At 41.6% G+C, this 72089-nt stretch overlaps 2 long non-coding RNA genes across 2 annotated transcripts; both read left to right on the top strand.

Annotated features, from left to right (window-relative positions):
• The first annotated feature begins 41091 nt into the window (after window positions 1–41091).
• On the top strand, window positions 41092–50283 carry LOC137143503 (uncharacterized). Its single transcript, XR_010917189.1, has 3 exons — window positions 41092–41206; window positions 42597–42624; window positions 50096–50283. It is a non-coding gene; the product is annotated as an uncharacterized lncRNA (long non-coding RNA).
• A 6416-nt stretch (window positions 50284–56699) lies between these two features.
• LOC137143457 (uncharacterized) lies at window positions 56700–58127 on the top strand. The gene is made up of 2 exons (XR_010917171.1): window positions 56700–56823; window positions 57889–58127. It is a non-coding gene; the product is annotated as an uncharacterized lncRNA (long non-coding RNA).
• Window positions 58128–72089: the final 13962 nt, after the last annotated feature.

The following is a 72089-nucleotide window of genomic DNA, read 5'->3' as shown; positions in this document are numbered from 1 at the left end:
TAAAACATTCAGAGTACAACATGTCCCAAGCGATTGGTGTCTTAATACTTCAGTAATGGTTTCTCAGTCACCATCTTCATTTTCTATTGTCGAGAATCATCTTTCACCTTCATCTCCAAAACCTGATTTGGCATTTCTGAACTGCAAAAATGCTAATGCTTGGATAGCATTAATGGCTGAATTCCTGAAAAGAGCACAAGAGTACTAAAAGTTTCTAGTTAAACCTTGGATAGGTATCTTTTAATAATGAGAAGACCTTCATGACATTTCTATCCATTTGTCATTAAAGATTATCCTCACCTCTATTCTTGCGAATAGATTGTGGAAGCAAAAATGTTTTAATAATAATTTAATTTTTTACTGTATGCTGTGCTTTTCAAATCAAGAACATTTTATTGTAGGATCATATAAGATAGTAAAAAATGAAGTTTCTTTTTAAAAAACCTCCAACTGTGCTTTTACAGGAGAACAAAAAATGGTACACCTTTAATATCCAAAAGAGAGCATCCAAATTTATTCATTCATGACTGTTAAGTCTCTTGAAATATTTTTGTGGGGAAAGGATGAGGGAGAAACGGGGAAATTAACAAAAATGTTAGGGCTCATTAAAGGTGCCAGATTGACTCCTCTGAAAACAGAAGTCCTCTAGTCATCTGCAAGCCAGAGAAAGTGTAGAAAGCAGCAGAGCACGTTTCTCTGAACTCTCCCCTACCGTCCTGCCTCAACCCCAATCTGGAGGAACCAGCTGTAGAAGTGTCAGCTAAAATCGTCATCAAGGGGCTGATTCGTTTGTCAATAGAACCCAAGCTCTGAGACGTTACTGGCAGAATGTCTCCCAGGAATTAAGAGACAGTGGTGTTAGCCACCTGCAACTTCTGGTTGCTGTAGAAGTGATCAGAGCAGCCAGGAGATGAACTAATTCAGTATCTCCTCCAGACGGCCTTCACCAGCAGGGTTCCTGTGGACCCCTAGCCACATTTTGAAGCAGCAGCAAACACCACTGTGTGGTCTCCCCTTGGAATGAATATCCACCTTTGAAAGCTGCATCTGTGAACAGGCAGGAAGCAAATTATGCTCTTCTGCACCCCTAGGGCTGAATCTGGGTGAAAGGGTTCAGTGCTAGAGTTTAAATAAAGGTTTTCCATTTCCAAATATATGGATAGTGCAAATATATGGATAGCTCTGTGGCTATTTGATATATGGGAAATCAGGAGACTAAGACATTTTTGTTAACAATATCTCCATATTGGCAACAGAGGGAGCCTTATCTATCCAGCAGTGGACAAAAATGAGGCTGAAATGTGTGGGAATTATTTGGAAATAGCTACATGTGAAATAATGTGTGTCCATGGCTATTTAAAAGTGATTTACAGCTTTCTAATAGCACAACAGCATGGTGGCAGTGCTTAAAATAGCACAGTGACTCGTTTTCTTTCATTCACACTCACTCTGAGTATAGTGCACTCTTATTACCACTAAATCATATGGGAAAACCTTGCAGCAGTCAGGTTCTTAGAGTCCTGTTGCACCCATAAAGAAATATGCTGGTCAAATCTGAAGAATGAGCAACTAGTCAACAAGGGCTAACTGAGAAAAGTGTTTCCTATGAGCCTTTAGCAATTAGGGTCCCAATGCAAAGCCTACTGAAAGTCAATGGAAGGGTTCCCATTCATTTTACTGGGCTTTGGATCAAGGCATAGAACCTTACACATTACTGATACTTTATGAGCATAACTCCTTCCCTAATCTGCATTGCTCCCTCCCCACCGTGCATCAAAAAGAAAATAAACCCAACTAAGAATGCAAAACGTGCAATGTCATACATGGGGATTGGGATACCTGATTCACTCTTCACCAGACTCACATTGACTTCAGTGGGCTTTGGATCAGGCCCTAAATGGAGATGAGAAGGCTCAGTTATTATTTATTCTTCATATACCAGCAGCACCTATAGACTTCAGCTGAGATCAGGACCCCATTTTGGTAGGCACCATACAAACACATAATGAGAGGGAGTCCCTGCCCTAAAGAGCTCACAATCTAAAAAAGACAGACAAAGGGTCAGAGAACCGGAAGTCGTGTCATCCCCATTTTACGTTTGGGGAACTGAGGCAAAAAGAGTCAAGGCACTTGCTTTGGTTGAGGCACATTAGGGTGGCACTTGCACCACTGCTGCCCATGTTGTACCTGTTCTGTGAATAAACAGAGGACTCCGTTTCCCCGGGCTGACAATCCAAAACCTATCACTAAATTCACATCGGAGGGAAAGGGGAGAGTTCCCACAGAAAATGAGGCCTTCTGTACACTGAAGATTTGTCCTATTTTCAGCCAGCATTGCAACTGCACCAGCACTAACACCTAGAGTAGACAGGCATAGATGCTATTGTACCTGTTTCAAGCCGAGATAAAGTGCACTGATGAAAATTGTGGCTTAGAGCAGTTTTTCCTCTGTGCAGCGGGGGTTAGCACAGGTGCAGTTACACAGCCAGTTGAACTCCTCAAAGCAGATGAGGGCTGGGGGGATTGAAGAAGAACTCTTTCCCTTTTTGCATTTCAGTCCAAGTGGTTCTTTCATGTCTAGCAAATCCTCGCATTCTTATCCGTTGCTTCGTATTAACCAATGATCAAAAGCCATCCCCCCCCCCCTCCCAAAAAACAACCCCTTTCTAAATGAGGCCATGACAAATCTATTAGTCTAAGATATAAAAATTAAGTCAACTATTAGGGGGTTGGGAGGAAGTGTTAATCAGCTTTGTTGGCAAATCATCTCAGATATTTATTTTGAAAATTAAAACAAATCATTCAAACTAAAGATTGCAGCGCCATCACAGTCACATTAAAATGTATGCATTATGCATCACTCTCCCTGCTTCACCTCCTAGTACAATCAACCTAAAAAGCAAACATGGTTTGTAAAGCCACTTCTTTATGGTGTGCCCCTGACAGCTGATTAATAACTGCAGTTCCAGGCGCTGAAAGCTTAGTAACCCAAGCTAGAAAATTAAATCTTATTCTCACGTAGATGGGCAAAGAAAAAAAGAAAGGAAAAAAAGCTGCAAGAAACAGAGATATTAATAACATCTGCTGGAATCATTTCCTTAACATCATAACAATATTCATTAAATGTTCTGATTTTTCCATGGTCAGCCCTCCTAAGTGTAGTTCTTAAGCATGAAGGTGTTATATGAGGCAGACTTGATACTCCAGCTGTTAGTGGCTAGCCATGTGGAGGTGTCATATTTTTTGTTTCAAACCAGCAATAAAAACACAAGTTTTTTCTAAAATAAACATGAAGGGGGTTATTTTCAAAGGCACAAAGGGTAAGGTGCTTAACTCGCAATTATCTGCACCTTTGAAAATCTCCCCAAAATATTTTAATGAAAGGAAAGGGTGTTTTTAGCAATGATGCTTTTCTATAAAGAAAAGGAACTGAAAAGAAGCCACCAGAATTACTTAAAATCTAGGGCCCAGAATTTCAAACATATTGTAGGACTCCACTTAACAAAGCAGTGTGGATTACTGTTTAGTATGCAGGGCTAGAAGTCAGAAGATACGGGTTGTATTTCTAGTAACTGCCTCCCAGTTTCCTGCACCCTTTTAATACTGGATTCTTCTCTGTCCCTTCACACAATCTAGCAGCAGCTGATGGAGAGTAGAGCTAGCTGAATGGTTTGTTGCACACAACTTGTTCTTTGGGTTTAGTCCTTCTTTGCAAATTATTTGCAAACACATCAGGATTGTTATTCATATATTTGTAACTCATAGGAGGATTTTTTTATGAACATATTTGGGCTCTTGTGACCTGCCCATAGGATGTTTGTCTGCAAGTATTCAATATTTGGTCTCTATGGCTGGTCACATGATAAGGCTTTGGTTCCCTAAATGGATGGCTTGAAACTTGTACAAACAGAAATAGTGCCTGAAGAAAACATTAGGTGTTGGATCTCTCTGGGAGCGGGAAGGGAGAATCTTAGGGAAAAGCTGATGATGACCACGTCTAGGACATTCTGAATCTTTTTCCATCCTCTCTTTCATAAGGAAGAACAATATTACAGACTTATTCTGTGGACCCTACATTTTAAAAACAACTGTGTTTCTTCCTAATTAAGAGAGGGAGAAAATGTAAGCTAGATTTATTGGCTGTCTAGCAGAATTTACATTTACCTTCACTCCCACCAAGCTATTGTGTGCCTATACTGGGTGGCAGGGCACATATACTCCTTTGCACCATGAATATGTTTGTTGGTGCCTATGAAGAATGTAGACAATATCTCTATAAATGTTATATAGATATAAACAGAGAGAGATGTATGTGGCTTAGATGGTTATTGTGGTGTGTTTGGCTCTATGGAATCTTAAGGATTAATTCCAGCTGGAGCTTTCCCCAGGAACCTGGCGGTTACTCCAGTTCAGCTGTCTGGTGCTCAAAAGGGACAACAATACAGCGAATCCCCTGTTGGAAGATTATATATGACCCCCTCTGAGGAAATGCATAAACCAGCTTGCCCAAGTTGAGGATCCCTGCTAGAAATTTTGGAACAGCTCCGGGTGGGTACTCTTGGACAAAAGAACTTTGAAATGGATAAAAGACAGCCTGTGACCTGAGGCACACACACTCTGACCAGGGATCAGACTATCAGAAAGACAGAAGTTGTTGGGGTGCAGTCTGCAATGCTGGGGGGTGGCTAGTTCAAGAGGCACCTCATGAAACAGGCAAGGAAAAGTTAAGTTTAGATAAGACAATCTGCAGCGAGGCTGTTATTTTAAGCCTTTGCTTTCTGTTTATGTCATTTTGGACAAATAAATAAATTCGTTTTGGAGAAATGGCCCTGAGTCACTGTGCAATTTCAAACTGGTCACAAACTCCCTGAAAGAAGTCTGTAGCAAGGGCCCACTGAAGGTCATATGGTTGGTAAGTAGATGTGCTGAAGCCTGGTCAGTCCATTCTAAATGTGGGGTGAATTACAGGATTCCACTCAGAGAAGTACAGGCATAAGCCTGTCACTTGAAAAGGCTGCCCATAGAGAAAGAGAGCAAAGGCACAGCTCCCCCCTGAACCATAACTGCGCATGAATACCTCTCTGAGAAGGAATGGAAGCTCCTCTCCAAGGGCCTGATTTGAGCTTACTTTTGTCAGTATAAATCAATAGTAATTTCAATGGGGTTGAACTAGTGCAAGTAAATTGAATCAGAGTCTGGGCCCAGACATTTGTGCAAACAAAAAACAATCCCACTGATGGAAAAGCCAGGCCTGATCAAATAGAGAGACCAGTTTAGCAAATACGTTTGTGCATACACTTTTCCACTATTCATTCAGTCTTGTGCAGAGATGTCTCTGCCGCACCTGCCACCTAGAACAGCTTTCCTATATCTCTGTTTCATTGATTCATCTCTCTTCAAATCTCATCTGACAACATCTTGTCCCCCTTGCTGAGACCGCTTAAGTTCTCTCCCTTTCTGCTATTATTTAACTCTGTATCTGTATTATCTAACTCTGTGAAGCTTTTTGAGACACTGTTTGGATGAAAGACACTTTGCAAAATAAAGTGGTATTATGCTGCATTGTATTACATCTCTGTCTGGGCTCTTATCTAAAGTTCATTCTCACAGAGCCATGATACATTTGCTCACCAAAGACAAACAACAATAGAACTTTGATGTGTGTTTTATTTCCAGTTCAACCTTGTGCATGTGCTCAATAAGCCATCTTATCACTTCATTCATTGGCCTACTTAGTGCTATAGCTTCGTGATGGGGTGTACCAGACCCTCATGGCCTCCTACTGGAGGCCCTGCTATTCTACTGCACCCCGCCCTGGAAAACAGTTCTCTGCGAGGAAAAGAGCAACCATTTTGCAAACCAGTGAGATCTGGTCCTTCAGCAGCCAGAAAGGCTGGGGACCAGCAATAGCCAATCAAGACCCAGCAGGCTGAAATAAAGGGAGCTGCTTTCTGGGAGCAGGTCAGTTCCTGGCGGGATGCTCCTTAGGCTACAGTCAGAAGAACTAGGCTGGGGTAGGGCCCATTGCTGGTCAGAGTCAGTGGCAGGAGCTCACAAGGAATACTGCTGGTTTAATTCCAAAGGGCATATCTATACCACAGTTAGACTCTCGTGGCTGGCCCGCGCCAGCTGACTTAGGCTCATGGGGCTCAGGCTAAGGGGCTGTTTAATTGCAGTGTAGACATTCAGGCTTGGACTGCAGCCTGAGCTCTGGGACCCTTCCATCTCACGGGGTCCCAGAGCCTGGGCCTGAACTGCAGTTAAATAGCCCCTTAGCCTGAACGTCTGCATTGCAGTTAAACAACCTCTTAGCCTGACCCTGAGTCAGCCAGCATGGGCCAGCTACGGGTTTTTAGTTGCAGTGTAGACGTACCACTAGAGAGAATTTAACCCATAAGGGTGAGAGATTATTTTGCTTATAATTAGCCCTAAAGGTCAAGGAACTGCCTCTATTTTGCATTCTTTATACCCTAAAAGGGATTTTGGACTCTGAGACCTTGCCAGCCGCCAAGCCACAGAAGATCCACAGAGGCAGGCTGACGGCCTGCGGGCGGGTTACACTGTGCTGCCATTCTCCTTAGCTACAGAGTTTCTGTAGTCTTGTGGTTTAGGCACAGGATTGGGATTGAAGAAATCTGGCTTTGGTTCCCAGCTCTACCATGGATTTCTTGTGTGACCTTGGGAAAGTCACTCAGGATCTGATGCAGCTGAGCACATGCATGAGTACTACTGATTTCAAGTTAAATGTGCACTCAAGTGTTCAGTTCAATCTCTTGCTGCTTGTAATGAGAATCCCTCTGTGCCTCAGTTCAGGAAAGATGTGGACAAATTGGAGAAAGTCCAGAGAAGAGCAACAAAAATGATTAAAGGTCTAGAAAACATGACCTATGAGGCAAGACTGAAAGAACTGGGTTTGTTTAGCCTGGAGAAGAGAAGACTGAGAGGTGACATGATAACAGCTATCAAGTACATAAAAGGTTGTTACAAGGAGGAGAGAGAAAAATTGTTCTTCCTAACCTCTGAGGACAGGACAAGAAGCAATGGGCTTAAACTGCAGCAAGGGAGGTTTAGGTTGGACATTAGGAAAAAACTTCCTAACTGTCAGGATGGTTAATTACTGGAATAAATTGGCTAAGGAGGTTGTGAAATCTCCATCATTGAAGATTTTTAAGAACGGGTTAGACAAACACCTGTCAGGAAGAGTCTAGATATTACCTAGTCCTGTCATGAGTGCAGGGGACTGGACTAGATGACCTCCCGAGGTCCCTTCCAGCCCTATGATTCTATTAATAGATTCTGGCCAACTCCCCCACAGTGTAAAAAAGGGAGGGTTCTCCCATAAAATGTTTGTTGCAAAGACCTGGTGATGGTTTCTTTAAACATATTGCACAATTTAGGTAACGCTTAATACTACCATAAATTTGGTCTGTTTTAAGTTATTGTCCCTTGAGGCTTCGTAAATGTTTTCTAATGTCTCTTCCAACTGTTTTAGCTACTCATTTTTTATGCATTCCCAATTCTGAATCGACCACATTAGCTTAGCCCATATCTTTTGAAGACATTACTTCCACTTTCCATCATATGTTCTTGTCTGAGATAACTATCTGCAGTTAATAAATTGTGAAAAAGAAACTTGGTACAGCAGAATGGAAGTGGATGGACACAGTTTGATAAAACAAAGATTTTTGGATCTATAGCTAAATCAGATAGTTTCCTTTTTTTGTTAGGCATGCACTTCATTTTGCACCTTCCAGAATCGTATGGAATTCCCTAAAATATAAAAGGCTAATTGCTATATTGGATCAAGCTCTTGCCCAAGCTTCAGGCATTAGCTAAGAACTGGTAATCTAGTAGCTGGAGACCACCTGTATGTTCATTTTGCTCAAAATAGGTATTAGTCTTATAAGAATGTATTTAGTGCTTAGACGCTATGAAATGCCTGTAAGTCGCTGCAAGTATTTATCTCATTTGTAATGTCTATATTTCAGGATATATGAAAATATGTAAGTTTTGCTTTATAACTTTGAAAATGTTTGCCCTGTATTTGTGAACTCAGGCCTGGGAATCATCCAGAAGGACTATCAGAATCAGATGGACCATCAAGAATCGTCACTATACAAAGGATTGGTTAATGGCCCTATTGCACCTGGGAAATGCTACGTACAAAGAAGATTGTCCTGTGGGCTTGGAAGCTGAATGAAGGAAATAAAACAAAGCCACAGGAAAATTTTCCATCTTTTTGACTGTTTTCACTCTGAAGGGCCACAGACACAAAACTGAAACCAGAGATTTTCTGGGTCTGCCCTGAAAGACACTTTGAATTGACAGATCACTGCAATTCTGTCCCTCTTAGAATTTAGATAGTAACTCATTTGTATGTATGTTTGCTTGCTTTAACCTGTAAATAACTCTCTTATTCCTTTTTCCTAGTTAATAACCTTTTAGATAGTTATTACAGGATTGGATACAGGCACTGACTCTGGTGTAAGATCTAGGGTGCCAATTGATCTGGGATAAGTGACTGGTCTCTTGGGACTGGAGGCAGCCTGAATGTGGTGTGGCTTTTGGTGACCATTTATCACTAAGTCCAGTTTGACTGGGTGGCAAGATAGACTGGAGAATCTCAGGGGAGTATCTGTGACTCATGGTAAGTGATCCAAGAGTCCACATTTGTTACTGGCTTGGTGAAATCTAATGATAGAACACACCACCAGTATGCCCTGTTTTGGACAGTCTGCCCTGAGATAGCCACTCACAGTCATGAGTCAATCCAGACAGTGTGATAATATGCACTTCATTTTGCACCTTCCAAAATCCATACATTTCACTCAGAAATGTCTTTTGAATTCCCTTGAATATAAAAAGCCAATTGCCATATTGGCCAGTGATCCGAGACTTTTCAAAGAAAGTCATATGTTTTCTTACATTAACTATTGGGAATGGGCTACAAAATAGAACTAGATCAGATTGTTTTGCCCTAAGGTAATATGGAAAAGCCCTTCCACTGAGTATAATGGGCTTTGGATCAGGTCAGATGGGACAGATTCTGATGCCCTTACTCAGACTGAACAGCATCTTGCTCCAAGAGTGCTCCCATTTACTTAAATGGAGTACTTACAAAGTAAAGTGGGTGAGTGAGCAAGGGTATCCAATTTGGGCCCTAAATAAGGACTGCAGCTCCTGCATCTGAGACATAGTTTTTGGAGGGTGAAAACACCAAGATAACTTTTCGCAATGCAATTAAAATATGGATGCAAAAAAGAAAAGAAAATTATATTAAAGTCAGTAAAATCTATGAACAAGTTAGTTTGAAAAACGACCTGGAAATTGACGCTACTAATCCACCTCCACCAGGTGGAGTAACGCAGCATCGACAGGAGGGCATAGGGTCTCATTGGCGCAGCGAACTGAAGACATGGTAAGTAGACGTTAGGAAGTAGACGGGAGATACTCAAGCTGTTCTACGTAACTTGCATATCTCCCGTCAATTTCTGCCAAATTTGGCCGCAAGTATAGAAAATCTCAGATCACCCCCTGTGGAGTTTACAATCTGCAAATAATGACATCGTATGACTCAATTAGGAGCACTATGACTATGAAAGGACCAGGCAGGATCCTGTCCCCCCAGAAGGATCACTGGTCTACTCTGATAAGGCAATTTGAATATTTCCACACACGGAAAGGTTTATGTCAGCCTGAAAATTTGTCTCTCTTCATCATATGTCAAGTGTACGCCTCAGATGATTTGTCAAGTTATGAAGTTCCAGGAGGAAGTGTCCTGTCTCACAAGACCTGCTGTGTGTGGAATGCTCCTTAATTCAGTGTGCGCTTCCCCACAAGGAGATGTGCAGGACTGAGCTATGAGGTAAACAAGCAATAAACAAACAAGTCATCGCTGCTGACAAACTTTCCAGAGAGGTCAGTTTCCAGCACACCATCAAATAACAGCTAATCCTTGTGATGCCATTAGTCTGTGTGGTGCCAGCAATACCAAGACATATCAAAGACTAGCTCTCCCTTCTTAATTCAGTAAACAACAATAGAACCAGGTGTCAGTGACGAAAGGGTGTCCTGGGAAAAGCTGGAGAACAGCCATCCACAATTGCCATCAGAAAGGACATAAAAACTGGTCACCAAAACCAAATAACATATTCCAAAAGAACCTGGGGCGTTTAAAGTCAGGGATCTGATTTAAAGATCGTCCACTGAAACTAGCCTATTGAAGATCTCACTTAAGAGTAATATCAAGTATAAAGGACAGAATATTTTCTTATTCCCCTGACTCACATTTACCAGGCACATGGACAGGAGTATTAAGTCTTAAAGGGAAATGAAGTTGGAGTTAAATTACTCAGCTTCTATTACAGCTAAAGGCTGGAGTACACAAGGGGTGAGGCAAGGCCTCTTTTGGACTAGCAAATGCTCTAAGGAGCTGGATTACAGAATTTACACATGCCAGTTGCAATTTTTCAAAGCCATTGGAACCATAGGGTCTCAGAGGCTCTACCAATGAGGAAAAAATAGAATGATACAGTTTAACTAGCACACAGCAAAAGTACTGAATATGATTGGGCTCTCGGTGGGGTTAGGATTGTAGACTGAGGAAGGTCAGGGTTCATTAGTACGTGTTACCTAACCATGGCCTGTCTGTGATGTTTTCCCTGCATGACACACAGATTAACATTTTTACTTGGATTTAGCTGGTCAAAATTGACCATTGGCTTACCCTAGAGTCAACTTCAACCAGCTAAATGGAGGTAAAAGGTATTGCTATGCATCTACACAAGGGAAAAGATTGTGGTTAGGTGATTCTGGGTTATCTTGAGTTGAAGGCAGTGGGGGAAGCACTTCAGAGTGTTGTTTCTAGGGATCCTCTTTCTTTTGTTTCTCTCATGTCTTCTGACATTTAGGCCTTGTCTAGACTAGGATTTAAGGGTACGATGTTAGTTACCAAGCGCGATCTAATTAACTTCTTCCAGTATTTATTCGATACAAAGCAACTGTACTTCTTCATGTACTAAACTGGCCGAGTTAAAGACCTGATCTGCGCACAGGTTTGTACAGATTTAACTGTTTCATTTAGGGGTGTAATTTGTTACTGATACAATTAAGGTGGTACACCCACCCCCTCCAATGTACCCAGTTATACTGCTATAAAGGTGCTCAAACCTGTAGAGTTCAAAGGGAACAACCTGTAACTGGATAAGGCACCTTTATACCGGTGTAACTGTATCCACACCAGGGGGCCATACCACTTCAATGCTACCATTTTCAAATCGATATAGTGAAAGTGGTACAAAAGTTGAGTGTTGAGAAGCCAAAGGCCTAGAGTTTACGTCAACCAGGTTTTAGAATTATTTTAGAACTACAATTGTTTTGTCTGTATGAGGATTGTAACATGTTGTGTTAACTTGTGTAGCTAACATCTGTTTTCCTAGTGAAGGCACGTTTGTCTACCCCAGATTTTTTTTAATTTTCAATTAAAAGATTGTTTTCTACCTTTAATGCATTTTCCAGATGAAATATGACTCTCAAGCATCTTACTTCCAACATCTTTCAGAAATTCAAAGTGTTCCCAGTTACACTATGAAGAACAGGGGAGCTATTTGTATGAGTTTTATTAATATTCTGTGTATCTCTGTTTATACAATTGTTTTGGTGTGGTCTGGTGACAAGGTGTTACTTGCACATTCTCAGGAAAGGAATGCAATGGCTTCACATAGCCAGGCATCTACCAAATCTTATAAGACCAGACTGTTCTCCGATTGTCTACCTCTAGCCCTCCACCCCCACCCCAAAGTGCTCATCTGACAAGTTTGGCAAGGGGAGGAAACCCCAGCGTGTGGACATAAAGAACAAAGGGACATGCCCTCCTTAAATGCAGGGAAGCTATTGTGAGTCACTGCATTTATCTTCTGATCACAGCTCCCAAATTTAAGTCTCTTGCAGGTGCAAAACCCAGTTGTACTTGCTTAGGAAACACAGTTGGTAAGCAGGGATGCTGTAGCGCAGGAACCTAGTCTCTGAGTCGGGAGAATCACAGGATTCCACCTTATGAGGAGTGGAGGCCTGTCATTTGAAAGGGTGCACTTGAGAGAGATCGAAGAGGTCAGAGGTACAGAAGGCCCTGTAACTGTGAAAGATATATTCATCTAAAACTTTTGCCAAAAGAAACAGTTACTCTGTTCCTTTGAAACATTGCTTCTGGTTTTTCTAAAGGACCTTCTCCTTCTAATGGGAACTAAAGGCACTTAGCCCCTTGCATCATAAAGTCCATGTTTTGCATGCAATTTGAAAATGTCATTGAAACAGAATATACCCCCCAGTGTTCACACCCTACACACTCTTGCAATGTTTGTATAAAGCATGCTTTCTAAGTTATTTAAAAACTCACAACATGCTGCTCAATAATATCATGGCAAAATGCAAATAGCAACAGTATATGTAAAGTTATGAACATCAATTGAAATAATGACTGAAGTATGTTTCCCAGGTAAGCCTGCTGAGTGGCTAAACCAGTTCCTAAGAGATAAAGGGCAAGCTGACACCTCAGCCAGATGTAAACAGGCCAATGGACCATTACCTGCTAAGTGGCCATACTTTGTCAAGGAAAGGGGCAGGGACAGGGACAAAAAAAAAACAACCTACATTTTAGCAAAGAAACAGCATGGATTTCCTTTCTTCACTAGACTTCCTGTAGCTTTGCTCCCACCTTGAAATGCTTCTTAAAGAGGGGACAGGACTATAAACAGAAGGGAAAGACACCCCAAGACACCCCTCCTCTGTCTTCCTGTCTGTCTCTGGCATCCCACCTAAGAAGACAAAGGAAAACAGTTGTTGGACTCTATGAGGGGGGTCTTGATTTGAGAGTTTGGTCAGTAATCTGCTGGAGCATGTGGTAAGAAACTGCTTGAATCTTAGGCACTAGTAAGTGTTTTATCTTTATTTTTCTTGTAACCATTTCTAACTTTTATGCCTCGTTCCTTGTACTCACTTAAAATCTCTCTCTCTTGTTTTGCTGTTTGATCTAATCCAGTGTGTTTAAATTGGAGTGCCTAGGTACCCTATTTAAGATAATAAACTGGCATACTATTCCCTTAAAAGAATAACAGGCTTCATACATTTGTACTGTCCAGGAGAGGGCTTGGCCCAACAGGACATACATTTCTGGAGGAAGTATAACCAAGGCTGGTAAGAGCCAGGGTGTAGCTGGCAGGCTGCAGTTACACAGACACAGTTCAGAGTGTGGCTTGCATGCAGGAAGGCTATTTGTGAGCAGCCCAGGTGGGAGCTACTACAGCAAGGCATTGTAAGGCATGCAAGGTTGTAGGGGAGGGGTGACAACTCCCCAATAGTCTGGATTGCAACCCCAGTATGTCACAGTTATGCACATCTAATCTATGTGTAACTCCTTGAATGTACACAAGTCTGCTCATTTCCTCTTTCTCCAGATGCATCTGGTATATAAATTTGTGAAAATTCAGCCAGACATGGCATAATATAAGTGTCAGAAGCACCCTGTCTTTTGTTTCTTCCTCCATGTCCCAACCACAGTGAGCCTCAGATGCACAGCCATACATCACTGGCCAGTTACACAGAACCTACAACTGCAAATACAAATTAGGCTATGGCAAAGCAAGACTCACATGTACATATGAACTAACACGTATGTATTCACAGACTGATAGGCTGATGAAAAGAGATAGTGCCATAAAGATAACTTGAGAAGAAAAAGAAAGATGAAAAATTTCAGCTTACATGCATGCCAGGAACAAGGAAGTCTGTGAGAACATTATAGGCAGTGCAAATAGTGACACCAACAGTTAAGGTTGTCTGACACTTTTGACTATAAGACGCTGTATTCAGATGCTTACAACTTTTCCAAATTTTAGCCACTTGGGCTGAAATTTCCCGTGCTGAGACTTGGGCTGAATTTTGGGGAAGAATGTTTCAGCTCAAATAGTTCACTCATTTCTCAGAATGAGATTAAGGGAAAACAGGTTGTTTTGCTCATTTGCTCACATGCTGAGAATCATTTAGGTGAGATGTTCTAGCTCCTTCCATGCTTTGAAGCAAAGACTGCTGAGACTCAGGGACAACAGGTTCAATTCCAGTTCTGGAGGGTGAGTATGCCTAGTGGTTACAGACCTTTCTGAACTTTCCCCCTAGTCTCTGTCTCCGACTGCTACTATCACTCTATCCCCTGCCTGACTCCAATCTCTGTCTCACCCCCTCCCTATTCCTGCTGCCCTCCCACTCCCTCTGCTCCTCTTCCTGTCTCCAGCTCCTCACCTTCTGTCCCTTTAGCTGCTAGCCCATCACCCCACCATTCCAGACTCCTTACCCCCTTCCTCCCTGAGTTCCTGCCTCTGTCTCCTCATCCTGCATCTCTTTCCCCCACCCCTCTCTGTAACTCCCCACACTGCATTTTAGTCAGGTTGCTTCTTCTCTCCCATGTTGCCTGGGCTCCATCAGGAAGAGCATGGAGATCACAGGGGAGACAGACTCCCTGCTCTCAGTTGCACAGCCCCTGGACAGCTAAGAGGAGGAATTGCAAGAATGGCCCTGGCCAGAGCATACTCAATCACTGTGGGAATGTAGATGTAGTCTGGTTGACCCATAGGAGCTGTGAGGGGATGGAGCATGCTTAGTGCAGACAGAATCTTCCAAGAATTTAGCTGCCAAACTCTCACAAGCCTTGACTGAGCATGCATGAACTGAGATTTTCAGAGGCTCATAATTTGGCCAAATGTAGGCAAATTTTCACAAGAATGGCAACAAGCACATCCCTGCCACCAGAGTGACCTCCCTACCCCACCAAATTTTACTCTGTCTCTCAAATAGCCACAAAAGCCATTGGCAAAGTGTGTGCCCCCATCTCCCTCTATATTAACAGGTTTACATAGATGACAACAGCCAGCTACTGCTAGCAGTTGTGCCTTTAGCTCAAGTGATAGGGGAGTGTATTGCAGATCTGAAGATCCCAGCTCTGCTGATGACCCGTGTTGGGATCATTGTGGTTCCACATGATAGCAGTTTTTTTAAGTTTTTAAAAAATACATAGGAAATTACATTTTGCAACCCATATAATGGGCTTTTAACATATGTTTTCTGTTGTTGTTGTTGTTGGTTTTTTTAAAGACAAGCTCACTAAAGTTAGGAAATGCCAGAATTAAGGCTGCCCATGCAGACAGACAGAAAGTCAGTGGTAGCTTTATAATTACAGGATTAGACTGTATGCAAGATGAAAAGTTAAACAATGGGCCAGAAGACTGAAACCGGGGGTGTGACAAACACTCTAAAAAGGTAAATAACTGCCAGCTGACTTGGAGGGTTTTGTTGTTAATGGACAAAATGAAAATGTGGACGACTGCCAGGCTGTGAGAACAAGTGGAGAGTTTTGCCTGTACAACTCTGTAGTGTAGCCCAGGACACAAGCTTTTCTGGCTTCGCAGGATGTCACACACAGGTAACCAGCCTAACCCAGAATGATAGGGACACCACGTCTCATTGCTGCATTCTTTTTCTTTTCCATTACAAGTCAAAGTCCCTTTGCTGTTTTGGGGATGTCAGATTACATTAATCAAGCTCCAACTGCGGAGCCTCCGTCAGGGAGCTGAAAAATTATAAAGCTGTTGGAGCGCTAGGACATCAAACCCAGTGGTTTTATCAGCTGCTTTATGTAAAGACAGCGATCTGCTACAGTCAGCTGAAAACACTGGTGGGAAACCAATATTGCTAACGGAACAAATATCGCTGGCAGAACTTTCGTTACAAACAAGCTTATCACAGCAATAAAGCCCTTCTAGGAGCCGCTTTTATTTATTTTATTTTATTTTTTGTCAAATAAGGACAAGGGGTAGTAGTCAAGTGATGATGCCACTAACTTCTCAGTACTGGCAATTATTGTACAATAACATGTCCAGCCCTCTCACTTCACTAAATTACCTGTGCTTTGACAGGAGCTTGCACACTACTTTGTATTATGTGCAGTGGCAACTGTCTATTAGCTAAGCTACTAGCCACTCTCCAAATAAGTTCTCCTGCTGCATATTTTGTAGCACCTTCCTACGACTAAATCTGTCTTAATAAAGAAAGCAGCGTCCTTCCTTTGTCATCTTCCGGCAATGGGGTATGGCATCTCTTGGCCACAGCATTCCTCAATGAAAAGCATATTCAGGGTGCTCCAAAATAACAGCCGAAGATTAAACCTGAGGCAGGGCTGAGAATTGCTATCTCACACTATTTACAAATACAATGGAGAACTGACCCACAAGCAACCCTCTGAGGTTTTTTTTAATCCACCTGTAACACTTAGACAATAATCTGATAAGTACTTAATAAATGCTGATAGGCAGACAGACATTGACATTATCCATGAAGGATTAAAGATACGTCTCAACATCTTGAAGAAGCATAAAACAGTGAATAAAATGTGCAAAAACACTGTTTGTTTCCAAGAAATGTCTCCATTGTTTCTGATATCATATATCTAACATCTTCTTTTATATATATTTTTGTTCATACAGTAAATAGAAGGGCTGGTTGCCCGTGATAAGCCGGTAGCACAGAGAGCTCCTTCAAGTGTTTTATAAATATAAGTCTTTCTGATAGTCTTCTTTCTCTGTTCAATAAGATCACATTTCCTATTTAAATGGCTGATTGGAGGGTTGGTTTAAAAGTAAGCAATATCTTTCAATGACTGGCTCTCCCGGGTCACTGCAATAAGTATAGCGTTCTATTGTACTGTGTGAGGAGCCTAGTTCTTTGAGTTTAAGAGCCATTCATCTACTGCTGTACATGTGCTTTTTCATATTTGAAAAGCTGCTTTTTGCCTTCATGTTCAGAGCCAAAGTTTATTTTCTTAATATATTTCGCCCATGTCTTTTATATGTTCTTCATTTCATTTTGTTAACAAGTTGTCTCCATTTTCAAAAGGGCTTTCAAGAAAAAAGGCTTTGGGGCTCTTCTTGTCCTATCGCACAAGAAATCCAAAAGCAGAATTCTGTTGCCAGCTGCTGATAATCACCACAATTTAGGGAACATGGGGGGGAGGGGACTATGGCACATTGTGCAATTTGCAAAGAGCATGGGCCTGATTCTCACTTAAAACAAGGAGTTGTTCCGCTGAAGTCAGTGGAGTTCCACTGCAGTAATCTGGGTGAAGTGAGTTCAAGCTCTGTGTGTTTTAATTGCTTATCATAGGGTGCAAAAATCATGGGCATCATCCCAAAGCCTTGTGAAGTGACACAGTCGTATTATAGATGTGAAGTATGAGAGTTGACAGGAGGATAGTAACATACCACGCTGGAAATGAGCTTCTGGACTAGTCTAGTCTGATCTAGGAGGGATCCACTTCTGCCATTTTTGAAGTTATTTGTATGTCAAAATCAAGTATCTGAAATTGCAGAATCTGAGCCATGTGCACTTGCCTTCTTCTTTGTTTTCATAGAGCCTGAAGGGGTTTGTCAAGGCATTTTCTAGACAGGCTGGTGGCATGTCAAAGGCAGAATGAAATCTTTGTGACTGATCAGGGCTTCACAAGAAGGAGTTTATTGTGTCCTTAAAGAACACCCAACTTTTCTGCCAAGCTGAGTGGGCTTCTGTCCTCATTACAGATTACTATCACACCGCAGCAGCACCACACTTTTTGATATGCTAGTCACATCCAGTCCTCCCATCCATCCAGGGACTGCAATCAGGTACCTGATAATAATGCAAGTCACATCAGCTGGACTGCTGCCGCAGTGCACTGATTCATGCTGGTGCCTTGATGCAAATAACAAGGACACCAGGGCCAGAAGATGTAGGATCCTGTCTATTATACAGATGCTGTTTTCGAGCTGGAACTTTCCAGTCTCTCGTTCCTCTTGCAGGTATGCAGTGTATCTACATTCCCTCTCCTAGCCTCTGGCAGAACAATGGCACTGTGTAATACATAAATAATAGCCGGGGTGGTATGAGGAAGGCCTGGAGCGGGAGGGGCGAGGGTAAACGGGGGGGACAGGAACAAATACAATTTAATCACTAAGCAGCTAGTGCCTTTTCAGTGTTGTGGCAGTGTTTCTTACTATAAATGATCTATTCTCCCTTCATCTTTGCCACTGGGTGTCTAATTGCCAAGAGATACAGAAGGAAAAAAAAAAAAGTTGGCCCAAATACTGTTATACTGATTACTGACAAAATAAATACCTTTCTGTGTAGTTTGGTGGACACTGATGTTTCTCTCTGTGTAGATACCTGTACTTACGATGTCATTTTTTCTATAGAGTTTGCCTATAAGCACTGTGTTATTTGTAAATTACACAAATGGTTAAAAAACATCATGATGATGATGATAATTACCTGAGTTGATATAGAGTTTTTTATCCTGATGTAGCTCAACAACAAAACCGTACTGCTATATCATCCCACACAACATTGCCAAAGTGCTGCACACACCTTCTGTAGAAAACAACAGAATAAATAACAAATCAAAGCAGCAGCAAACTAGATTTTTTTCAGGCCACACTTAAATACAGACACTGAGTGGGAGAGTCTAACGGATAAATCAGGTCATTCAAAAATGGTGCTTTACATGAAAAGATTTAGAAAAAAAATAATCATTTTGTTCAGATTTTTCCACGGATACTTTTGGGCTATTTTTCAACAAAATGAAACAAAATATTGTTTTTGCTTTCAACAGAAACACAACTAAACATGTGTGGGTTTCATTTAGTCACATTGCCCCCTCCCCAGGAAAAGGGAGGAGGAAAAGAAAAAGGAAAAAGAATGGCAGTGGGGGTAAGATGAACATTTTTGGTTGTCAAAAGCTAAAAAAATTTCAGTTATTGGTATTTTGTCAAAAATGAAGTTTCAACAATAACTTTTTTTTTTGTAATACAAATAATAATTAACAAGAGAATCCAATTTCTATAAAAATTTTCCTTTAAACTGAAAAGGCATTTTTTGGTCAAAATATGTTTCAACCATCTGTAGTGCTCAGATGCTGTAATTAAAGTGCTAGCACAATGGGGGCCTAATCCACTTTGGTATGTCTAGACATAATTAATACAAACAATGACACATCATCATCATCATCATAATAGTCTAAACATATAGCTACTTCAGAGTTAAAGGTAGTTGAATTCAATAGAGCTACACCAATTTACACAGGCCGAGGACCTAGTACAAAGTGCTGAAATGCAGAATGGTTCTAGCCTCCTCCATTGTTATTAGATTTATTTCAGGGCAAAATAAATAGCTGGCCAGTTCAAAACTGTAAAGGGTGATGCAAAATATAAATGGAAAGATGATCAGACAATTATGATGGAGTAAGTCCCTTCAGACCTTAAAAGTAAATGAAATAAGTACTTTCTTGAAAGCCAAGGTAATGTCTTAGGAAACAAGTTTAATACAATCTTGGAGGACTTTTAAGAAAACAGCATGTGACATTCCAGTTGTGCTGCACTCTGATCCAAGTTAAATCATAGTCGTGTCCCCCACAGATGAAGACTTTTAGTAAGGCGAACTCCACACAATGAGAGTATTCATAATTAGTTCAAAGAGCATTCCTGCAAAGCAAGGCTCCAACTTGGCTTTATTGTGCACATGGCAATAAGGCAATTTAGCTATTAAGTAAACACAGAGAAATCGAGAGAGAGAGCACTATGCCCAACCTTTTATTAGGAGAAGAAGGTCAAGTTGGGTAAAAGCAGGATCTCTCCTGCTTTCCGCTGGGGTTGGTTACTTATTGAGTGTCCCCTGTGTAATAGCAGAAGTGCAGGTTGTACCTTCCAATGACAACACAGATCCTGTAGAAATTCTACGGAGATACTGAAACATATCAGCCCACAAACATAAACAAATCTGGAGCAGATCGCAAAGCACTACACAAGCTATGGCATAAAAATTTCCCCTCCTGGAAAAGGATTTGCAAGTTGTATGTATGATGTTGTTGCCTCCTTTTCGCCCCAAGCAACTAATCAAATGTCGAGGCCCTGGGGATGTTTTAGATGGGTGTAGAAATTGATGATGGAATCTGTTATTTTCTTTGTTGCAAACTTGTTTTTTTCAAAGGAATATACAAGGTCCTGCTTCTCCAAACACAGAAGGAACAGAAACAAAAGAATTGATTCTTAGCGTATAGTCCCAAACCTATTTAGCCAACAGACCCAAAAGGGCTCTCTCTAGATTTTTCCAGGATCATATACTGTGCTCACAGGCTGCAATTTGGCTTTCTTTCTTTTTGCCTCTGAATCTGTCTCTTCTCTGTTCTCCCTTTCCACACATGCACATTACCCAAAATGATACTCAGCAAAAGCCCCTCCGCCCAGCCAATCGACAACTCCTGGGCAGGAGGGGACTGGGGATTAATTTATCCTTACAGTTATGCTAATTGAAGGGTGTGTTCACCCCCATTGAGCTCACTGAGGGCGTCCTAGTATGGAAGATATCTTTGAAATCCCTTTCCATGCAGTACCCTACAGTAGTGAATGTTACTCTTCAGATGGAAAAAGTCCCTTTTCATATAGCGTATTTTTTTAATTGATCTTTATATTGGAGACCAAAGATATCAATGTCAGCTCAGTCAGTCAGCCCTCCCATTACACAGGAAGATGCTCTTCTGGTCTCCATTCCTGAGACAAGGTTTGGCAACACAACAGATTATATAAAACCAAAAGTAGAGATGTTGGGCACAAGCAAATACAAGGCATAAGGCCTGATTCTCCATTCTGTGAGGCCAATTTTACATGTATTGAAATCCATGAAGTTAGGCCAGCATAAGATTAGTGTAACAGAAGAGAGAATCAGGCCCTAATCCACAGACCCACCAGACAGGTGACTGCATCCACATGGAAGCTGGCACCCACTGCTAAAAACAAGCCAGTTTCCCAGTGTGTTTGGCACCTTTTCATGTTTGCAAAAGGATTGGGAAAGACCATTTTGCATGCCTTATGCATTCAAACAAGATACTGGCCGAGAAGCAGGAGGAGGATCCAAGCTCTAGTTTCTGTGGGTTTCTGCAGAAAGAGACCATTTATTTTAAAGTGATCTGGGTTATAAATCTCCCACGTACCCCAGCCAGAGTGTCAAGGGCAGCAGAAAGGGACTTGAGAGAGACTGGAATGACTAAGCCTCCTACATTTCATTTGCAGTGGTGGATGAAGTTGTTTGAAAATAGCTTTGATTTACATCTTCCGAGTTATACCACATTATTAAGTAAACCGCTTCCTAAGTGCCAGTAATGAAGTCTCTGTTGGCAGAAGTCAATTCACAGCCCACAGGCAGCATCACAGTTTTACTGGATGCTTTGAGGGTTTACAGGCAACAAATGCAATGGGGAAAAAATGTTACATCAAAAGAAAAAATATAATCAGCTAAACTGCATTTGCTCTTTAAAATATGCTAGTAATAAAGCCTTCTTTCTCTCTACATATAACTCCTCCTTACCCTGTGGACATGCTCTGTATACATTGGAGAAAAGCTATGGAGAAAACAAGACAGGAATTCTTTCACTACTTAGAATGTCTCTGATGTTTGAGGGACAGGGTAACTCACCTAGCTCAGAACACACAGGCGTATGAGCTAGTGATTACTGCATGGGACTTGCTGTTAGAAAGTTCTGAGTTCTTGTCCTACGTCTGCCATTAATTTGTGGTGTGACCCTGGGCAAGTCACTCATGACCTGATTTTCAGTGGCACTATAGAACTTCAACTCCCTTTGAAATTAATAGGAGCTGATGCTCAGCACCTATAAAAATCAAGTCTAAATGTCTAAAATTTCCATGAACCGAAAATCCAAAACAAATTTCAGCTTGGGTCAATCAAAATGCTTCATTTTCATCATTTTGAAATGCTTCTTCTGAATTTTGACCAATTTTTTTAGGAAAGGTTTTTTTTTTTTACTCTAATTAGCTTAAATTTCTAAACAAAAAGTCATGTTGAATCAGAAAAACAGAATGTTTCGTTTTGCAAATGTTGAAATGGGGCTTTAACAATTTTAATTCTTTTTTTTTTCCCAAAAACATTTTTTAGTTGGGAAATTTGTTGAACGGACTCTTTCCCATGAAAAGGGTTGACTTCAAAAACTTGGCATTTAATTGAAAATTTTCCGACCAGCTTTGCTTAGAAGCTTAAATCCCATCAAAAAAAAGGGAAAATGAAAGGGATCTAAGCTCCTAAATTACTTTTTAAAATGGGACATGGGTTTGTAACTCACTTGGGAGGAACTTTTGCAAATATTACTCTCTGTGCCTCAGTTTGCCCATCAGTGAATGGACTGATACTTATCTAACTCACAGCAATCCTGTGAGATTTAAACAATAAAGTAGTATGTGCTGGATAGATGTCTTTGATTCTGATATCTTAGATGCTCAGATGAAAAGTGCTACGAGAGTGCAAAATGTTATTTTTATTACTCTCACATACTATATAATCCGCCCTTTATAATCAGATCATTAAGGGAGACTGCCAAGCTAGGCAAAATAATTAAGATTTTATATATACCCAACTGTATCAGAAATCAACCTGACTCAGATGTGCTGAAAAATATTGCTTTACTTTAAACCACACAATGCCCTTAGTCATCCTTGCTCGTTAGTTCCCTCCCCTGGAACTGGTTCTAACCTCTGATCTGCTCCAAACTATAGATTCCTCCCTTCTCTTGACCTACAGCAAGCTATAAATGGGGTATCACAGTCTTTAAGCCAAGACGACCACTGATACAGCTGCATCAGATCTTCATGTCACGGTTCCCGTCCTAGTATTCTCTCACCCCCCACAGTCTCCTCTACACAATCATGCCAATTATTCCTGAGTCTTTGTGCATCTTCTCCCAGGACTCCTGGAACCTGTGTTTCCAAAAAATGATAATCTGGAGCTTTCTTGAAGCAGGAAAACCACTGGTCCAAATTTTTCTATCTGAACCAACAATGATTGCAATAGTAGCTGCTGCCTCAGCGCTCTATCTGGGTCCCCAGTCATTAACACAGCCTCCTTACTGCAAATCTGGCTCTTGCAGCCAGCGAAAACATATGGAGGAGGTCCCGTTCTAAGGGACCCCAGAGATTTCCAATGTGTCTGAGAGGAACAAATCTAAACAAGAAAATCTACTCTTTGAATTTCAGTGCCATTTTGTACACTAGATTCAAAGATTTTACTGTGCCAACCAACTGGAACATCTGATAGAGCAAGAGGTTGGTGGCTTGACCCTCTTGTAGCCAAAAATATTGTTGGTCCATATGGAAGGTGAAATGACAGGCATTCAAATATGCATAGCATTTACCAAAGAGCAGAAGGCAGGCCAGGGGCATACACTTAATCATTAAGTAACATTGTTCAGAGGATGTCAGGGCCTGGAAGGCAGACATGATGGCTTATTCTATACCCTCCTGACTATGCGGCAACAATCATTTTTGTTGCCATTGTCAAACCATCATATATCCCCAGATGTTCATGCAAGCTGATCTCTTTGAGCCAAAATTAGAACTGAGTTCAGGTGTCTGACTGTGGCCTAAGTGTAGGAATGGCAGGTGTTGGCCTTACACAGCAAAAGATTTGGCTGAAATAGCCACACCTGGCAAACTAAATAAAATATTCATACAGTAGTGTGACATGGCTGTGGTGGATGTGGTGTTCGTGACAGTGATGGAGTGATAATACTGAGATTAGCGGGGCATAGTGAGGGCAGTGGAGATGGTCTTCAGATCCAAGTTTTCTCAGAAGCAGAGCAAGGTTGGATCTGGTATTTTAGTATGGGCCCATCTCTAGCATGCAGAACTAGGCAAGCTTTCCACTGCAAGTCTGCCAGTGCACCTGATGTTGAAGTTGTGACACACTGTACTCCATGTTCACCCTTATAGTGTAACTGTGTATTGTTTAATGCAAAGTATGTCATGTAAGGTGTTTTTGGAATGCTTATGACATACTGAACATTATTGTTATGATAGCATGCTTCTTGCAATGTCACATGCGTAGTTATGAAACTCTGCTATGTAATATTCCCAAATGTGTGTCACCTGGCTTGAATAGATCCAGGCAAACACAAAGCAAAGTGAGAGTTCACACCTTGATGGGCATGCATACAGGAACAATGGACTGGCCTGAGCACCTGATAAGGCAACGCTCATTTGGCTCAAGTGGAGGAAACCATGCCCATTGTCAACATGACCGATCACCTGACCCCAGGGGATGACGAGGAAACATGTTAAAGGCAGAGGCATTTTTGTCTCTGGAGCTCTCTCTTGCAATCCACCTACAATGCAACATCAAGACAAACTGCCCACATGGGGGAGCTTGGTGGGGGGCTTACCAACCAGCCTGTGGTAAGATTAACCATCAAAGACCGTAAGGCTACTGAGGTGTTAAGTTTAGTTTAGAATGTAATTTGCTTTATTTTCTTCATGATCAAATCTGACTCATGATTTTGGCTTATAATCACTTAAAAACTTCAAATTTAGTTGTTTGTTTTATCTAAAGCAGTGCATGTGATTTGAGTGTGTACAGAGACTTCATTTAGAGTGACAGAGCTCGTGTATATCAATTTCATTGATAAATTGACTAACCTATGAGTTTGCAGAGTTCAATAGCAAGCATTGAACTCTGTAAAATGGCAGTTCCTAGGTTTGCATCTGGGACTGGGGATATCAATTGGGGGTCATTCTATTGCAGAATCCCATGAGTGGCTGGTCAAAAGCTCTCACTTACTAAAATAGGAGCTGCTTACCAGTAGGAGGCTGTGAATTAACTGACCTATCAGTGGGTGGTTCACACAGCAGGGCAAGTGCAAGACGGGCTCCAGGAGTGAGGGATTGGGATGACACAGTGATATACCAATCCAGGTTGCAGAGGGGAACATCACAGAAGTCCTGAGTCTTTCTTAGACAGCTGTATAAGGAATGAGAAGTGCTTCTCTTGTAGCAGTGGCTCACTTATGCCAGGTTATTGTTATGTTTAAGCTTATTCCTCAAAATAAGACTGCTGCTACTAGGGAAATCCACCACAAGAGTAGACATGCCTGGTTCAATATTTCACAGCTTCTTTATGAGGTCTTAAACCATAGTTTTCACAGCACTGCATTGTTTCAGGTTAGGGTGACCAGATAGCAAGTGTGAAAATTGGGTCAAGGGTGTTTGTGTGTGGTGGGCGGGAGGTAATAGGGTCCTATATAGGACAAAGCCACTAATATTGAATATAGAGTAATGTCTGGTCACTCTATTTCAGGTAGATGGATAGGCTACAAAAAAGACAGATCACACGCTAAAGCTTTATGAAGATCATTATATTTAATCACCAACTAATTAGATCTACTGCAGTGAAATTATAGATGGAAGATTCAAAGCCTCAAAGTCTGAAAGAGCTCCCCTATTTATCTGGTGTATTTTTGGTATTTTGTTTCCAGTTTTCTCATTCAGAAAAAGCTCCTTTGTTCCTACATGATCTGTCAACTAAAGTGACCCAAATTATTCCCCTCCAGAAGCCTTTTTACCAAACACAACACAGAGATTGCTCTGATATCCAGTTGTCACTTCAGGTCATCGATCCTTCTTAATGGACCGAAGTGACAGAAAACAATACCAAAACAGGGTATATCTACACAGCAGAGAAAATCCCACAGCTGGCCTATGCCAGCTAACTCAGGCTGCAGCAGGGCTATTTCACTGCTGTGTAGTCTTCTGGACTCAGGCTACAGCCCAAGCTCTTGGACCCTCCCATCTCCCAAAGTCATAGGGCACAGGCTCCAGCCCAAGCCTGGAAGCCTACATTGCAATTAAACAGCCATTTAGCCTGAGTCCCGTGAGCCCAGCACAGGCCAGTTGTGAGTGTCTAATTGCTATGTAGACATACACACATTGACTGATCTATGGCTAATGAGTCACTAGACTGTTTTTAAATGTGCTATACCCTTCAATTCAAGGCCCTGTGCACAGAGAATGCTACCAAGGTTTGATGCACCAGCTCAGGCATTGTCTTATAATGGAAGAAATGCCTATGCCACAGGGAGTCAATAGGTGGACCACGGGCCAAATCTGAACTGCCAGATGCTTTTGAACCCAAAATCTTTTTATGTACTTATTGTTATCATCATTACTGTTATTACTTTTTTTAATTACTGTTTTCTCTGGAGTCTGGACCTTGACCAAGAAATTTGGCTCTTGACAAAGAATAATTGACTACCCCTCGTCTATTCCTTACGCACTGTCACATACAGTGTAATAAATGTAATTTATTTCCTTTTTAATAGAAGAAGAAAAAATCCTAATTCTGAATTAATATTAAGGCCAAATTATGAAATGTATGTACCAAATTTCTGCCTGCAGAACAAGCATGGTCGTACCTACTTGCAAACCATGCAATTGCATGTGCCCGAATGCATGTGCCTCCATTTGCTCTTGCAACTACTGTAGTTTGGGGCACAAGTGCCTGTTTGTGCACACATACAGGATTTGCAGGCACAAGTATGCACTCCCATCTCACGGCTGCATATTAAGATGCCACTTCTTGAAAGTGTGGCCTTAAAATTCTGACTTAATCCTCAAAAGTCAGGACATTCCCCTGGGATGAAGTACTGCAGGGATCTGAGATTGTGTGAGGTCTAAAACATGTGGATCTTTAGAACCAAACATGGGGGGGATTAAAAATAAACTGCAAAATTTCAAATCACCTGCTTTTGATGACTCTGTAATGTTTTTTCTACATACCTTTGTGTATTTAGCGTTCTGTACAATTGTTGTGACTGAACTAATATGACATGCTACTGTGTTTTTGCCCCAGTACTTTTGCAAAACTTGAAATTTTAGAGGGTCTGTTTGAGGTGTTGCTGCTGGTATATTATCAGAAAACAAATGTAGTGAAAAGCTAAGATACCAATGCATTTGTTACCTGCTCCATGAAGCATGACATTGGAGGCTGGCTGATACTGTTTGAGCCTCCAACCGATGTCTGGTTGACACTTGTGGCATTAAATATCACACAACTGTCAAATTCATATGGACAAGGGCAGGATTAAGATCCATGCAGTAGCTGAAGGACCAAGCAATCTTAGTGGATCAATGTGCTGCCATCATGCATTTGGTACTGCACCAAAAATTGCTATAGTGCCATGACATAAATACATAAACTTCCAATAGACATTGCACTGCCCAGGTTATCTTGTTTTTTACATTGTCTTGACTGCATCCAGCAGCTTTGCCACTGTGGTAGGCTGAAACTTGTTCTCTGGCTGCATTTAGTTAATTAGTGTGTTATCAGTGTCAGACAAACAAGGGCTCATGTTTTTGGCTAGGTGCACAGAACAAGCCTAGTGCCACAATCTTTATGCTCACTCTGTGACCCAATGGATAGAACCTAGGAGTGGGACTCAGAAAACCTAGGTTCTATTCCTGTCTCACCTGCCAGGTGACAGTGAGCGTCACTTCATTTCCCTGTGCCCCAGTTTCCCAATCTATAAAATGGGGATAATGATACCGACACCTCTTTGGTCAAGCACTTGGGACTCAACCAATGAAAATGGCTATATGAGAACTGTCAGATGGAGAATTACAGAGGTAGAAGTATGTAGAACCTCTGTATGAGGAGGATAGAAGTACGTAGAGCATCTATATGGAGAGAATAGGGCACTGATTGAAGAAAGTACTTAAACGTGTTCCAAACTTGGAGGCTGTGGGCATGCCCACTGAATCAGTTCCATCGTTTGGGGTGACATGGCATTCTCTGCAGAGGTATGCCTGGATTACCCATGGTCCAGCGCAATGGAGAACGAGGTCCAGTGTGTTTTGAGCCCTTCTTTTCGTGCACTCCCACACACAATCCACTCAAACAACTAAAAAAGACATATTCTTCAGTTGTGGAACTCACTGATGTGCAGATCCGGCACACAAGTGTTCTCAACTTATATTTTGCTAACTTTCCAGCTGACACCCCTTTTACATCAGCATTTTAAGGAAAGAGGGAGAGCTACTCACTGACACCAATATTCTTGCACAACAGACTCGAAGTGCAGTGATGACTTGAATGGTTTGCCCCTGCTCTGTGAAAGTCAATGGGAGTTTTAACTTGGATGGGACAGGATCGGGCCCTGACAGCATGTGAGACAGAGCCACACCACTCCATCAGGAGCTTCAGGAAACTTCAGGGAAACATACAGTGCCTCTCAGAGCTCCAGCCTCACAGCAGAGCATGCCCACTGCCACATCAACGAATGAAGGTGCTGTGTATGCTCCTTTTTGCAGCAGGCCAGCCTGCTCCTTCTTGCCCCTTTTGGCATAGCAGTGCTAACCGAGCACAGAGCTTGCAGGCATTCCAGTTGTAGCCTGCCCCTGCTCTGGGACATTTAGGGAGAAAATAAATGCTGCTTAAAGCCTGTCTCTCCTTTGCATTTTGATTCAGCTACAATCTGTCCCTTAGCCCGCAAGACAAAATTGACTCTCACACTGAGTCACCCAGCTGGCGGTGGAAGGGAGTTAGCCCTTCTATTTCATTTTCAGCTGAAGAAAGTCCTGCAAAGCCCAGCACAGTAAAACCCCTAATAGGAGCCTTCCCGTTGATTTCCATGGGCATTAGATCACTCAATGGCTGAGATAAAACCTCCATTTTTGTACATGCAGTGTTACCCTATTTGCTGACGTTTGATATTTTGGAGACCAACCTGTTTTCCAGCCTTGAAACCTATGGCAATATGCAAAAGAGACAAGATTCCAGTGAGTAAGAGAATACATCCATCCATACACGAGTCTGATGCAGTTTCATGAAACGTGGGTGCCATTTGCCTAGCAAGAACACTAAACATAAATAAATCTATAAATTACCATTTGACTTTGCATTAAGGATACCTGGCTTCTCTACTGTTAGTGCAGTTTGTGTTGCTGGGATATAAGTCCATTGGTGTTTAATAGAGGCATGTGGCTGTTGTAGATGTTAAAAAAAAACATTTTAAATATATATGCTTTTTCCTTCCTAAGAGCTTCCTGGGTCATCTAGTCCTTCCCACTGAACTAATACAGGATTGTATCTCACACTAGAGACTTGTAATCTTGCTACCTGTAATTGAAATAAATCAGTGACAGTACAAACTTTTACCCCAAAACTACCATCAATTGTGTTCTGTTTTAATAACTTTAAAAAAATTTGACTTTTCTATCAGAACAGCCCAGGGTGAAAGTAACAGACAAGATCCTCTTTTTAAAAACAAAAACTGTCTTTTCTTCATTTTATATTAATGGGATGTAAAGATGGTTTGGAATCATTTTAGATTTTAAATGTATCAAATGAAAAAAAAATCCACTGCCTACCCAGTGTTTGGCCAACATTCCAATTTTATTCTGTCCTAGCTTGGTATTTATAAGGCACCCCTCACCCCTCCATCACTTGATTGCAACACAATAATACCTAGTGCTTCTTTGTATAGTGTTTTGAAATCTAATGATGAAAAACACTATACAAAGGAGGTAAGTATCATTATCCACTAATGAATTTTATCCTTCCACCATACCTGAAAGGCAGAGAGTTATCATCCCTATTTTTACAGAGGGGCAACTGAGGCACATGGTCAATTAAGTGATTTGCCTAAGGTCTCACCAGGTGGCTATAGCTGAGCTAGAAACTGAAGCCAGAGCCCCTGAATCCCAGACCAGTGCCCAGTCCCCTAGATTATCATTCTTCCTCCCATTTGCTCTTGTATTCAAGTCAGACACAGACAGAAAATGCTCTCAAAACCAAAAAGGTTAACATTAAAGATTATTTGTTTGTCTGTGTTCTCTCTCTCCCCCCTTTCCCCCTTCTCTTTCTCCCATCCTTCAGTGTTAGGATGGAAGTTATACATTAGGAAGTACCATCAAAGAAGCTCTTTCAGAAATGAAGAATCCAGGCTAGGCAGAGGCTGAAGGATAATGCCTGCAAAAGAAGTTTAAAGTCATTCCATTACTACACCAGACGCCAGCAAAGTTCACTAAGCCCAGCTCAGAGAGTCTATCTTTGATGAAATATTCTAACAGCAGAGTTCTGCACAAAACTGCAAAGACTTGGGGGGAGGTATTAGAGTCTCCAATAACAAGCAACAATTATCTAGCAGAGATGTGATAAAAGCATGTAAGAGCCTCTCAGTATCCCAGAGAAACAGCATGAGCCTAGTTCCCCAATGTGTGAAGAATTTTGCCAGGGACAATTCTCATCACAAAGCGTGGTCTGCAGGCTGCCAAGCACCCAGCTGCTGGATAACTGTCTGTGCATTATGGTGAATTTCTGATTATTTTCATTTTAGAAGGGTGATGGAAAAAGTCAGAGGAAATTAACTTGAAATTCACCAGAATGAAGGTAAAACCCTGCAGTGGTTGACAGACTCCCAGTATAGTTTAAAAATTGTCCCTTGAGAACATTTTGCTCACACATTTGCTTCAGTGGGGAAAAACAGCTGTAGGTGGTAAACAAACACCATACTCACCTCCCTCAGGACAATCAGGAGCATCGGTCTTCTCTTTCTGATGCACAGGTGCAGGCTAAGCAACACTCCATTATTATTATTGGGAGGTCTGGTTACAAAAAAAATTTTGGACAGAATAATTTCAAACAGAACCAGCTTTTCAGCCACTGTGAACACCTTTGGGTCATTCAATATGTGCTGATTTTTCATCAAAGAGAAAATTTTCATTTAAATCAAAAAGAAAAAAACATGTTTGCTTTTCAATTTGTTGTTTTCCCCTTTCCACTGGAGAAAGGAAAGTTTGTTTCAAATTTAAATAATACATTTCATTTAGATTTAAAAAATCATAAAATTCCATAAAAATATTCCTAGATTCACAGCTGTTAAGACCACAAGGGAAGTTAGATCATCTAGTCAGACCTCCTGTATATCATAGACCACAGAATTTCATATCCTATTTGTGATCCACTACAACCTCCAGATCCTTCTCAGCAGTACTACCACCTAGCCGGTTATTTCCCATTTTGTAGTTGTGAGTTTGATTTTTCCTTCATAAGTGAAGTATTTTGCACTTGTTTTTATTGAATTTCATCTTGTTGGGTTCAGACCAATTCTTCAATTTGTCACAGTCATTTTGAATTCTAATCCAGTCTTTCAAAGTGCTTGCAAACCCTGACTGCTTGATGTCATCTGCAAATTTTATAAACATGCTCTCTACTTCATTATCCAAGTCATTAATGAAAATTTTGAAGAGTACCAGACCCAGGAATGCAGGTACCCACCCAGTTTGACGCCCAACCATTGATAACTTGATCAGCTAGTTGTGCACCCACCTCAAGGTAATTTCAACTAGACTGCATTTCCTTCGTTTGCTTATGGGAATGTCACATGGGGCTATGTCAGAAACCTTACTAAAATCAAGATATCTCACATGCTTACATGCTTTCCTGAATAAGAGGTACTACCTTAAACTGGGGGCCCTAAGAGCAAAGGTTCAAACTTCTTTTCAAGGCCTACAACCCTAACAAGGATAGACCATTGCAAGATATGGTAGAGATGTCCCTTTCCCTCCAAAGAAGCCAATTAACACTTTCTTCCCCTTGATGGGGACGAGGCCACTTACCCTTCCCATCACTCTGCTCAACCAAAAAGACCCCGACTAATGAAGAAATTAAATTCAACCTCTTCTACTTCTCTCAAGTTTTCACGGGCAGTTCAATGTGCTGCTTCAATTGTTCCACTCTTTGACTACTGTACAGTCTCCCCCGTGTCCAGTAATACTATGGCAGAACATGGCAATGTCAGTTGTTATCAGTAACTTTCTTTTTGTGAGCACAAAATGAAGATTATTTACAAAGAGAAAAAGGCCAAATAAGCAACTCAATGGGCCAGGAGCCTACGGAACAGATGGCTGAATGCAACCTCTGGATAACCCCATTTAATGTCCTTACTAGTTTACTGAACAAATTCAGAGAGGGACACCATGAAAAATGGATAGATTGAGCCAAATGAAAAAGCAAGAATAGGGAAACCGCTGGAGGGTATCTGGGCACAGATGTTGCTAATCCTTTCTGCAAAATAATTGGGGGAAATTATGTACTTTACACTGGATTAGGCCATTAACAGTACAAAGTAACATTCTGAGACTTAAAAGAGTCAATAAGTTATTCTAAAGGGGGCAGCAGGCCTACTGACCCCAGTTGATAATCTGTTGATTTAACCCTCCCAAACTCCATAACCAAAATGTAAAGCTAATTTGAAAGCTGAAGCCAGTAGAGAAAGAACTATCCTCCCCAGCTACACCTGTCTGCACGGGCCACCTTCCTTGCCATCTGGAGCAATAGTAGCTCAGGTGCAGTCATTTGAGGTTAAAGCCACCACAGGTATGAAGGTTAAAAAGTCCACACAATGTTAATTGGCTAGACGGTGAACACAAGAGGCAGCACAGAGGGTACATGAGGGGGAATGGTGGAGGAAGAAGTCATGCAGATACTGAGCTATGTAACCCAAAAAGAAGAAACTAAGTTCAATGTATCTGTGTGATAGTTTTCATTCCCTGAGACACCAGGGACAAATCCAACTGGAGTTAACAACTTGTATCTGCCAGGAGACACCTGCATGAATGAGGCAGGCCAAAATGAAGTTACAAAGATCTACCCTACCTTCCAAAGAGGAAAATGAGAGGGTCTGAAGGTGGAGAAGCAGTGTTATATTTAGAAAGTGCATAAAGCACAAGATGGTCATTGATAGTGATGAGAGACAAAGGCAAGGTGTGACATCGGCAATTAGAGAAAAGCACTGCGTAAAGAGAATATTTAATAATTGTTCTGTGGCTCGACAAGTTCTTTATGAACATTAGTGTATTGAGCCATACAGCTGGGCACAAAAGTCACCGATGCCACATTGTCAGCCAGTCAGGCATCAAGCAATACCAAGATGAGTAACTATCTGGGTAAGCCTCATTTAAAGAGATTATGTGGGAGGAAGTATTATTGAATTGTAGCCTTAGTAGGGCAGAAAGCTGCCCGCAGTCTAACACAGCTTTGAAAAGCAACAGCATTCCTGAACCATCAAATCAAAGACAGTTTCAACTCACCCATCCATTACTCACCACTAGCGAGTGAACAAGTGCTTTTTGTAAGGTTATCCATGAAGTAAGCATCATCCCCACTTTTACAGATGGGAAATTGAGGCAGAGAGGAGTTACGTGATTTGCCCTAGGTCACAAAGAACTCTGTGTCAGGAGCCAGGAGTAGAATGCAGGTCACATCCTTAACTCATGACCATCCTTCTCCCTGAAACTTGCAGGTTCTTCTTGGATGAGTAGTCTTACGTATATGGACAACAGGTGAAAGCCAGTCAATCCTTAGCAGATGGGAGAAGGATTTTTCAGGTGTCTAAGTATTTCCCTAATCAACAGGAATTTTATGGGGTTTCCTCCCACTGTGTGAGACACTCTATATGTTGGCAGTTGGCTCTACTGCAGTACAAAACTCAGTGGTTATGCTTCAGAGGGCTTCATGCAAACATTTTCTTTGGATTCATACTGCCTGGATTTTCATTCCAGAATGATCACTGGCTCAGACTTGCTCCAAAAATCTGATGAGTACTGGCAACCCTTTTGCTAAATCCGGTTGGAGTTTTGAATTCATAATGATACATGAAAGCAGGGAAGATTTGTGCTGCGGCAGGGTTAGCCTTCCACATTCCACAAAACTCTACTCTGGAGCAAAAGAGCTACTCTTCGATTTAGACACAGAGGGTAGGAATCACACTGCTACATTGGAGACCTGCACACTCAGTGATCACATTGAAGTTCTGCAGCTTTGAAAATCACACCCATTGAGGCTGTGGAGGACAGCATGTTTACCCGAACACAACCTTTCCCTTGCCTCTTGCAGTTTAATCTTAGGCCCCTAACTTTATTTTTCATTTTTAACATAACTGTGCACAGCTGTAGGTTTGTAAGAACAAACATTTGCTCTGGTCTTTAGTTCAGTTTTGACCCTGCTGCAGACACAGCTTGGTTTTGCTTACATGAGGTAGCCTACCCTGCATTAGCGTGCGCAGCACATTTGATTAGGGTGTGTACCCAGGGAATCTTTGTCAGGGGTATCGACATCAGTTTAACCAGCGGGCCACATTTGAATTTCCCGCTGGTGAAGAACGGGATTTTGGTGGCAGAGCGCGGTGACTTCCTTTCTGCCGCAGCATACCGCGTCTCCTTTCATTTCTGCGGCAGCATGCTTTCTCTTCCTGTCTGCCAACAAATTCCGCGTGCCCGCAGTCTTTTGGCGGCAGCACCACTAGACCAAAAGGTTATACACCCCAGCATTAGGGTGTGCCTGGCCCCATGCGCATGCCTATGCTGCCAACTGACTATCTCTAGTTTTAGCATTGGACTGGCCAGGTGAGATTCCCCATGCATTTTTTAAATTAATTTGCCAATGGCTTCCAACTGCAGCGTAAGAACAGTGCCCAAATAAACAAGAGGAAATCAGGAGCTCAAATATTACATGAACGTGCATGGCACAACTCAGTCTAGATCAGGAGCAAATAGCCCAGTGGAGAAGGTGGCTTTATGTCACCTTTCTTCCTGTGAGAGTCTGCTGCTGCTGGGGATAAGCTCAGCCCCCCATCTTCAACAACAGCAGTCTTCAAGGAACCTCCAACAACCTAGAACAGCTGGAGTGCAGTGGACTCCTGCCACCTCCTCCTTGCTCAGGCTGATCAGCTGTTCGGCAGCAGCCAAGGGGCTGACAGCTGCTCCAGCCCTGCCCCAGAAGTCTCAGGGGTCCCAAAAAGTCACAAAATCCGGGACATCTGGGACCAAATCATATCCTTACTCATTAGCCTTCCTGCCCGAAGCACCTGCTAGCATGTTGAAGAGCATCTGGTTAGTTGGGATGGGGGTGGTGGGAGGTTAGATGTTTTTAATTTAATTCTCCTAGACTCTAAGGTCTGAAGGGACCATTGTGATCATCTAGTCTGACCCTCCTGCACAATGCAGGCCACAGAACTTCACCCCCCTCCCCCCACTCCTGTAATAGACCCTTAACCTCTGGCTGAGTTAATGAAGTCCTCCAATCATGGTTTAAAGACTTCAAGTTACAGAAAAATACACTAGGTTAAACCTGCAAGTGACCTGTGCCCCATGCTGCAGTGGAAAGCGAAAAAGTCCCAAGGTCTCTGCCAATCAGACCTGGGGAGAAATTCCTTCCTTGACCCCATGTATGGCGATCAGTTAGACCCTGAGCATGTGGTCCTGATAGATCTGGTACATGTCCTCCTCTCTACATCACACAAAGATTATACTCACCACTAAAGTGAAACAAGAGCATCAGAGCATACCATCTAATCCAGTGGTTCTCAACCTACCTACCATTGTGGGCAGCATATGCAACTCTCTATGTGTTATGTGGCTCATATCCACACAATATATATATACTGCTCGTATGGCCCTGAGGATGTCACATGGGCCGCAGGTGTCTGCTGATTGGGCCGCAGGTGGAGAACCACTGATATAATCATCCAGTACAGCTGGATTAGAGTGCAGTACCACTGTCAAACCAGTAATACTTAGTGCTATTTGCTCTCTGCGTGTTCCATAAACATGAACTAACTGCTTCTCACAACACCCCTGTGAGTAAATCTTATTGTCCCCATTTTACAACTGGAGAAACAGAGGAAGAGAGGCTAAATGCCTTGACCATAACCACATGAGAGACATCATTGCAATTAAGGCCTTCCCGGGTCTGTCCTGTGCTCAGAGCACTGGATCACACCCCATCACTTGTATTGTTCCTATGTACTGTACTATTAGTCTCTCTCTTTCTCTCTCTCTTTTTTTTTTCAAATCTGGTTTTCAATCACTGTTTTACAATGGGACAAATATTGCAAATGTTAGCTTCTGGACAATGTGATTTCATGTATGCCGTGTTGCTGTAACCATGTTGGTCCCAGGATATTACAGAGATAAGGTGGGCGAGGCAATAGTTTTTATTGGACTAACGTCTATCAGTGAGAGAGACAAGCTTTTAAGCTTACACAGAGCTCTTCTTCAGCTTGTCTCTCTCACCAACAGATGCTGGTCTAATAATAGACATTACCTCACCTATCTTTTCTCTCTAACGTGATTTCATGATATTTAGAGCTATTACAGAAGCACCTACAGGTGGTATACATACACATAAGAGGCCATTCCCGCTCTGAAGAATTTATCATTTAAATAGACAAGAGGCCAAAGGTAGGAGAAAGGAAATATTATGATGCCATTTTTACAGTTGGGAATTGTGGCACAGAGAGATCCAGGGATTTGCCCAAGATCCCAAAGGTAGCCCATGGCAGATCCAGGAACTGAATTTAGATCACCCTTAGATCACCCCATTCCCAGTCCAGTGCCTTGACACAAGACGACGACTGAAAACTAATTGTTACTTCAGCCTTAGTTTACAGGCCAGTGCTTGCAGCAGTACTCTCTGGCAACTACTGGTATTTTATAATTAATCTATTTCCACAGATCTCACAACAATTCTAGGCTTCAATTCTGCAATCAGATCCACACCTGGCAGACCCTACACCCACAAGGAGGCCTACTGAAGTCAATGGCACTCTGTACAGATGCAAGGATCCACTCACATGGGTCCAATTGCATGGAGTAATAATATCTGAGTTTGTGCAGTACAGTGACATTACAAGGTTGAGTTAATTTTGTTCAGTGCTTTGAACATGTAGCTCTCAGTTCTGTATCCTGTCAGCAGGGAGATGATTGGGACTGAGTAAATAGGAATGATGCAGATTAAAAATTGGTCTGATGGAATGAAGAAGTTAAATACAGGAGTATGCAATTGGGTTAAAACCTGTATCTGGCTGCATTCCATTTTGTCACAAATGGAAAAGATTGTTTAAAACAGGGCAGGAGCATGTGCAACAAGAAACCACAATATCTCATGAATGGTATAAATCAACAGGCTGTTGCATATTGACCTTTTGAAGAGCATTATTTTTCCGTAGCTGGAAGCGATGCCTGGTAGAATTAGAAGTGGTTACTCTAACAGAGGAGCTATCAACAGAAATGAAATATTATGCCTCCTGTTTGCAAGAAGATTGTGTCTCCTTGGTAATATGCTGTATCAATTCTGCCTCACAAAATGGCATCTCTTCCATGTACAAGCATAAAGAGAAAGGACACGCCAAGACAGTGCAATATTAAATCCTTCCTCCACATATGCTGTCCTGTCTCATCAAGCACTTCCTGAAAGTAGTTCTTTTAAGTTCCTAGACATTATCTTACCAATATTCACACTATATCACCCTCTTCTGGGGAACTATCATAACATCCCTTTTGTCTCACTTGAGAGAACAATATTAAACAACCTGTCCACATATTTTACATTCCATTATACTCTCAAAGTTTATATAATCAGATATATAACTTAACAACAACCTTTTTTTAGACGGGGCAACTTAACTTGCTTGGCAATTATGACAGTGTTGCCAACTTTCATGATTTTGTCATGAGTCTGATGATAATTATTGTTTTCGAAAAAGTAAGTTTCTAGTCCTTGTGGCATGGAGAAAGCTTCAAAATGTGACCCCGGTGGACCCTAAAGGCTCAAGGCAAATAAAAGGAACAGACAAATAAAAGGAACACCAAATCTATTATTTTTACATAATCTCATGATTTTAAAGCCAATCTCATGATTTTTGAACATCTGGGGTTGGCAGTACTGGCCATATTTGCACAGTCCTGTGTTATGTGAAGGAGTAAATAATACTTCCAAATTAACTTTCTCCACATCATTCACGATTTATAAACCTCTAGCATGTCCCTGTTTAGTCATTTCTTTTCCCATGCTGAAAAGTCCCAGTCTTTTTTAATCTCACCTCATATGGAAACTGTTCCATACCATTCATCATTTTTTCTCTGTACCTTTTCCAATTTTAATATATCTTTTTGAGATGGAGCAACCAGAACTGCACACAGTATTCCAGGTTGGGCTTGCCATAAATTTATATAGTGACATTATGATATTTACTGTCCTATGATCTATCGCTTTCCTAACAGATCCTAACATTCTGTTAGATCTTTTGACTGCCATTGCACATTGGGCGTGTCCTGAAAATAGAGTTCTCTATTCCTAGACATACTCTACACATTATCATACTATTACACCCCCTCATCAAGAAGTTCTCTATTGTAACAGCAGCTATCCATGCAAAGAGCAGACTCCTTGAAATTTAAATTTTAGTGCACAGAAAACACGGGACAGTAACATAAGAATTGCCCTATTGGATCAGACTGCTGACCAAAGAGTCAAGTATCTGTCATTAACAGTAGCTACTTCTAAGTGTTTCAGAGGAAAGTGCAAGAAAACATGAAGTGAGTTGTTTTGAGATCAACAGCCCCCACAACACACCTTTCAACACACCTATGGGCCCTACACATGCCTATCACAACATGAGGCATACCTCATCCAGTGCACTAAATGCCCCAACAACCACAATGTGGGCAAAACCAGGCAATCAGTACGCTCTCAAATGAACTCACACAGGAAAATGATAAAAGTTAAAAACACAGTATCAACTGTGGGTGAACACTTATCACAAAGCAATCACTCTATATCTGACCTCTCAGTCCTTATCCTCCAAGGAAACTGCACAACTCCTTCAAATGATAAGTCTGGGAGCTTAAATTCGTAACTCTGCTAAATACTAAAAATCATGGTCCTTGGCAATGTTTACATTACAAAATTATGTTGACCCAACTTAAACCAGCATACAGCCACCGCAGTTATTAAATGGCTTGTGTGCATGCACACTTGGCTCCCAGTGACAATGTGCACCACCGACATGCTTGTATTGACTCTACTGTCAGCATGGGGCACTGTGGGACAACTCCTGAAAGGTAGTAACAGTCAACGTAAGCAACACAGCATCTACACTTACACTGCATTGACTTACTTACATTGACCTTGACTCTATGCTGCTCGGGGAGGTGGTGTTACTAAATCGGCATAGAGAGGCACTTACATCAGCAAGAGTGCAATTTAAGCAGAGACACTTCCACAGCGAGGTCGACACAAGGCAGCTTACATCGACCTAACCATGTAGTGTAGACCAGGCCTCAATAAAGACACTGCATTTATGGCTTATTACAACAATCTGTAACCCACTAGCCCCCTTTATCCTGTGAATACGGAGGTGTTAATGGGTCACTTTACCTTGAATGCTCCCTTATGTGGTAACTACTTATGCTAAACTATCTGTTCCATATTGTATTTAGCTGTGACACTTTTAATATCTTTTCCAGACCTGAAGAAGAGCTCTGTGTACCTCGAAAGCTTGTCTCTCTCACCAACAGAAGTTGGTCCAATAAAAGATATTACCCTCACCCACCTTGTCTCTCTGTCCCCAGAGAACATTTCCAGCAGTAAGAGGTTGGCTTATTCTCTGCAGATTGAGGGTTTACATCCCTTCTTGTCTATTTAGTTTGTAACTCTTTTGGGGCAGACTCATGTCTGGGTATGAACAGTAACTACTACAATGTGGGCGGGGAGGACTATCTCAGTTGGGGCCTTGAAATACTACTGTAATTTCAATAAATAATAGTAATACTAGAGCGTGGACAGCAGTAGTGTAAGCATCCTTCCACTGTCTGATCAATGTGCCTAAACCCTGTTCTAAGGCTGACAAAGTGGTTCAGGCTTCAGTCCTATGGCATTTTTGTCCTCTCTTCCCAGACTGCCCAGCAGGGAAGGATCAGTGAAGGATATAGCGATAGGTTGCTGTTGTGGTGTGATCCAGACAGAGCTTTCACTTCCAGGGATGGAATGTTTTCCAGTAGAAATTCATTTCAGATGAAAAAACTATTTCAGTATTTAATGTTGTCATTTTAATTAACTCAAACAGCTACTTTCTGACAATATTTTGCTATTGTTTTCCACTGGGAGTTCCATTCCTCGTAAAGACGAGCCTCAGAAAGCATTTGAAGTTGTATTGCTTCAGTTCTGAAAACACTTGGGAAAAGGTATTCATGTTAATCTAAAAGAAGGGGAACATTCACACCATGCCCACTTCATTTATAATAGCAGCTTCCTCATTTCATTGGCATCATCCCATATTTACATTACATGCTGCTCTTGAAACTGCAGAGAACTTTACAGGCTTGCTAAAGGCTTGTTTCTAATAAAGCTGGTCTATAGGGATTTCCAGCTGTAACTGCACTATGTGCATTTTACTATATCATTGCCTCAAACCACAAGAACTTTCTATGTAGTTTTGGATTTGTTTGCACATATAAATATTTTGCCTTGATTTGGGCCAGCAAAGGGTTTTTAAACATTGACTGTTGTTGCTAAGACACAGGTCCTTTGAATGTGATAAAAAAAAGAAAGAGAGATGCTTGAACATCTGGTTATCTTCCATAGCTGTCTCCAATGACTATGAAAAGGAGATAAATAATTTCAGAGATGGATCCTGGCAACGTTGCAATAGATTTAGCAATTTCCTTTCTATCTAATTTTCCAGTCCCCACCCCCACGTTTAACTCCCTGTATGCTCAAAGTATACCGAATGCTTATTGCAGCCCTACAGACCCCTATAAAAATACTATAATATTCTACATCTTGTAAACGTTAATAGCGTTTTGGACCCATTACCATAGAATACTATAAGGGGTTTCTTGTTTGTTTTGTTTTGTTTAAAGCATAAAATGGCCCTAAAATCATAGTTTCTATGCATCCATCTCCACCCAGGAACTTCACAGAACAGTGGGGAATGAAAATACAGGGAAAAGCTGCTGAGATGCAAATAAACATGTCTGAACTTCTTCAAAAGCTTCCTGTACTCAAGAAGGCATACAAAAAACAGGCAAAGGCCATGACCATGAAATAGAAAGGGAGTAGAGGCAAGGGATGAGAAAGGGCACATTCTAGGCAACATGATGCACATCTCTGCAGATTAACAACCAGTTACAAATATCAGGTTAGTTAATTCTACTTGAAAGAGCACAGAGACAATGCTACATGTACACCTAGAGTAATACCACTAGCTTTAGAGTTATTCCAGATTTACACCCAATGTAAATGAGAACAGAACCGGGTCCTTTTTGTTTTTCCTTGCTTTTGACACCCTTCTATAGCTCTGCAGAGAAGAACTTGCTTTGTTTAAATACTGTTTTGTTTTACCACCAAGGCCCAGTCTATGCTGCCAGAGCAACCATGGTTTTGTGACAGTCCCGTCTGACCAGTTTAAAGTAAACATGGTTGACTTGTATCCACACAACAGCTTTTTCCACAGCATAATCATGTGAGTCCACATTTACCACATGACAGATTCATTTGCCTACTACGGGGTGTCTTGCTTCTCTGGCTACATCTATGCTAGGAGTCGGAGGTGTAACTCCCAGCTCATGTAGACATACTTTGCTAGTTCTCATGAACTAGTGCACTAAAAACAATAGAGTAGCCATGGTCACACAGGTGCTGTGGCACACACTAGCAGCCCCAAGTACTTACCCACAGGGCTCAGGTGGGCTTCTGCTCAAGGCAGCCAGCACATTCCATGGTTGCCTGGGTACCATGGCCACACAACTATTTTTAACGTGGTAACTCAGATAAGAGCTAGCACAAGTATGTCTGCACAAGCGAGGAATCACACCCCTAGTTCATAGAGTATATGTACCCTTTGCCCATAGATGGACTAGGAGTCTGATCCAGTCTGGCGGTTCCTAACTGTGCTTGTATTATGTCTTTTGGCAAAATCTGAGCACTTATAGAGGCCATGCACACTAGGGAATGCACTCCAGGAGAGCTGAGAAGAAGCAGACCATTCTTGCTTACAAAGGCAAGGTCTGAGGGGGGAAAAGGAGGGCAGGTACACTGCCTGCAAAGTGATGAAGTGGTTACAGGATAAATCATGTGATATGCTAAGCCTCTGGCAAAACTTGAACTGCTGTTAACTATTAGCTGCCACACAGTTACTGAATACTAGCTATACTGATCATTTAGAGCCAACATACCACTATTTATATTATAAAGTCTTTGAGGCAGCAGCCATCTTTTTTGTTCTGTGTCTGTACAGCATTTATCACAATGGGGTCCTGGTCCATGACTGGGACTCATAAGCACTACCACAATAAACAGTAACAATAAACAAACTAGCTGAATACCTCAATTATAAGTTACAGGGCCGATAGCCTTGTACTGTTTTACTTTATGCTCCATTTGCATCGTGTGAAGTTGCAATTTTGCAACTGGCCACGCCCATTTCCTGTGGCCACACCTCTGTGTATAGGCTGCCAGAGAGCCCTTCAGGCTCCAAGGTAGTATAGCAGTTAGTATTGTTACACCATTTTGCTCAGCGTGCACCTCCTGCTCTCCCTTGCACAATGTGTACTGGACCTTCTTGTCTCTTTAAGTTCTCTCTCTTTTGCAAGTTCCTGATAGTTACAGCAAGTGCATATTTTTAAGAGTCAATTTAGTCCTGCATGTTGTAAATTGTACTGTCAGTCATTATTTTGTTTGACTGTTCTACTGATCTCAGCCCAATAGGTCTAAGATTAAGAAAGTAGTTATTCTCAATCAAGAAGCTATTTAAGAAAATGCTTTTAAATCCAATGAATTGTGCAAATTAACTAATTAAGACCATTTGATCTTCTTTTCCATGGGATGACTTGTGGCTTTTTTTGCCTGAGCAGCATCCTGTGACTGGCAGCTTTATGTCAAGTAAGTATGATGTATATGATGGGTGGTTGTATTCTTTTAACAGTATTTATGACATTTGGTGAAACACCTTGGTGATGCTCTATATATACTCAGTGTTGATACACACACTACCATTTCACTTTCCCATCTTCCTCACATGCACAAGCACCTTTCACCACCTGAAATGGCCTTTTTTTTTTTTTAAATCATATATGGAATGCAAAGCTTAAGTACCGAAACAACCTATTTGTAACCCAGACTCAATATTCCTCCACTGGGAGGTCCTTACATGTGCTTCTCCCCTCAGCACAGGGAAGACATGAAAAACAAACAATAGTCCTCCATTGGATCAAATATAAATACATGTTTATCCTGTCTAGACGCAAGGCTGTCTTCAGTAGAGCTGAGACCCTAGCAGAAAAAAATTGTCTACAGACATTCACAATATAGTGAATTTTGATATTTGTTCCATAAACATTCAAGCTTCAAGCTTTATTACCGTGATTATTGCAAAAAGTAAATTTTTAGGTCAAATACTTGCTGAAAGTGAATTTTGATTTGCATGCATGATTATAAAATTCTCAATTCACAATTGTGTTATTTAGTTACGTAAGTCCTCCAGTAGGGGACAGAAGTAATACCATATGACTTATGTAACTAACCAACAGTATGTAAATTTGTGTATTCTAATTAACTGCACAGTTTGCAGGTTATTTAATTAATCAATATAGCATACAGTGGAAGAGTTTCAGTTCCCTGATTGGATGGTTCATCTAACTGATGCAGCCTGAATTTTGAATTGTATATTTGATTATATTTGTTATTCGTGTTGTATTAGTTACACAAGCCAGCCAACCAGAAAACAGAAACTGTGCCACATGACTTACTGGTGTGTCACACACACAAATATTTGCAAGAAATATGTAGATGAAGAATTATTTTTTGTGGAAATTATTGAATAATTTTGCAATAAATAAATTCATTGCGATTTTTCAGTCTGTGCACAGAAAATTTTTTTTGTTATTTTCACTTAGTTATGGTCTTCAGGGGCCTAATCCAACTCCCAAAGCAGCAATGACTTAAATGGAAACTGGATTGGAACCTAGGCTGTGTATATCAGTCTCCAATTATTACATTATAATAATTCTTCTATGTCTTCTTCTGTGCCTTCCTTCCAAGGATATAGAAGCATTTTACAAACATTAGTCAATCAATCCTCACAATAACTACAGATTTTATAGATAAGGAAACTGAGGCACAAAGAAGTTAAGGGACTTGCTTGATGTCACACAAGCAGTCTGTGGTAGAACATGTGTCTCTTGACCTGGCCTGTGCCTTAATCAAAAGTCCACCCCTTTTGTCGCATAGGTCTGGCAGAGGTAGAATTTAAACATGTATCTTTGTAGTGGTTGATGCCTAATCCAGTCCATTCATAGTGTAAATGGAAGTCACCACATCATTGTCAGGATGTAGCATAAGACTGTGAGAAAGGGCTGCATTATAGTTACCAAGACCTCCTAATCAACTACAGCATGGTCACAAAATGTGGCATCAGTCACAGTAAAATAACATTTACTGTAAAATTAATAGCCTGTTCATCAGGTATGTACACTACAAAATGATCTGGCTATTTACAGTCTCTGGGGACTCAAGAGACTGTTGGGACTTCAACTTCTGTACAGTCTATTGTATATTTAATTACCATAATTCTAAACAAGATAAAACAGAATGTCTGTCTAGAACACTTACAATATACTGAGGCTTGGTCTACACTTACCTCAGCGATGGCAGTCAACGAGAGTTACACAAAGTACGCAAAGAACTTGTGTAACTCCCGTCGACTTCTGTGTTTCTCTTCTGCATGCCGTCTTCACTGCACTGTGCCGACAGGAAATGTGTTCCCGTTGACGCAGAGCTACGCCACTTGAGGAGGAGGTTTTAGTACATCGACTTCTGGATCAGCTGAGCGGGTCTTCACTGACCGTTCAGTTGATCCAGATAAGTCGATCTGATGGCGACGACTTTGCCGCCGTCAGTGTAGACATAGCCTAAGAGGTTTAACCTATATTGGCTGCTCATTGAACTACAGTAATTCTGAGAATTCTGAGGACATTACAGCCAAGTTTCATATATTCGACCCTGTTAAAAATGGCCAAGTTACTCCTGAATTATGATGTTATATCCCAGAACATGACCCACTGTGCTGAGAATTTATGTTATAACTACTAGCTGCAGAGAATTGTGCTGAAGGATTTTGTGACTGACCACACTATCTCAGGGCTCTGTGAACCACTAAGTATCAGCAGAAGATGATGGATCTTAACTGCATATCACCTGAGTGCTTTTAGAAAACTTATCTACATCTTGGAATCATTTTGGGAAGGTTCTCTGAGTAATTGTTAACAGAGTTTAAAACCTTGACTTACTACTCAGACCTACAGCTGGTTGGGAATTATTCAGTGAAATGTATTTTGGTCAGAAAATGCTGCTGTTTCAAAACCTTAGCTATTTGTGGGAAAACATCTGTTGCAACAAATTTCCCATTTCAAACAAAAAAAAATTTTTTTTAATTCAAAATTATCCAGCCTGTCTCAACGTTTTCTAAATGAAAAAGTTCAATTTTTTGGTTCCAAACAACTTTTTGTTTAGAAATTTTTAATTTATAGTAAAAAGGCAATAAATAGTTTTAAAAAAAAGTAGATAAAATAAAAAAGGTTGAAATCAAAACAAAACATTTCAAAATTAATGAAATAATATATTTTGATAGGCTGATCCAACATTTATATTTACAATTTAGGGGTCACAAGAATTTGAGATTTTGATTTTTCATCCCAATTCAAGTTGGAATTTTTTTTCTAAAATCTCAAAAATTCTCGCAAGACAAGAAAACTGTTTCCTGCCCATAACCTACCGCTACATGCTTCTCTTCTTGCCTTTCTGCATGTAAGACAGAGCATCTTGGCCTCAGCTAGCTAAATACAGAGTTGTTGTGTAAGGGGATGTAAATTACACATCAGGGGTTAGTGCTTAGCGTGTAAATTACAGTGGTTAGTCAATTTACATGAACCTAAGAGAGAATTCAAGCTGGTGCAATCTATACACAAAGATGACTAGAAAATAGGTGTAAACCAGGTGAGAATCTTAGATGTGGGTTATTGACTAAAGACTGCATGATCCAGTCTGTATATTGAAAAGTACAACATACCAAAGACTTATGCTTTGACATATATATAGTGAGTGAAAATCATTACAGTAATTTTGAGCTCAGTAAATTTTTTACTACCAGGAGGAGAAAGCTACTGTGGCTCCACAGCAATCTGTGTAATGAAGTCCAAAATAATCTATCAGCAAAACCCACTAGGTGCTCTTTTTTTTTTTTTAACATACATACAAGTATGGTCAACTAGTGAAATACATTTCACTACATTAGTCAGGCTGTTTGGATTCAGTAAACAGATAAATTAGATGATGACATTAAATAATGCATTATATGGAGACTGTTCTCCTTGTGATGAATTTATAGCTAAACCTAAAAATGCTGATGTACTTTCGAGTCTGTCATTAATACTGGACTAAGCCCTGTTTCTAAAGACTTCAGAGCTAATTATGAGCAAATTTTGAAACAATATATAGGTTTGTCTAAAAATTTGGCTGCTTCTTCATAAATTTTAATACCAAAAGATCTTTTGGTGTTATGTCCTGTATACCATAGGCCATAGAATTTCATCCAGTTACTCCTGTACCAGGCTCAGTTGTATTGTATTCCTGCAATTGCAATATCTAAAGTTTAGATTTTTAACCACTTGAGTGTGCAGTATTGTACTGGAAATCTCCCAAGAAGAGGCTATGTGGGAAAGCTGATTGAAAGGGGGAAGGGATTTTCCACTTTAAAAAATAAAATAAAAAAAACCTGTTCCATTCTACATCAGAACTTTGAAGTTTTCCTCCAATTCTACCATCCTGAGAGATTTTTGGTACTTCCTGCTGCTGGTTGAGCTAGAAATACCAAGAAAACAGCATTTCTCATAGGATTTGGGGTATGACCTAGAACTGGAAAGACAGAAGCAGATAAAAAAATCAAAAGTAATTTTATAATATTCATTGACTTTCTGAACCTCAGAAAGGTTCTGATCAATTTCAGTGTGAATTTTGGGTGTAAATTCAGTTTGGTTCCCTTTTTCTTGCCCAGTTTGCCAAGTAAGCAGGAGTATATAGTGGTTTGAGCATGAATCTGGGTGTCAGATCTCTTCTACTAACTTGCTGCAATGACTTGGATGAGTCATTACACATCCCTATGCCTCAGTTTCCTCATCTGTAAAATGGGGATGATAGAAACTTTCCTTCCTCATAGGGGTATTATGAGGATTAATTGAAGTGCTTTGAGATCTCAAGATGAAAGAATGCAACAGAACGGTTCTGAAATGTAGATAAGTTCTCTAAAAGCAACCAGGCTATATGCCGCAAAAGTGCACACTTTCCACGAATACCTTGAGGTTTAGAGAGTCCTGACTAAGTAAGTGAAAGGGAGAGCTCAATCACAAAATCTTTCTCCCCCCAATTCTTTGCAATTAAGGTTACTATTTATTCTCAGCACCACAGACCTTACTGTGGGACATAACCCACCACCAAGTTTTACACAGAACTCCCCACTGGGCTAAAACAATGGGAGGAAAGAGGATCCAGGGAACTACAGACCGGTCAGCCTCACCTCAATCCCTGGAAAAATCATGGAGCAGGTCCTTAAGGAATCCATTTTAAGGCACTTGGAGGAGAGGAAGGTGATCAGGAACAGTCAACACGGATTCACTAAGGGAAAGTCATGCCTGACCAACCTGATTGCTTTCTATGATGAGGTGACTGGCTCTGTGGATGTAGGGAAGGCGGTGGATGTGATATACCTTGACTTTAGCAAAGCTTTTGATACTGTCTCACACGGTATTCTTATCAGCAAGTTAAAGAAGTATGGGTTGGATGAATGGACTATAAAATGGATAGAGAACTAGCTAGAGCACAGGGCTCAACAAGTAGTGATCAATGGCTCCATGTCTAGCTGGCAACCGGTCACAAGCGGAGTGCCCCAGGGGTCGGTCCTGGGGCCGGTTTTGTTCAACATCTTTATTAATGATCTGGAGGATGGGGTAGATTGCACCCTCAGCAAGTTTGCGGACGACACTAAGCTGGGGGGAGTGGTAGATACCCTGGAAGGTAGGGATAGGATACAGAGTGACCTAAACAAACTGGAGGATTGGGCCAAAAGAAATCTAATGAGGTTCAACAAGGACAAGTGCAGAGTCCTCCACTTAGGAAGGAAGAATCCCATGCACAGCTATAGACTGGGGACCGACGAGCTGGGCAGCAGCTCTGCAGAAAAGGACCTGGGGGTAACAGTGGATAAAAAGCTGGATATGAGTCAGCAGTGTGCCCTGGTTGTCAAGAAGGCTAATGGTATATTGGGCTGCATTAGGAGGGGCATTGCCAGCAGGTCACGGGAAGTGATTATTCCCCTCTATTCGGCATTGGTGAGGCCGCATTTAGAATATTGTGTCCAGTTTTGGGCCCCCCACTACAAAAAGGATGTGGACAAGTTAGAGAGAGTGCAGCGGAGGGCAACCAAAATGATTAGGGGGCTGGAGCACAGGACTTATGAGGAGAGGCTGAGGGAACTGGGCTTGTTTAGTCTGCAAAAGAGAAGAGTGAGGGGGGATTTGATAGCGGCCTTTAACTACCTGAAAGGGGGTTCCAGGGAGGATGGGGCTAGGCTGTTCTCGGTGGTGGCAGATGACAGAACAAGGAGCAACGGTCTCAAGTTGCAGGGCGGGAGGTCTAGGTTGGACATTAGGAAAAAGTTTTTTACTAGGAGGGTGGTGAAGCACTGGAATGGGTTACCTAGGGAGGTGGTGGAATCTCCTTCCTTAGAGGTTTTTAAGGTGCGGCTTGACAAAGCCCTGGTTGGGATGATATAGCTGAGGTTAGTCCTGCTTTGAGCAGGGGGTTGGACTAGATGACCTCCTGAGGTCCCTTCCAACTCTAATATTCTATGATTCTATGATTCTATGAATGTGCAGAAGGGCTCTGCAGTGCACAGGACTGCAGTAGGGGGCGTGCCTAGCTAAACCGCCGTCCCACAGACCATACCCACAAGGGGCATAATCTGTGGATTGGGGCATGGTCCCCCAAACCACTAGTACAATCATTGGCAAGTGGATGGTGGTTGTGCATGTTGGCTCTGCTCAGAGGGGAAGCACAGCCCATCCCATGGCACTGTGCACTGGGACTATGTGTGGAATGGCACCCTGAGCAGTTTATACCTGTGGCAGAGAATACACTGGGTTTGGGTTTTGCCCCCTGTCATTATCCCAGCCAGAGCAGGGTACAGTTTGTAATATATATCACATTCCAAAGCCAAAGCCAAAAACAAAAACAAAGGATTATGGTTAGCTAAGTGTCACATTCCCCCTAAGAAACAAGGAAAAAAGTTACGGGACACCTTTTTAGAGGTACCCCAATGCCCACACAACATGTTTTTCACCAAAGATGACAGACTCTTCATCTTCACATGGAACTTCTTTTGATCTTCAGCAGATCAGGAAACAAAACATTAATTTCCTTTGCAGTGTAACAAATAATTTTAATCACAACCTCAGCAAATACTCAGCATTGACATATGTGCAGAGGTTAAGGGCCTGGCATATTTTTGAAGTCATAATTAAGGTTGTGTGTTCAACTATGAGAGAGTTTATTGGGATGTGTGTAACTTCTTGATCCTACAACAGTTCATTTCAGTTCCTCTTGCACCAGCTCTCACAACCCACTGCCTCCAAATGCTATATTCTTTCGAACTCCCTGACTGCCTTTTTCTCAACCAACCCTTCCTGGAACTTATTTCATTCAGCTCTGCAATTTCAAGGACCCCGATACCAGGGCCTGCTACTTCTCCACATTTCCCCCTCCTCTGAAAAGCATGCCTCATCACATACACATTGAATCCACCAGAGAACTGCACCGGTTCTGCCCAGGTTTCAGGATCACAGCCTGCCTAGTCTGGGTGGAAAAGATGCACGTTTCAGATGTGCCAGCAGCTCCTGCACACTGTTCACTAGCATTGCATGGCTGGGCAGAGCAAAACATTCACACCAAAATATCTTTAGGCTGGAAGAAGGTGCACTGAGCTGGGAGTCGGGAGAGTTCAAATCTCACCTCTTCCATTCACTTGCTGTTTACATATTTGTCCACTTAATGGCTCTACTCCAAGCAATGACTCATACCCTGACCTGGAGCCAGGCAAGTTGCATTTCCCCCACCTTACAAACAAACCAACTGTTAGGTTGCATGGGGTCACTTGTGATGGAATGGAGAACGGAACCCAAGTCTCTACTGGGGCAGATCCAACTCTCGTACACCCTGCCTTTCAGGCAGTGTGGGACAAAACTCTGGGCTTGGCTATCCTGTCTGTAACCACTGCTCTACTCATCAGACCACATTTCCCCCACAGGCCCAAGAAGAGGACCCAGGAGTCCAGATCCCCAAGTTTCTATGACTATCTAGCAAGCAGTGGTGGAACCCTTTGGTCACGTGTGTTTTGCTACCCCTTCTAGCAGCTACTCCACATAAAGGATAACCTTTAGTTCAAATGGTGGAGGTCAGGACTGTGGAACTGAATATCTAGCATCCAAAATCTGCTGACAGCCTGCATAGAGAATTTTTATGGTCACACAGGCCAGAATTTATTTTTTCAGTTTTCTTTTTAAGAACCTCTTATTTCATTCATACAGTGAAAAAATATCCTTAACAGGTTTCATACTTAAAAACCATTATAATCTGTCAGTTAGGGTGCAACAGGCAACAAGACCCAGGTGTTCCACATTTCAGACATTTTGATTGCTTGTGTCACACATGGGACAGATCTGAAGACTGAGAAACTCGATGGCAGTAGTGAAATGGCACCTGTCTCTTCTGAGAGCAACCTGAGGCTTCTCTTCCACTGAGAACAATGGGAAACTTTTTTACTTAATGGCAGCCCCCAGCACACGGGAGTGATGGGAGCTAGTGTCCCCACAACTGCAATATTGTGGGGGCTGATCTATGTTTCTGCCCCCGCGTGTCATTCCCTGTCCATTGTGTGCACGCATAGGATGGCAGATGCAAGAATGGGACCTAGACAGCTTAGAGTGGCCACCTCAGTGGACCTCACCCCCCTCCCATTCAAAACAAGCTTCCGCAGCCTTTGCCTGAACAGTCTGTGAAATAGTCGCCATCTTTACTGAAGGTATGAGAAGCCTCAATCCCATTGGGTAGCTTCAGCCCTGTTTGAAGATTGGGGAAATTATGGCCATGTAGAGGAAGGAAAAACTGTGAACACAACGGGAAAAGCAGAGGGAAAACCATAAATAACTTTGCTTAATGGCAACCTAATTTCTTCAAATGCACATTCTTCACTAGCTGGCAATGAGTTTAAAGTAGGTTAGTCATATACTGTGCAGACTAGGCATTTGTTAATAATGGAGTATGAAAAAAGGCAAGACAGGCAAAAAAAAAAGTTGTCTTAAAAAAGTCCCTTTTTTGTCACATCTGATATTTAATAGATGTCTGAAATCAGACAGCCTGCTAATCAGTTTGGGATAACTGAACATCCCTGTAAAGATAAGACCAACTAGTCTAAAAACTATCACGCTTGCAAGAGCTATAACTCAAATGAACTAAAAATACAGAGAAATATTTAAACTGATTATTTTATTCTGCTCAAACTCTCTTTGATTGACACATGTATTTATTTTGCTTACATGGTATTTAGTTTGCTGAAGGGTGGGGGAGAAATAACATTATGGGAATTTTTCCAAAGAGACTCATGTTTATTTAGGTTGGCAGCAGGAAAAGATGTTTTTAAAACTACATGAATGCCCCGCCACCTGTGGTAAGCTGCTTGTTTTGCAACAGAAGACTACTAAATGGTGGATGGGAGCTGGAATATTTAATTAAAACTCACTTCAAAACAAATACAGCCTGTAAGCATCTCAGCAAATCTATAGGTTCATCATTAAATTCATTAGCAAGTTTATAAAAATCCAAAGACAAAAACCAAAAATACATCTCAAACACGCACGAATACACACACAAAAGAACACCCCCAGTTATTCAAATTCTCTTGGACCTTGCTCACTGTGGCAAGGCCCCTGGAGTAAGGCAAACATGAACGACCATCTGTTATTTTTGTCTGCAAAGCAGTGACTTCCCCCTGATGAATCTTTGATAGCAGCCAAGGAATGGCAGCAACTGCTGTGGCAGAAATTGACAGCCAGCAGCCCTGGTCTCCATTCCTCTTTTCACTCATCCTGCATGTTAAATGGCTGCTTCCAACCCAGAAGTAGCTCTTTACATATTAAAATTGAATATGCCTTTTCTGCGCTCTCATTTAAATTACAGCAAATGAAGGGAAGTGTCAGGGAGCAAGTGAAGGGAAAAAAGAGAAAGAGAGAGAGAGAGAGAACTGGAGAATGAAGAACCCCTGAGGGAGCATTCACGGTGCCAAAGAGATCCTCATTTTCTAGCACCATCTGTCAGGAGACACTTGGAGCTTTTTCTTTCATTCATTTTTTCTCTCTTTTCTTCTTATTCTCCTCCCCCCAATTCTTACCTTGCTTGTGAAAAACATCAGTAGGTAAAACCCTCAGGAACTAACAGAACCGTGAATTGTGTTTGCTTAAGTGACATTTTATTTTAGGGCTTGATCCACATCCCTCGAAAGGCAGTGGAAAGACTCCCACTGACTTCATCAGGCATCACTTCTGGCCTTTCGTTCTCCGTTGTTCAACTACAATTACTCTATTAGTGATTAATGCTGCTTTCTTGAAATTCTTACTTGGGCAAACGAGCCGCTGGAGATTTGCCTGCTGACTCCAGACACCCGGGCCTCTGTTTGCCCACAACACCCAGATTGGGCTGGCAATGAATGTATTGACCCCTCCCTGTTTGACTGTTGGAGAATGGCACAGAGACCACCTGAGCAGTGGAAGTGCTGCAAGAAGAGGCAGTCACCTGAGATTGTTCTCAATCCTATCTATGGGTCTTGAAAGAAAGAAAGCCTGCACTTTTGTTTCTGGGTTGGTCTATTTTCACAATGATTATTCCAGACCAGTGTAAAATACCTATGACTATTACAGCACTTCCTTTGGCATGCAGGTATTAAGTGGTGAGGAGGGAGGGTTATCCTAGTCATGAATTCTTTCTATATTCAGTTTCTCTCTTGTGATTTCATTGTTTGTGAAAGCTGCAAGCTACATACTGAAACTTGTGTATCTCCCATCGACACACTAACTTTCACTTACTGCGGCGTCTTCACCACACTGCATGGACAGGAAACATGCTCCGGTCGACACAGCGTTACTCTTTTCAGGGGTGAGGGGGGTAGATTTACTGCATTGGCTGGAGAACATTTCTGGGATCGATTGTGCATGTCTCCACTGCCTGCTCAGTCGATCCTGCTACATCAATCCATGGAGCCTGACGCTGCAACTCCAGTGTAGACATACCCTGAGTATCCCACCTTGGGGAATCAAACCTAATCTTGAGGGGGCAAGAGGGAACCTCAGTTATTATGCTTTATAGAGATACCACTGTAATCATCACATTCTCAGGTGCTGTGGAGCTGTGGCCTATTGGCAATTCAATTCCCTGTTCTTTTCATAAGAGCTTTTTTTAAAAGATACTTTTCTTCTTGTAGCATTATTATTATACACAATAACAACTCCAGTGTTGGAGCTATTCAACCTATTTTGCCTTGTCATTCAACCCGTATAGTCCATTGTTTGGTTCTATTAATGCTGGTTATAACTCCACAGTAACCCTCTACTTCTCCAGATCCACCACATCAGTTCCCCCTCTCCTCCTCCCCCAGGAGTCCTTTGAGGAACATGAGAAGAGGCTGGATAGTCATCTGTCTTGGATGATTTAGACACAACAAATCCTGCATCTTGACAAGGGGTTAGACGAGATGACCTTTGCATTCCCTTCTAACCCTATGATTCTAACACTTCCCTGCTTTGTTTGGATATTTAAATTCAGACCTGGGGCACTCCTCAGAGTATGTGCTTTTCCTGCAGCACTGAGCCAGGAGCGCTGGTATCTGAGGTTTCTAAGTGCTTGGTACAAATACAAAATTTTAAAAGTGTATAGGCCCAATAAATGTTAGATCCTGCCCTCCACTGTGCTGCTTTGCCCAGCCCCAGGCAAGCGGCACAGCACGATCTATTGGGTTAGTGTTTAAGGGCTACATTCAGACCCAGTTTTGGCAGGAGTGTAAGAAGGTGCAGCTTCCCATTGAAGCAGCCCACTTATACCAAAGCTGTCGGGGGGGGGAACCTAATTATCTTTCTGGCTAGTGCAACCAATCTCACGGAGGCGGGGTACCTGGTTACAGCATATGTACAGACATCTCTCTGGCCAGAGCAGATGTGTTGCTTTGGATGTGCCTTCTCCAGAGCGAGAACCATCCACTGTCAGGGCTGCATGAGTCTCCAGCATGGACGGGGAGGGGGATTGGCAGGTGCTTTGTGCCACTACAACCCTGGTCTGCATGGACTTGCAGCCTTCAAGTGCTCTGTGCCATGGGTGAGGCAGCATTGCCCTAATATTCTTCCACTTTGGTTTCTTCACTGACTTTCACTGCGCATTTGTGAGGCTCATGAGCTTTCAGCTTTTGTGGAGTAAACACTGAACAAGTCTGAATAGCTAGCACTCAGGGGAAAACCAGAGACTTCTAGCTTCTCACTCTCAGCCATCAATGAAAGCTTTATTAACAAAAGGAACAGGTATACACCACGAGTGGCTGTGCTGAAAATCACCACTAGATGACAATATCTTTTCTTATTATGAAAATTCCATTTAAGTCAAGTGTGGGTTGTTGTTTAAAACAATCTGTGGATAGATTTTAGTTTATCTTGAGACTCCACTTCAGCAAGGTATTTAAACACTGGCATAACTTAAAGCACCTGAATTGTCTCAATGTCTTCAGTGGAACCATTCAAATGCTCAAAGCTAAGTACATGCTGAATTGGGGCCTAAATGGGGGGACTGAAAATATTGCTAGAACCATGCATAGCATTGGCAACTGAGGAAGCTGTAAGAGCATCTCCTTGTAGATATAGGATTCATATCCCTGTTAACTAGAGCAGGAAAAATGTTTCTAAGTACTTTCCTTTTTCAGAAAATTTCAAAACACACATTTCAAAGATTTTTTTCACTATTAAAAAAAGGGACAATGTGGAAAAGTGTCCAAGATGTTTGACACCAATTTTCAGTGTGCATAAAATAAAGTCATGTGTCAGAAACTATATTAAAAATGATTAAGTAACAGCATTGATAACACTGGCCTAACTCTGCTCTTATTCACAATCAATCAAGTCAAGTCTTTTTTCTCATCTTCTTTTTTCTTTTATACTTATCTTCCATCATTTGTCTAATATTTGTGTGTGTAAGTTCCTGTTTCTTTTTTGCCATCTTTCTCATCTCTGCCCAGGTATAAGATTTTCCTCCTCCCGTCTCTTTTGTCTCGCATTTCTTTTTTGTTCTGGTGCCTGCCATCTTGGTCCCTTTTCATATTTTTACTTTAGTTCACTTAGTTTCATTTCTTTATCTGTTTACTCACCATCTATCCTCCCTATCCAGATATGGACCGTACTACTGCCCCCCCACACTCATCTCAGCCTGCTCATGCTATGCAGGGACTGTTTTTTTGCCAAGCTTGTGCCTAAAGCTACTGCTGTTACCAACTCTTTACTGCTTCTTTCCTCTCTCCAGGCTCCTCAAAGAGCAGGGAAAGTACTGCATGTGCTACCTGGGAGGAAAGGAAAGGAAGCAACCTAAATCAGTAATAATTAGTGTTCAGGTGGAAGCAGCTGAGCCCTGAACACAAATAAATTAATTTTCCTCTCACCTGCCCATTGGTTTTACACTGGCATAATTCCTTTGAACTCTGTGGAGTTATTCCTGATTTAGTCTAGCTCAGAAGAAACATCTATCCCTGCAGGCATAGTAGGGGAATCTAAATTACAGCTCATGTGTAGGATTCCTGGAGCAATCTGGAAAAAGCACCACCACCACCTGGGTGTGTAAAGAAAAGCCATACAAATTAATAGCTTTGCTACCTCCCTGTCTTGGCCCCTGCCTGGGCTACTTGAGCAGAAACTGATGACTGTGCAGACTTTATTAAACATATTAACAAGCTGATTTAAAAATCATTCAGATCTAAAATATATATAACACTCACACCTTAGTTTAGGTTGTGCATCTCAAATGGAAGCATGGGAATAGACAGGGTGGATTGATCCAGAAGCCTTTGCACAAGGATTGTAACAGACTGCCTAGTTCCTTCTGGTATCCCACCCTTTTAGCCCTGCAGGGCCTGGAAGATGTCAAACGATTTCTGATGATTCACTATGGGGCAGTGTAGCTAATTAACTCAACAAGGAATACAAGGGAGGTAGGAGATGCACAGGATGACATCTAGACTCTGGGGCTGAGTAATCTTAAAGAGGAAGCCTGGAAGCAAGCAGGGCCAGAGAGAAGGCTTGGGCTAGAGTTCACGTCGTGTATGTTTTGTGAATTTCTTCAAAAGCCAAACCCCAGGAAGGGGATGAGTTCACACACAGCATCTGCTGGCTGTATTTTAAAACAAGGGGAAATACCACCTGCTCTGTTGTTATAAATGTCACAATCAAAGTGCTTTTGAAATAGTACCATCTATTATATTGATTACATTAGCGGTTATCAATTGCATTAATATTACATTTGCAAAAGCTGAGAATCACAACAGGGATGAGTCAAAACCATATTATTATTATTAATAACCATCCTCCAGCTTCTGTTTGAATAAAGGAAAACCTGTATCTGAACCCTGGCTGGTTTTGGTTTTGCAAACTTAACAGTGAACTGACAAGGGCTTGAGAAACAAGTTCACCTAGCTTAACTGTTATAGAAATGGGACAGGGCTCAAATATTTTATCCAAAGCCACAGGTGAATGCACTAGGTGAAATTCAAAATACTGCTCATCATCTATAAGTGCAGGATTAGAGCCACAGACTAACACTTACTCACCAGTGTAGTTTGGGGGAGGGCATTCTCCCCCCCCAAACTGCAAGTTTTGGGCAGGCACAGAATTTGCCCATCCACGCGCAGCTCTTGGCTGGAGCTGTCCCCCCAAATATAGAAGTCAAACTATGCCTATGGTGAGTAATCCCTTTCCACAGTAGTAAACTTAAGCATGTATGTAACAGGGGCTTGGAGGGCCAGGAAGCCTAGTGGTTGGGAGCAGTGGGCAGTTTCTCTGCTTCCTCACAAAGTGCATACGTTTTGGCAGGATCAGGCTGTAAATGATCTGTGCCCCTGCCATTTCAGCAACTTCTTCTCCCAGTATGTCCACTCTTGCTCCAAAATGCAGAGTCCCCATTTTTTTGAGGATGCTGATTCTCTTTTAACTGGAATAACCAGAGAGAGGCACGCTTTATACTTCCGGGGGGCAGGATGACCCCCTTTTAGCTGCTAGCATGGGATTAAGACAATCTGAGTTCATGTCCTGGTTCTTCCAAAGACATTCTCAGTGACCTTGAACAAGACCTTTAGGGCCAGATCCAAAAGGCACTTAACCATTATTCATTGTGTAGGGGCTGTAGACTCAGTCTCTGTGGATCCTATTATTGCTCCATTAATTTCCCAGCACCTAAAAGTTATGCATTGCAACTCTTTGGATTGCTCTGCCTAAGTCCCTTTGTAGATCTGGGACTTAGTCTCAAAATATTCATTTTCTTCTTGTATGTTGCATCCATTTCTCCCACTCTCTGTCTCTATTGTCTATTTAAACTGGAAACTCTTCAGGGCAGGGCAGTTTCTTACTACCTGCAAATCTATACAGCATCCGGGAGGCATAATTCCCAGGCTGGGAAAGCACTGGGTGGGAATGTACGTGGGTGGCAAACACACAGCTGTCACCTATGCCACACTGCTATTTTTAGAGGCCAGCTCAAGCAGTAATGCTCGATGTGTTTGTGCAACCACTAGCCCAATGGGGACTTGTTGGTTCTGGCCTCGAAGTGCTCTAATAATGGCAATCTTGTGCTGAGTGTCTCAGAAGTACTTGTACTACTAACAAATAACAGAATCAAATGATAATAAATAATCATCATCTGATCACCTGAGCTGTGATTTGGCCAGAACCCCCACAAAAAGTTCCTTAAAAATCTTTAATGGACACAAGTTTACAGGGCTCTAATTTTTCCATCTCATTCATGACACAGGTTATTTACAACAGCCAATGATTCAGGGAGGAGTTGTGGGACACCTTTTTCATGCCTGTATTATATCAGCTTTTGCAAGCACTCCTGGAAGATCTCAAGCAGCATGTATTGCTTATCTGTACAATATATCACAAGAACCAGGAGACCTTGTAGCTTGTGTGTCATGGTTAAATGTAAATGTGTTTGTACCACATCAAATCCCATAAATGAAAGCATTAGTTATAAAAACTGAAGTACAATTTGGTGTGCTTTACCTCTTCACTCGTGCTATTAAATCTTTTTTTTTCCTCCAAAGGTACACATGTTGTGGCATAAGGCACAAACTGTTGACAGATGGCACTGAAATTCCACAGTCCCATAATTGAGGCTTATTTTCAAACATCCCTGCCAGTTTGAAATCTAATTGCCAATAAAACAATACTGTGATATTGCCACATCTAATACTATCGTATTTCTCTAAAGTTACACTTGAATTCACTAGTAAATTCTAATCTCCCAGAGCACAACATTTTCCCCCTTCCATTTGAAAAAAGCATCATAAATCCACATACAGTAGTTCGATTTTGAATGGGAAGTTACCTCCCTCCTCCCCAAAGAGCTCTCACATAGTTATTGTTACTGTCATTAGGAGAATACTAGATAGTCTTTGTTTACTTAGTTGCAGCACAGATGTGTTTTAGACATCTCTTATTAAAATATGATAATTGTTAGGCTGGCTGTAACAGTTGTTCTTATAAAAGGACTAACTAAAACAATGATAAAATATGCAAACTTTGCTATATTAACCACTTGCGTAGTGCCCAAGGTTTCAGATAGATGTGTTGTATTTGAACCTGTTTCTGATGTATCAGGCACTGTTCATCCTAATAGTCCATTGATTCCATTTCATTTTACTACTCATTCGTACTATGCTTTTTAAAAAAATTAGAATTGTATATGAAGAGAGGCTAAAAAAGGAAGTATGTACTCAAATTTATTAATTATAAATAAGAACAGGTAATGATAATTATAATAATGGCATAATACTGCATTTACTTCTACGTGCAAATTGTATGGCTCCACTCAACCCTGAAAGGTCCTTAAATATTTTCTACAAATTTTGGCCCTGATCCTACAAACCCTCATACCCACATACCCATATTTAAGGTTACTGTCATGAGTATGATTGATTTCAATTTTCAAATGATTTCAATGATCTCAGTAGGACTACTCACAACACTAAAGTAAGCACATGAGTAAGTGAGTATATATTTGCAGGACTGGAGCCTTTATATGTACATATATGCACCATTTACTCACCACTGAGATGCAGTCACTTCTGAGATCAAATACAGCAGGTTTTTAAAGCCACGCAACAACTCTGAAACAATTTGGGTCAGGAAGAGAAGGAGCCTACTGTAAAATTGCCAGGAAAGTTTTAGGTACTATTAGTATTTAGCCTGGTTTATTAATTCATTATGAATAACTAGTCAAATTAATATATTTGCAGAAAGTGGGATCAGCTTGCCAATGATCCATGAACAGAACAAGGGATTTAGTTATAAGGATTTGCTGAATAATTTATATGAGCAGGTTTCTGCAAGTGGCAGCAGTTCACTTCAGCTGTTTGTGGAACTATGGTCTGCGATTGGACATCTAAGTCACGTGCTATTGGCATTTGCTGCGACTGGGTGACTGGACATTTTCAAAGAGAGAAGAAGTCAAGACAAATGGTGAATGGTGAATAACATACAGCAGACATGCTTACTGGCACACAAATAAGGCAATCCATACAAAGAACAGCTAAAAACCCATTTTTGCAAGTGTTTGTGAATCATCGCTAATGAGGACACAAACGTGGTCCAACCAAAAAGTTGTTCAGAAACTGAATACATTTTCACAAACACTATTTTTGCAGTAAGCAATTAGCTCTGGTTGTTATTATTCTTTATTTATGTGCCATCATTATGCTCATTCCTGCGCATTGCAAAGAGGGAGAAATTGTCATGTTTCCTAGCGTGGTCAGGCAGCCAAGAGAAACTTCGCTGTGAGTATGATACAGCCGCTGCACTTCAGGAGCCCAGAGTCAGATGAGGGATATAAAGTTTAAACTGCAACTCTCTTTATTAGATACTTAACAAGATGGCTGCTTCGGACTCTGAGTTATTAGATCTTCAGTGTGTCTGCCTCCTCATGTGAGGGACCCTTCACAGTGGGAGACTCACTGGTGATTACGCCTGACTAATTTTAAAAGGGTCTTGTAGCCTTGTGGGTCCCAGGTTATTAGGGAGACAAGATGAGTAAGGTAATATATTTTATTGGACCAACTTCTGTTGCTGAGAGAGAGAAGCTTTCGAGCTCTTCTTCAGGTCGGGGAAACTAATTCAGCAAAGCCTGCATAAGTGTTAAGTATCATTATTAAGCCTTTAATAATACTTGGCACTTTATATAAGGCTTTCCAAGGAGGAACAGATTGTTTAGCACAAGTAGTGTACACATATTTCAAAGGACCCTTCAAGGTGAGGTGGCCCGTTAACAGCCCTCCAGTCAGAGGGAAGAAAGTTCTTCCTGTGACAATTTAAGTTCTATGAATCTATCTGCAGCCAGGAAAATCTGCATCTGTCAGGGTCACAATTCTCCTGGATTTCTGCATGCAACACTCACAGCCTGCAACCCATATTCTAGCCCCGGAGAAAACCCTTCTCAGTTAACCTGCCATGCAGCCCTTAGCCTTGGGCAATCCCACTATTCTCTGCAGCTGTTTTTACTACATAAAGAGGCTGATCACTTGTTCTGTTGAGCCTGAAAGAGTGCTTGGAACGCCTAGTGACTTTAAAGAAGCCTGAGATTGTCTCACCTGATGGCAGCCATTGACATCTTTCAGTATAACAATAACATAAATCTAATTATATATAGTCAATGCATATTGTCCTTCTCCAAGTTATAGATAAAACAATATAAGAGTAATCTCAGGTGATTCACTTCCAGCATAATTAATGCAGTAAGAAAGTCAGAATCAGTGATTCTTTTATGATGAACTACAAAGTATCTGGTCCTTACAAGGGACAGGAATGAAGGACAAAAGCCTTTTCCTATCTCCACTAATAGTCAACTCAAAAGGACCCAGGAAGGAAGTCATGACCCTACCCCTTCTTCCACACCAGAATGGGCGCACACACAGCAGAGAGCTCCTTCCTAAGAGGTGCCACAGCAAGTAAGTTTACATTGGTATGCCTGCAGTTCAGGCATAATCTCCGGAAATCTGCAACTTTACATTGCAACTTTGCATTGACAGACTAGCACCTCTCTGGTGCACTTATATTGATTCAAGGGAATGATGGCAGTCCAGCAGAGGTGGAGGAAGACCAGGACTGAAAGAGTTAACTGCAGACCTTATGGTGATTATTAGATGGTGGTAGTTTCCTGGCGTGGATGATTTACAATAGTCAGACTGTTACTCTTCATATGAGCCTCAACATAACTCACACAAGAGGGACAACAATCTCTCTGGCTCTGCATTGACCAAAGTAGCATATTTCAGTTCGTCACCAATAGACTGATGCAAAATGAGATACCAAGGATAGTATGCATGGAGCCAATTCCTATTTTACATACAATTTTAGATGCTTAAATTACACACACACGTAACATTTACTATAGGTAAACCCCAAGCAAATTCCCAGATCCACTTCCCACCTCCTAACTTTGGTAATTTAAAATCCAAGCTCAGAACCGAATTTTGCAATGGGACACATCAAAGATTCAAACACCTCCAAACTTTGGGGCACTCAAAATCTGGATCCAAACTTTGCAGCTGGAGACGAGCTCTGATAGCTCTATTTTGATAACAAGTGAACAGGAAGAAGAGCCACAGATACCATACAAGGTTTTTTAAGGTGACAGGTGGGCTTGGCCTAAAGTAGGTCGAAATCAGGAGCAGATGATCTTCCTGGAGGTTGGATAAACCCTGGAAAACTGTGGTGCTTGCTCACTCAGAAGATGACCCAGTGCACCCCTCAAGAGAGGGTCATGGACAGATAGACATTCCAAGGAAGACTCATGAAGGTCACGGAAAGGGATGACGCTGGAGAACTCTAGTAGAGAGAGAAGCAGAGGGGCAGCCTATTGAGGGTAATAGAGGTGGGTGGGAAGACCAGAGAGCACCAGCGCTGGAACCCAGGGCGGCCAAGGGGCCATTTCTCCCCGCCCAATTTTTAACAAAAGAAACATATAAGCTCTCTGCAGGATATTTAAGTATTAATTCTTCCTCCATTTTGGCCTTGGCCCCCCCACTTCTACAAAGGTTTGGTGCCCAATGGGCCATTTTCCCTCCCCTCACCCACTCCCACTTTAAAACCTGTCTGGGAGAGAGAGTGCCATAATTTGGCCTGGTTGGCTGGCACCCGGGTCCCACTCTGCCTTGAGCCACATGCCAGCAGCTGGGCTCTCACCTGTCAGCTACCAAAGCTGCAGCAGAAGCTCCTCTTGGTGCCAGGGGCCCCCTGGATCTGGGAAACAGGAAGGATCCGTCACTTAAGGGTTTTGGGCTGGTGAGACGGGAAAGTCAGGTAAGAAGATTGGGGGGGAGGCAGGGGCTCCAGGAGGATGGGGCTGACAGGAGGGGTAGGAGCTCTGGTAGGGTGGGCCAGGCAGATGGGCTGGGGTTCCAGGAGGGTCAGGGGCTCAAGGAGAGTGAAGCTGGTGGGCGGGGAAGGAGGTCTGGTAGGGTGGGACAGGAGGAGCAACTGGGGCTCCAGGAGGATGGGGCTGGCGGAAGGGGTAGGGGCTCCGGTAGGGCGGCATGGGTGGGTGGGGCTGGGGCTCCAGGAGAGTGAAGCTGGTGGGAGGGGCAGGAGGTCAGATAGGGTGGGAGGGGAGGGGCAGCTGGGGCTGTGGGAGAGTTGGGCCATTGCAGGGGGTTTGGCCCCCCACCCTTGCACTCCTTCCAGTGCCCATGTCAGAGGGCCTATATGCTTATGAAAACTGAGGAGAAGAAGAAATAGATGCCTGAAGATTTCCTGCTCCCTGTCTCCTGCCAATGCAGAAGCACTGACAGGGAAAAGTGTACACTAGGGACAGGGGCTTCTCCTTGTTTTTGCTTCAGAAAGGAGACAAAATAAAATCAATAAAGGAAACTATCATTTTTCAGGCTGGGTGTCAAACACTTTCCTTCTGAGTAGGAGAGATGTTCAGGGCCCTCCCTGACTATTACAGAAGCAACTTTCCAATGCTCCTATCAAAACTTTTTAAACTTTTTTGCACCAGGATGTCTGGTTCTCAGCCCCTGCATAAGAATGCACTCTCACTGAGTCACCTGGATATCACGTGCAGCAACTCTGCATAGAGCTGCAGCCAGTCTGAGGTTGATGTGCTGCAGTAATTTAAGTTAGCATTAAAGCCAGACCCAAGGATGGGGACAAGTGCAAGCCATATTCAATGTCTGCACGCAGTCTGGAGCAACGAGGGGACTCCAATTGCTCACATCACCCTTCCCTGCTTCCTTTTTGGGTATAAAAAACACCAGTTTTTCTTAGTCTCTTGATTTGAAAAACAAATATTTTCAAGCTATACTGTATCTTTATTATTTTCATGCCAGACTCTGTGAAGATGGTGTGTGTTGGGCTCACCAGGGAGTGTAATGTGTATGGGGCCAGATAGATGGGAGAGGTCACAGAAAATTTAATGCAGTCACTGTTTGACCAAATGATTTTGCCACTGTGAAAATTGGGCAGACTTTGCTGCTCTATGTGTATTCAAATCAGCCATCCTTCTCCAGCCATAATTTTAGCTTGTTATCCCATGACACCAGCTAAGTCAATCAGTTCTTACAATCAGGCCCCACTGCTGCTGCAGGATACAAAATAATGAAGAAAAATAGCTGGAAAGCTGGAATGAGGTAATCTGATTGGCACTATAGAGATGTGGAATAAAGTGTAGAAGACTGAAATTTAATCCTTAGAGAGGTATCTGAGCCATGGCTTTGGATTTAGATTCTCAAATCTGACCTCCCCCAGAATGTGGGGGTGGGGTAGGTTCAGTGTTCCATCTTGAGCCCATTGTAGGAATATGACCAAGCCACAGAAACTTGGACCAGAGCGGAGCTGGTGGGGGGGAGGAAGGGTTCAGATCTCACATTTAAGTGCCTGTTCATCTCTTGTATTTGCTTTATTTAGATTTGTAAAACGCACATAACCATATGCTTGTAGGTTCACATACAACTAAAACGACGATACGTCACACAGAGTAAGCCAACAAGATCTCATCATTCCATTACCCAATTAACCAAGACAGGCTATGAGCAGGATTGTCTATGGCCAGCACCTCCAAACCACATTAGCCCTGCTAATCCACCACCTTCCCAAAAGGTTGGGAAAACCAGGCCAGCGTGCCAAGGCAGTCAGTGAATTCTGGCTCTGTTAAACCAAGCAGAGAAACAAGTTCCAGAACAGAGACTCTAGTGGGAATGCTCCTCCTCAGCCTAGATATATGTGTATATATATATATGAATAATACACATGCTACTAATTGTTCTTTTGGTTGGCAATGTGGAAACTGACACCATGTAATGGGGTAAAAAGAGCTTGTGATTTGTGAAACAGAAAATTATGCGATCATAACAATTAAGGCTAAGAAAGACCACTAGGTTAATCTAGTCTGACCTACTGATTGAGGAAGGATTTCATTCCCTGCATTATACTGAGAGTTGGGCAAAAAAAATCGGGAACATCATTTATTCATGAAAAATACAGTTACAGGTTGACTGAACCTATTCATAAATCCAACACTAGGGCTGAAACTATTTAGTTAACATTTTTTTTTCAGGCTAGAGTCACAGAGGGACTTACACACCATTCACAAAACCTAAGAGGTGCAGACACCTCCATCTTGCTCTGTATAGCCCTGTGATTAGAGCATTCACCCAGGATGTAGACAACCTAGGTTCTGTTCTCTTCTCTGCCCAAATCGGAGGCCCTTGAATTGCTCACATTGGAGATGAGTGCCCTAACCACTGGGCTATAGGATAGTCAGGAATAGGAATCTCTTTTGTGGAAGCCGTTCCACTTTGAGTAACTAAATACTCAGTTAAGTAGTGATGGGAACCCAGATATCCCAGCTGAGTGCCCTAACCAGTAGGCTATAGAGTCATTTGCACTTGCTCTCTGCCCTGAGACCCAGATAGACTTCTGTTTCACAGCAGTGAGTTTTAAGAAGGGATTTGCTGCACAGGGATGATTATGGTCATTCAGCGATAAAGTGCAGCATGGAAGAAGCATTGGAAACAAAAGCAGAACATGGAGATGAGGCAGTTTCATTGAAGGGTGAGATGGAGTGATAGGAGATAGGATTACAGATGTAATCAAGGACAGAATTTACAAGTTAGAGCAAGGAGTTTAACTTGATACAGAAGTTAGTGGATAATATGAAGAAGGGGAGGGTTCACATGACAGTGGCAGGCAAAGAAGCTGGATTTTGTGTGTATGTGTGCACTAAAATGGTCAGCAAAGTATTGAACAGGGTTGCCAATTGAGCTGACATCACTAGACTTCAGAGACAACACCCCATTAAGCTGATTTATGTCAGTCTGTCTGCAGACTCATTACAATGTTGCTGCTTCATTTTAAATTCAGGATGCTCTTTTTACAATCCTAAGGGTAAGAAACTTATTTTTGGCGGAAGCGTTATGAAAGTTTAAATTTTGTAGAAACTGATGGGGCCACCAGAGAAGTGCTGATACTGACCCCAACTGAAAATGATCCCATTCTCTGAAGTACTGAGATATTTTACCTGAAGAGGCTTAGTCATACCTTTTAAAAATGGATTAACAGCATATGAAACTGACATGATAGTAATGAGCAACCGTGAGTGTCTAATATAGATGTTTTGCTCTCACCTGAGCATTTCATGGAACTCCAAAAACAATAATGAACTTCAGAAGAGATTCCTGCAATGTATCATAACGCAAAATATGAATGCGTAAATTGAGGCACAGAGAGGGTATGTGACTTGCCCAAAACCAGAATCACACAATAAGCAAGTGATAGATTTGGGATTAGAATCTAGGAGTCCTGAGTCACATCGCCTACTGAACAGGTGCTGACTGAAAAGAGAAAATTGAAAGAAAAAAATGTGTTGGTAGCATGAGTACAACATATGCCACAGTAACTTGTGTGAGGAAATCTGTATGAACTACTGGGGAGCCCAGAAACAGAAAAAAGTACCATGCACAATGTCAGAAGGAGGATAGAGCAGCTATTTATTTTAGTTCATCAACATATCAAGGGACAGTCTTTCCCTTGTCAGAGTTACCTGTAGGTAGTATTTATCCTATAAATTTCAAAGGAGCTTAGCAGCAGAGACTGAATCTTTAGATGAGAGCATCAGGTAACATGCTGGCCCATGACCAGATGTTTAAATATCCAGCTACCATGTGTTATATTAAAAACAGTATTTCCCAGTGTATGAAGAAAAACATGTTTCCACATGTATATAAAATGCAATTATTTTTTATCTTAGACTGTGTGATTTGGGGGTTTATTGCTTAATAGAACAAATTAATTTTATAACAGAAAGACTCTGCAGTTAATAGCACTATTTACATTCTCCTCTGTATGAATGATGAAGCATAAACTAATTAATGCTTGGAATAACTGCAGCCCTATCAGTTTGGGAGAGTAGGGATGGGGGATTCTGAATAGTAATACATCATTATCAGCTAAACCTTAACATCTGTTTATTAAATCAATTCAGTGCCAGTCAAATGCTATTAATGTCACCTGCATTGTTTTCTTAAATTCAGATTCAATCACCCACTGGATCCCCTGTACATATGATATAGAGCTGTCCCCCATATCCTAATTAGTGCTACAGCCCCAAATACCAAAATCCATACAGTCAATTCACTATTGGCTACAGCAGATAAGTTGTTCAACAAGTGTCCAGTGTGTTTTCTACAACTCTGTTTGCACAGAACATAGGGCACAATAGCATAAATTCCAAGCGGCAAGAGGAACTCTCTTCTTTGCTAGCTTCTGTGTGGAAGAGCTTGCTCACTGAGACTAGTTAAAAGCTAGCTTTAGGTACACACATACATACACACATTTTAGTTAGTGGAATAAATTATTCATTTTAGGCACTAGGGTTTTGTAATCACTTTGGATTTTTTGTTTTTGCAAGACTAAACTAAGAGTTCTCACAAGAACAGGTAGATAATGTATTGCTTGCATCTTTTTTTAAAATTTTGTAACATCTGTACCTTTTTTTTTTCAAAGTCAAAAAAATTTTCAGTTTTAGTAACTATCTCATAGAGATGAGTGGTGTAGAAATCTATTTCTAGAGCATTTTGGTTTTCCCAATTTCCCCTCTCTCACTCCAGAAGCTTTAGTCTTTCAATTTGGGATGGGGTGCTTGTTACTCTGAGAGAAGAGCATCCAAACCAGCAACACAGTAGGCAAGAAAAAACTTACCCTATGATTTTAAAATCTTTCTACAGCTGTTGCTGCTTTCTGCTGTATCTAAATTTTAAAGATAATCATGTTTCTAACCCATTCTATTGCAGAGAGTCTTCACAATATGCTTTTAGCTCTGTGTGTGCAGAACTGATCCTCATCAAATGTGTTCAGTTTGAAAATTAAGATAGGTGTTCTTTTTCCAAACTGCAAGCTCACCCTGGCATCCAAAAGCCAAATAAAGATCTTGCCACCAAATTCTGCCCTCGTTCCACCCAGGTAGCTTCATAGTCCTCAAATTACGCCCTCAACGACATCTGTTCAACCCTATCACCTGCAGCAGAGCTACACAGGTATAAAGAGAACTTAGTTAAAAACTCGGTGATTATACAGGAGCAGGAATATAATCCAGCTCCTTCTCCTAGAGCTGTGCTGACTCATCAGTGCTAACAGGAATTTCTTAAGAAGTCATGTATGACTATAGTGAGCAACCATGACTCTGAAGTCACTTGGGGAAGAGATTAATTGAGCAAGAAGATGCCATTTTTCCAGTGTCACTTTCCAGAGAACCTCACTTTTAAAAGCTAACTGTTATGTTCATACATTGACATAGCACTTTTCCTTAAAACGAAAGGACACCAAAACACTTTTCAGATCAAAAGTGAACACTCAGGTCATCCCATCACCGACATGCAACCATCTTTCAGGCAACAAATAGGTCATGGCACTCAAACAGCAAGGGAAGGGGAAAGTTTTATCTGAATGAAACTGCTGGGGAAATTTAGAAAGGCAGAATATAATTACCCAGTTTGGAATCTGGTCAAAACCCCCTGTCATGCTGGTTGGACAGGATGGCTGCAGAACAATAGCCTGCTTAATGGGCCCAGGGGGAGAAGCCAGGGATATACCGGATGAGTCACCGGGACTTGCTCATGTGACTCTGGACTCCATTTTGGTTCCTGTAAAATTCCACAAACAGCCTGGCAAAAGCAAAAGGACATAAAAGGCAGCTGCGCCACATCCATTTTGTCTTTAGTCTGTCTTTCAGTCAGCACCTACCTCTGGATCAACTCATCTATTGAAGCTGTGAAACAAAAGAATGAGACCCATCCAGGTGCTGGATGTATACCAGACTATACAAACCTGCAAACTCCACAATTCTTCTAGAAACCTGATATATATGGACTTTCAAATCATTTGTACATATCTGATTACTTTAATCCTTTAACATTTCTCTTATTGTTTGTTCCTTTCTTTTTACAATAAACCTTTAGTTTTAGTGACTAAAGGATTGGCTGGCAGCGTGGTATTTTGGGTAAGATCCAAACTTATATTGATCTGGTACTGTGGCTGACCTTTTGGGGTCAGGGGGAAACTTTTTGGTAAAGAGCATAGAGTTTAAATAACTGGTCTCTTTACTGGACCTAGTGGCTGATTGGGAGCCAGAAACTGAAATGCAGTAAAGGGGGCTGTGTGTATTTGTATACTGGCTTCTTGATAACCAGTGTGGGGAATCAGAAGTACTGTTTGTGGTTGGTTGGGAAGCCTGACTTCAGTGTCACCCACCAGTGCTGGGAGAATCTGCTCTCCTTTTGCAGCCTGCCCTAACGTTGGCATTCTCAGGTGGTTGCCCTAGGCACGAAAGGGTTACACCTCCTTATAAAATATAAGTAATTGGATGTATTGATTTGTTTATTGTAAACCAGAAGAGGGCCCTGTCTCACTAGGTTGCTCTGCAGGAGCCAGAAGAGGCATCCTACAGGAGGGTTTCAAAAGGCTATCAAAAGCTTGATGAGAAAAGTTGTTCTTGGGTTGGATTCAGTGCTCAGATGAGTTTGAGGAGCCTGGAGGGTTGAGGGTCAGGCTGGGGTGCATGTCACTGGGTGGCTGAGTAGCTAATATCTCTGGGGTGGAGCATATCACTATGGTGGTTAGTGAGAAGGGACGTGGATGTCACTGTGGGGCATCAGAATTTCAGGTTTGGGAAGCATATCTTGTAGTTGGTGGCAGATGCATACTGTTAACCTGGAGAGTCAAAGGTCCCTTGACTCATTCATTCCTCCCTGCCTCTTTCATCTCCTCACTCTTTCTCCTCTGGGATCTCTCACTCTCTTTTCTGTCACAATGGGAACAATGGGCCCAGCTGTCTGTGCTGGGCCTCATGTGCTGCTCACCTGCCTTCCCCCGACCTGCTGACTAGTTTTGAGCATGGTAGGCCAGTCATCTTACCATCAATAGGGTGTTCAAAATTGGCAGGCTTTACAGTATCAGTCCCTGAACCATCGAAATCCTTTCTCCCTGCCTCTGCCCATTGTCTGGATGGTTCCTATACAGCATTGTTCTAAAATAGCTGTGAAATATCCATCACAATATATTAGCTATGAATTTATTTTCATCCAGGTAAGTTACATGTAAGGAGTACTATAGGTAGGGCTAGTTGAAAATTTTCTGTCAATTTTTTTTAAAATGAGAAACAGGATTTTAATCTGAAATATTTTCTCTGAAAGTCTCTGCTTTCCAGATGTTTTCATTGGAAAACCAAAAAAAACCCAAAAGTCAGCTGAAAATTTTGTGATTGCCAAAAGCTGAAAAATTTCCGTTTTTTGACGATAAGTCAAAAACTTTCACTGAAAATGAAAAAAATCATTTTTGCCTAAGCTTTCAACAAGGGGGGACTTTTTCCAAAACCCGCTCTAACTGCATAGACCGATCAGGGACTCTGGCAGCACCAAAACACATCAGGCCAAAGCCAGGACTCCACTGAGTTCTACCAGGGAGGGATTTGGTCCACTAAGTTAAATGTTAAGTTTTCCTTTAGTTAAGAAAGAGTGTAACAATAGAAAGTGCCCAATCTGAGCTTCCCCTTAAAATTAGCTAATTGACAGCATATTTTACATGGAATATGCTTTTAAAAATAGAAAGATGTAAGCTGAGCAATCAAAAGCAGTATGATAAACAAAAAAGGCTGGCATTCACAGCATTACCAAATCCCATTGGTAGGAAAATACCTGTATGAAGGATAACATTCTGCCCTGACTCACACCTAGTGCAAGCCCTACTGATTTCTGTAGGGTTTCACAGGGTGTAATTCAGGGCAGAACTGGGTCCTCTGAGTTTATATTACCAATATCAGGGGAAAATATAGCTAAATGAAGAGAGATGGGGAGAGTCTGGCTGCATGGCTACAAAGTGACCTGGAATGAGACAGGTACAACTAAGGAGGGTGACTCATATTAGTGACCACTGACCTTAGTGTACTGCACTAGTATCTAAAGCCACTAGCCTGCATTCCTTATGCCTCCCAAAATCCCATTGACTTAATGGAAATATTGGATAGAGAAGAAATGAAGGATCAGGGTTTTGGTGTTGTATCCTCTATATTTTCTTTATGGGAAAAGTATGCCAACTGACTAGAGAGAGAAATAGACACTTACATCTGAGGTAAGATCAGATAAATGCCAATGACTGCTGTAGTCATACTGCCAATGACTAGAACATGTGGCAAGATGGCATGTGACCTTTGCCGTGTAGCATTTGTACCCCCATTGTTTTCCTTCAGACTTCTGGGGCAGTGGGAAAAACGTTTATCGAGCTCAACGAAGGAATACAGGGAGATCACAGTTTCTAGGTGAAGAGCAGGTAACTTTGGGATTTGAATACATAAATCAACATGACATGGATCCCCAGGACTAAATTAGTCAAGCGAGGTACAAAGAAATCTTAAATGATTCAATGCGAAGCTTTACAACGTCCTCAGTGTAGAGAGCCACAAGCTGGAATCTTTGTAGCAACTGAAACACCACTTTTGAGTGGAATTTTTTTTTCCAATTAATTTACCTTTAAAGTCCTATCTTCTAACTTGCAAGCAAAGCAATTGCTTTATATTAAGCAACACCAGAATTCAATGCCACCATGGAGGTGAGATAAGAGCATTTCTAACATATCTAAGAAGCAGGGACATTTATGAATATCAATTAGTCCATAAATTCTATATAAAAAATATTTAAAATATTAAAAATATATAAAAAAGAAGAGTTTGAGACTGGCCAATTCTCTAAGGTGTTGAGAGCCCAGAGCATCATTAATTTAAGTTGAGACAAATAGACAAACATTCAGAAGTGCCTACATGACATTGGCACTTCTGAAAATGTTACCCAAAATGGAAAAGTCCAAGACACCAGAGAAATCAAAAGACTTGGCCAAGAAGGTTAGTAAAAAAGTTAAGTCAAAGGAGTTTAGGTAAGGTTTACCTTGCCATGCAGATTTTGGCAGGTGAACTAAGGACTTTGTCTATACACAGTCCATGCACTGATTGAACTAAATTAGTGTGGGCATGCTTGTATCAATTTAAGAATGTTTCTAGTAATTTAGCTTATGTTATGAAATGACGTTAATTCAGCACCAAAAAACCACATGTAGGACAGTCACACTCAATCTAACTAAATGGATTTTATTTAACAACTTTAGTTATTTCTGGCACAAGCCTGTGTGTGGCTTCCTATTTTGGATAATGGGTACTCTATTATGGTTTAACAAATGTATTTTTATTGACTTAAACAAAATTGAAATAGAACACTCTTAATCCTAAATAAGAATGTTTACACACAGACTTGGGCCAAAACAACTAAAATCTGTGACTTAAAATTCCCATTTAATTAGTTTGGTTCCAGTCTGTGTAGACTAGCTCTAGGTCATCTGTGTTTTGAGTATTTTGTTCGTAAGTCATTTGGCAAGACCATGGTGCTTAGTGGAGGTAAGGGAATATGTTTCATAGTA

The sequence above is a fragment of the Emydura macquarii genome, unplaced genomic scaffold (genome assembly GCF_026122565.2).
Source record: "Emydura macquarii macquarii isolate MOO-44397 ecotype Brisbane River unplaced genomic scaffold, CSIRO-AGI_Emac_v2 contig_67, whole genome shotgun sequence".
Classification (NCBI taxonomy): domain Eukaryota; kingdom Metazoa; phylum Chordata; order Testudines; family Chelidae; genus Emydura; species Emydura macquarii.
Note: the sequence above shows the minus strand (reverse complement) of the source record. Positions and strands in the feature narration are given on the sequence as shown.